Below are 72,089 nucleotides of genomic sequence, written 5' to 3' on the forward strand. Positions count from 1 at the left end.
TCAAAAGTACAACTCGTTCTGCAAAAAATAAGCCCTCACATGGCCAAATTGATGGAAAAATAAAAAAGTTATGGCTCTGGGAAGGAGGGGAGCGAAAAACGAACAAGGAAAAATGGAAAATCCCAAGGTCATGAAGGGGACACAAGGTACCCAAAGAAAAGTACAAGATGAATACTCAGCAAATAGGCTGGACCAAGTGGGTTAAAATGACGGTCCATTGGTAATATACCAAGTCAGAAGTCATGCAGAACCTGGGAGTAATGCAATGTGGAAGCCACCAACACCGCCGCCTGCTGGACGCACTGCTAGTGACAGGCTTGTGCTGTGCTCTCTGCTGGTCACATGATTTCTGGGAAAAGGAGGAAGCGAAACTGGGGGCGGCAGTGATCACAGACACAAGAAAAGAAACTGAGAAAAACAAAACTGATTCTAGCAGAGAAAATACCACAAATGACAGAGGTGTAAGGTAGGTGGATTGTGCATTATGGTTTCGGGTCTTTGATTTCTCCATGCTGTGATCTGACCCTGGAGCAGTAGTCTGCATTGCTTGGGATGTGTTTACTAAGAGTGGGGGAGGGGACATTCTAATGTCAGGCTCTCTAGCCCCTGCACACTATGTATCCATTCCGAAATGTAGCCTTCATAAACACCATGCTAAAGCCTGTAACATCTAGTGCTGCGGATGGGTGTAAGGTCAGTGTCATGGAGAACTTTATAATATATGCAGGAGTTGTAAATATTTTAAAATGATTATGATGCAAGTCCTTTTTTTTTTTTCTCATAATCAGAAAATAGTTTGAAAATTGTCAGTGAAGTTAATAGCATGGCTATACATTGTATTGCGGAAAGTTGAATGCTTGTATGGAATCAATATATTATTATTATTATTATTATTATTTTTTGTGTGGCTCTCCAGCACCCTGGTGGTGAGGCTTATTAGATGTATGATATGTGAGGCAACCACCTGATACTCTTCTCACTGGAGATGTTGCTTGTAGTGTATGTACATTTAGTGTATCCTTGTGGAGTAACCGTGCACTGGCTTCCTGGTAAGTTTGCGGTGGGCTTGTACTTCTACTCAATAGCCAATGTGGTCTGAACATAAGGCTTGGGGGTGGGCGCAGCCGGGTGGGGTGCAATGGTGACTTTCCAGTGATAGAGCAATGTGCAGGTGATGGCTACAGTCTACAGGACTACAATGACTGGTATGCAACTCAAACTATTCTTCGGGACAGGGACAGTAGTTTAAGAGTTAAAGGAGCTAGGTAATAGGAAGTGGGTTATACCGTAATTTACTATGATGCAGTCACTATATAGAAAGAACAGTCAGCAATCAAACGGTCTTCACCAGAGAAAATAAATAACAGGTAAGCTTTACATTAGGTAATTACAAAAATTGTATGTTTATTAACCTGTATGCAGATAGCCTTCAGAGAGGAAGTGGACTGGAACTCTAGTGCCACCTATTGGAAGCAGAAATCCTAAAAGTCAATATTTACCCCTTAAAAAAGGGAAGCTGTCATGTGAAAAAACGCGAATAACCTGCAGACATGGGGATAATCTGTAGGTTAATTGCACTAAGACCCCCGCTGCTAGGAGGAAATTAACTTTATTCCTCCTAGTAGCATTCGGGTTTCATTCACGGGGGTGACACCGACGCAGGTTCAGTTACCGCTCTGTATACAGTGAGCAGTGGTTGTAATTGCACCCCTAGCACTAAGGGTACCGTCACACAGTGCCATTTTAATCGCTACGACGGCACGATCCGTGACGTCGCAGCGATCGTATATTATCGCTCCAGCGTCGTAGACTGCGGTCACACGTTGCAATCACGGCGCTGGAGCGATGCCGAAGTCCCCGGTAACCAGGGTAAACATCGGGTAACTAAGCGCAGGGCCGCGCTTAGTAACCCGATGTTTACCCTGGTTACCAGTGTAAACGTAAAAAAAACAAACAGTGCATACTTACATTCCGGTGTCTGTCCCCGGCGTTCTGCTTCTCTCCACTGTGTAAGGCTACGTTCACATTTGCGTTGTGCGCCGCAGCGTCGGCGCCGCAGCGCACAACGCAAACAAAAACGCAGCAAAACGCATGCACAACGCTGCGTTTTGCGCCGCATGCGTCTTTTTTTCATTGAATTTGGACGCAGCAAAAATGCAACTTGCTGCGTCCTCTGCGCCCCGACGCGGGCGCCGCAGCGACGCATGCGGCGCAAAACGCAAGTGCGCCGCATGTCCATGCGCCCCCATGTTAAATATAGGGGCGCATGACGCATGCGGCGCCGCTGCGGCGCCCGACGCTGCGGCGAGGACCGCAAATGTGAACGTAGCCTAAGCGCCATAGCCGGAAAGCACAGCGGTGACGTCAGACGTCACCGCTGTGCTCGCTTTCCGGCTGGCAGACGCTCACACAGTGCAGAGAAGCTGAGACGCCGGGGGACAGACACCGGAATGTAAGTATGTACTGTTTGTTTTTTTTACGTTTACGCTGGTAACCAGGGTAAACATCGGGTTACTAAGGCTACGTTCACATTTGCGTTGTGCGCCGCAGCGTCGGCGCCGCAGCGCACAACGCAAACAAAAACGCGGCAAAACGCACGCTAAAACGCTGCGTTTTGCGCCGCATGCGTCGTTTCTGCCCGCAAGTTGGACGCAAAAAAAATGCAACTTGAAGCGTTTCTTGCGTCCAACGCTTGCGGCCATGCGGCGCAAAACGCAGCACAACGCATGTCCATGCGCCCCCATGTTAAGTATAGGGGCGCATGACGCATGCGGCGCCCGACGCTGCGGCGCCCGACGCTGCGGCGCTGACCGCAAATGTGAACGTAGCCTAAGCGCGGCCCTGCGCTTAGGCTACGTTCACATTTGCGGTCAGCGCCGTAGCGTCGGGCGCCGCAGCGGCGCCGCATGCGTCATGCGCCCCTATATTTAACATGGGGGCGCATGGACATGCGTTGTGCTGCGTTTTGCGCCGCATGGCCGCAAGCGTTGGACGCAAGAAACGCTTCAAGTTGCATTTTTTTTGCGTCCAACTTTCGGCCAAAAAGGACGCATGCGGCGCAAAACGCAGCGTTTTAGCGTGCGTTTTGCCGCGTTTTCGTTTGCGTTGTGCGCTGCGGCGCCGACGCTGCGGCGCACAACGCAAATGTGAACGTAGCCTTAGGCTGGTTTCACACTTGCGTTTTTATCTGCATGCGTTTTTTAAAAAAAACGCATGTGTGAAAAACGCATGTAAACGCGGTAAAACGCATGCGTTTTTTAGACGCATGCGTTTTTATAGAAAAACACAAGAAAACACAAGAAAAAACAAGAAAACCCTAACCCTACCCCTAACCCTAACCCTAAACGTGACTGAAATACGTGGCACTGAAATACGTGCAACTGAAATACGTGGTACTTAAATACGTGGCACTTAAATACGTGGCACGTGGCACTTAAATACGTGGCACGTGGCACTTAAATACGTGGCACTTAAATACGTGGCACGTGGCACTTAAATACGTGGCACTTAAATACGTGGCACTTAAATACGTGGCACTTAAATACGTGGCACTTAAATACGTGGCACTTAAATATGTGGTACTTAAATACGTGGCACTTAAATACGTGGCACGTGGCACTTTAATACGTGGCATGTGGCACTTAAATACGTGGCACGTGGCATACGTGGCACTGAAATACGTGATACGTGGCACTTAAATACGTGGCAATATGACTGTCAGAAAATGTTCATTAAACGGTTAGGGGTGAGGTTAGGGGTAGAGTTAGGGTTAGGGTTTGGATCCCTTTATCACCTTGATGGTGGTGGGTGGCTTTTCAGTGTGTTTTCTGTTTTTTTTCTATAAAAACGCATGCGTTTTTAGCGCAAACAAACGCATGTGCTTAAAAACGCATGCGTTTACATAGACAGCAATGCATTTTTTTGCCGCGAAAAAACGCATGCGTTTTTTCGCGGCAAAAAAACGCGCAAGAAAATACTGCAGGTAGCATTTTTGAAAATGAACGCATGCAGACAAAAAACGCGACCAAACGCATGTGCAAAAAAACGCATGCGTTTTCAATGTTAAATATAGGAAAAAAAACGCATGCGTTTTTTGTGCAAAAAACGCTGCAGACAAATACGCAAGTGTGAAACCAGCCTTAGTTACCCGATGTTTACCCTGGTTACAAGCGAACACATCGCTGGATCGCTGTCACACACAACGATCCAGCGATGTCAGCGGGTGATCAAGCGACGAAAGAAAGTTCCATACGATCTGCTACGACGTACGATTCTCAGCAGGATCCCTGATCGCTGCTGCGTGTCAGACACTGCGATATCGTAATGATATCGCTAGAACGTCACGAATCGTACCGTCGTAGCGATCAAAATGGTACTGTGTGACAGTACCCTAACTTACAGTAAACGCTGAGGGTTGGATGCGGCGTACTTTTGTTGTAACCAACCCGCAGCATCCAGATGTTACAGCAGAGTGGATGGGATTTCAAGAAATCCGATATCCACTATGCGTCTAGTAACGCCCACGGCTCACACGCAGAGACGGACCTGTGGCGCGTTTCTCCAGACCGCAGCACGTCTGTTTATCTTGCAGAGAAGCGAGTCTCCGCAAGAGAAATTTCACCTGTACAATGTATTAGGCCTCTTTCACACTAGCGTCGTATGACGCACATCGCAATGCGTCGTTTTGGAGAAAAAACGCATCCTGCAAAATTGCTTGCAGGATGCGTTTTTTATCCATAGACTAACATTAGCGACGCATTGCCACACGTCGCAACCGTCGTGCGTCGGCATGTAACGTTTTTTGATGCGTCGTGTCCAGCATTTTTGACCGCGCATGCGCGGCCGGAACTCCGCCCCCTCCTCCCCGAAGCTCACAATGGGGCAGCGGATGCGTTGAAAAACAGCATCCGCTGCCCCCGTTGTGCGGCGCTTTCACAGTATTCGTCGGTACGTCGCCACGTCGCATTGTGACGTGCAGTGCACGACGCTAGTGTGAAAGTAGCCTTAGACGCTGTGAATCCGCACGGTTCAGTGATCACATGTGGTTGACCTGCGTTCAATAGCCAGCAGCGCTTTGGGTGCAGCAGACGTGCTATATCCAGAATGCTGCCAATTCCTGATCGTGTGCACCTACCCCAATGCTGAGCCACTGCCAGTGAGTGACATGCGTGCAGTTACAGCCGCCATTCTCTATACACAGAGCTATAACTGAACCCGCACCGCCACTGTGACTGAAACCCAAATGCTACCGGGAGGAATAAAGGTAATTTCCTCCTGTCAGCAGGGCTCTAAGTGCAGGCGCCAGGGAGGTTAACCCCATCACTCCCGTGCCAGTTTTCACCTTCATGACCGGGCCAAATTTTACAATTCTGACCAGTGTCACTTTATGAGGTTATAACTCTGGAACCCTTCAGCAGATCCTACTAATTCTCACATTGTTTTCTGGTGACATATTGTACTTCATGACAGTAATGAAATTTACTCAATATGAGTTGTGTTTATTTGTGAAAAAAAACCCGGAAATTTGGCCAATTTTGAAAATTTCGCAATTTTCAAACTTTAAATTGTTATGGCTTAAATCAGAGAGATATGTCACACAAAATAGTTAATAAATAACATTTCCCACATGTCAGCTTTACAGCAGCACAATTTTTGACAATTTTTTTTGTTAGGAAGTTAGAAGAGTTTAAAAGTTGACCAGCGATTTGTAAGTTTTACAACACAAAATTATTTTTTAGGGACCACCTCACATTTGAAGTTACTTTGAGGAGCATATATGACAGAAAATACCCAAAAGTGACACCATTCTAAAAACTGCATTCCTTAAATTGCTCAAAACCACATTCAAGAAGTTTATTAACCCTTCAGGTGCTTCATAGAAATTTTTGAAATGTGAAAGGACAAAAATGAAAACTTTTTGTCTCAAAAATGTTACTTTAGAGCCAAATATTTTTATTTTTACAAGGGTTATAGGAAAAAATGGACCCCAAAATTTGTGCAATTTCTCCGGAGCATGCCAATACCTTATGTAGAAGAAAACCACTCTTTTGGGCACATGGCAGGGCTCGGAAGGGAAGGAGCACCATTTTACTTTTTGAATGTAAAATTGGCTGGAATAATTAGCGGACGCCATGTCGCATTTGGAAAGCCCTGATGTTTCAGAAAAGTGGAAACTCCACATAAGTGACACCATTTTGGAAACTAGACCCCTCAGGGAACTTGACTTGATTTGTGGTGAGCACCTTGAACCCTCAGGTGCTTCACACAAGTTTGTAACATTGGACCATGATAATAAAAAAAATCACATTTTCCCCACAAAAAATGTTTTTAGTCCCAAATCTTGCATTGTATGAGGGCTACAGGAGAATTTACACTGTGCAATATGTTGTGCAAATTCTCCTGAGTACACTGATAGCTCATATATGGGAGAAAACTACTGTTTAGGCGCACTGCAGGGCTTGGAAGGGAAGGAGTGTAATTTGTTGTGCAATTTCTCCTGAATACTCAGATATCCCATATGTGGGGGTAAAATATTATTTAGGCTCACGGCAGAGATAAGAAAAGGAGTGACATTTTGGCAAATGGCCCTCTCGAGTCTCGCTGTATGGCTAAACAGTACTGTTAAAAAGGAGGCATCCTGGAGCGCAGAATTTTCTATAATGGTTAGCAGACTCCATATACAGAGCTCCTAAGTGCTAGAAGAGCACAATCCCCCCTCAAGTGACCCCATTTTGGAAAGTATACCCCTTTGGGATTTATCTATAGGTATCATGACGATTTTGACTCCATGGGAGTTTTCCAGAAATAAGTAGCAGTGGATGTTGCTGAGTGAAAATCGCAAACTGCCGTTATAGTGCCCGTACATTGTTCCCAGCTTGTGCACCTGTTAATTAGGCAGGCTCTCATCGCTGCAGAAATCACAGACGTGGACGTTAAATGTGGATTAGGCACACTGGGGCTCAGAACGGAGGGGGCATTTGAATTTGAGAGCTCAGAATTTGCTGAATTTCTTTTGGAGGGGGGCAAGGATCCATTTCTTTTTCCCAGAACCTTTGTGCTACCAGTAACATGGAAACCCCCTGTATTTCCGTTAGCAGATGATGGACCTGAGTGGGGACTTGCTTTTTTTGTGGTTTGAGTTGAAGCTTTTATTTGGAACATTTTACATAACAATTTGGATGACATTTATCCGGTACTCTACGCTGAGCACTTACATCTGGGTTTCCCTTTAAATTTTCAAGTGACGCAATTCAGATGAAATCCTCGAAGGGAGCTACTCACTATAATGAAGCAGCAGAGTTACTCTGGACTCCGTCTGGCCTCTGTTCAGCATTGTCCTTTTTTTTGGAGGTGTAGAAAACTGTGGCCAATGGCACTTTTATGTATTCCTAATAAAAAGACGGACACTGCTGGATCACTGGCCAGACAGAGTCCACAGTGTTTCCAGCTGCCTTATTATAGGGAATCTTTTGCAGGAGGTTTCCTCTGAATCACGTTTTTCAGAGATTTACACGGAAACTCCGGTGTAAGCACTCACCGCAGAGCGCAGTATGAATGTGAGCTGAGACTTACTGTGATCTTTGGTAAGCGGAAAGAAAAAATTAACAGCCGGTGACAAATTGGTTTTATTTCTTTTTATACACTGTTTCTCGTGCTGTATAAGTGATTAGATGACTTTATTCTTCGAGTTGGTGTGATTACAGCGATACCAGATTTATATCGGGTTTTTATGTATGACTGCTGTCACACACTAAAAGACCCTTATTTTGTTTTCAAAAACTAGTTTTTGCTTCACCATATTTTGAGAGCTATAACTTTTCCATATTTCTGTTAACAAAGTCATGTGATGGCTTGTTTTTTGCGGGACAAGTTGATGTTTTTATTTGTACCATTTTCGGGCTCATGAAATGTTTTTGATCGCTTTCTAATCCGATTTTTGCGAGGCAGAATAAACCAAAACCAACAATGTAAGAATGTTTTTTTTTTTTGCCGTTCCGTGTATAATATTGATAAGGCAGTTTTATTCTTCGGATCAGGTACAATTACATCGATACCTCATTTGTATCAGTTTTTTTTCATTTTGGCGCTTTTACACAATAAAACTATTTTATAGAAAAAATAATTATTTTTGCATCGCATTATTGTGAGATCTCTTTTATTTCTCAGCTGATGGAGGTGTATGGCAGCTTGATTTTTGCAGGACAAGATGACAGTTTCAGTGATACCATATTTATTTACAGTTGTCTTTTTGATCATGCTTTATTCCACTTTTTGTTCAGCGGTATTCTAATAAAGCATTGTCTTTTGCCTGGTTTTTATTTATTTATTTTTTTTAATACAGTGTTCACTAAAGGGGTTAACTAGTGAAACAGTTTTATAGGTCAGGTCATTCCGGACGCAGCAATACCAAATATGTGTACATGTGTGGGTAAAGTATTCAGACCCCTTTAAATTTTTTACTCTTTGTTTTATTGCAGCCATTTCGTAAATTGGAAAAAAACAAATGTAGACAATTTTGAAAATTTATTAAAAAAGAAAAACTGAAATATCACATGGTCATAAGTATTCAGACCCTTTCCTCAGTATTGAGCAGAAGCACCATTTTGAGCTTGTACAGCCATGAGTCTTCTTGGGAATGATGCAGCAAGTTTTTCACACCTGGATTTGGGGATCCTCTGCCATTCTTCCTTGAGATCCTCTCCAGTTCCGTCAGTTTGGATGGTGAACGTTGGTGGACAGCCATTTCCAGGTCTCGCCAGGATATCTCTGTACTTGGCCGCGCGGATTCATGTTTCCTTCAATGGCAACCAGTCGTCCTTTTACAACTTTTTTTTTTCTTTTTACTTAGTCCCACTATGGGACTTTCACTTTCTGCAGTCTGATCGCAGTTATAAGGTATAGCGATGGCAGTAGCATTGCTATACCTTATAGCCTATCAGCCAAGGAAACACAAGTTCGTTACCGTAGCTCATACACTGCACATGATCTAACTAACTTCCTTGCGCCTGGTGACCCAGAGGGCAGAAGGGCTTTCTTCCCTCTAGCTGCTCTCTAAATGCTGCCATCTCGCCGATTGCAACATTTAGGGGGTTAAATTGCCGGAAGTGGTGCTGGCACCGCGCCTTACACTGAGAGCCAGGTAATGCTGCCAGTATCAGCTGACACCCGGCGGCGATCGATGGCGCACAGCCCCCTCTGCGCTGGCGATCGCCATCACGCATATGTACTGCATTGGTCGGGAAGTCCTTCCTGATCACGACGTACATGTACTACAAATGTGAGGAATGGGTTAAGAACAATATCCGCAGGTTAGCTTTTTTTACGTGATAGGCTTCCTTTAAATAGGTCTTGCCACATGACTTAAGGTAAGAAGCTAAACCATAAACTCCATTTGCAAACACGTGTTTTGGAGTGTTTACCTCTCAGTAGTACAAAGAATGAAAACGGCTGTCACTGGTTGAGAGGCTCTGATAATGGATCGAAGAGGTGAAGTTTCTTTAACCCCTTCCCGACCCATGACGCCTATGCGGCGTCATGGAATGATCGCATCCCTGCAGATCGGGTGAAAGGGTTAATTCCTATTTTACCCGATCTGCAGGGAGAGGGGGAGTTGTACTTCAGCCTAGGGGGGGTGGCTTTGCCCCCACGTGGCTACGATCGCTCTGATTGGCTGTTGAAAGTGCAACAGCCAATCAGAGCAATTTGCAATATTTCACCTATGAAAATGGTGAAATATTGCAATCCAGCCATGGCCGATGCTGCAATAGCATCTGCCATGGCTGGAAATCATGTACTGGCCCCCCCCACCGCCCCCGATCTCCTCCCCAGTCGTCCGTTCTGTCAGGTACCCCCCTCCGTCCCCCTGTCCGCTCCCCCGTGCTCCTGTCCGCTCCCCCGTGCTCCTGTCCGCTCCCCCCGTCCTCCGATCCCCCCCCTGTGCTCCGATCCACCCCCCCACCACCCCCTCATACTTACCGATCCTCCCGGTGTCCGGCCGTCTCCTCGCTGGGCGCCGCCATCTTGGAAAATGGCGGGCGCATGCTCAGTACGCCCGCCGAATCTGCAGGCTGGCAGATTTGTTACAGGTACATTTTGATCGCTGTGGTAGGTTCTACCACAGCGATCAAAATAAAAAAATAATAAATAAACCCCCCCTTTATCACCCCCATAGGTAGGGACAATAATAAAATAAAGAAAATATTTTTTTTTCTTTTACCACTAGGGTTAGGGTTAGAACTAGGGGTAGGGTTAGGGGTAGGGTTAGGGTTACGGGTAGGGTTAGGGGTAGGGTTATGGCATGTGCACACAGAGCGGATCGGCCGCGGATCCGCAGCGGATCGGCCGCGGATCCGCAGCGGATCGGCCGCGGATCCGCAGCGGATCGGCAGCGGATCTGCAGCAGATCGGCCGCGGATCTGCAGCGGATTGGCCGCGGATCTGCAGCGGATTGGCAGCGGATTGGCCGCGGATCCGCAGCGGATTGGCCGCGGATCTGCAGCGGATTGGCAGCGGATTGGCCGCGGATCCGCAGCGGATTGGCCGCGGATCTGCAGCGGATTGGCCGCGGATCTGCAGCGGATTGGCAGCGGATTGGCCGCGGATCCGCAGCGGATTGGCCGCTGCGAATTCGAAGCAGTTTTCCATCAGGTTTACAGTACCATGTACACCTAAGGAAAACCAAATCTGCTGTGCCCATGGTGCGGAAAATTCCGTGCAGAAACGCTGCATTGTATTTTCCGCAGCATGTCAATTCTTTGTGCGGATTCCGCAGCGGTTTACACCTGTTCCTCAATAGGAATCCGCAGGTGAAATCCGCACAAAAAAACACTGGAAATCTGCTGTAAATCCGCAGGCAAAACGCAGTGCCTTTTACCTGCAGATTTTTCAAAAATCGTGCGGAAAAATCTCACACGAATCCGCAACGTGGGCACATACCCTTAGGGTTAGGGTTGGAATTAGGGCTAGGGTTGGAAATAGGGTTAAGAATAGGCTTGTGGTTAGGGTTACGGATAGGGTTAGGGGTGTGTTGGGGTTACAGTTGTGGTTAGGGTTGGGATTAGGGTTACGGTTGGGATTAGGGTTAGGATTAGGGTTGGAATTAGGGTTACGGTTGTGTTGCGGTTAGGGTTGTGGTTAGGGGTGTGTTGGGGTTAGGGTTGTGATTAGGGTTATGGCTACAGTTGGGATTAGGATTAGGGGTGTGTTGGGGTAAGTGTTGAAGTTAGAATTGAGGGGTTTCCACTGTTTTAGGCACATCAGGGGTCTCCAAACGCAACATGGCGCCACCATTGATTCCAGCCAATCTTGCGTTCAAAAAGTCAAATGGTGCTCCCGCCCTTCCAAGCCCCGACGTGCGCCCAAACAGTGGTTTACCCCCACATTTGGGGTACCAGCGTACTCAGGACAAACTGGGCAACAACTGTTGGGGTCCAATTTCTCCTGTTACCCTTGCAAAAATAAAAAATTACTTGCTAAAACATAATTTTTGAGGAAAGAACAATTATTTTTTATTTTCACGGCTCTGCGTTATAAACTTCTGTGAAGCACTTGGGGGTTGAAAGTGCTCACCACACATCTAGATAAGTTCCTTCGGGGGTCTAGTTTCCAAAATGGGGTCACTTGTGGGGTGTTTCTACTGTTTAGGCACATCAGGGGCTCTGCAAATGCAATGTGACGCCCGCAGACCATTCCATCAAAGTCTGCATTTCAAATGTCACTACTTCCCTTCCGAGCCCTGACGTGTGCCCAAACAGTGGTTTACCCCCACATATGGGGTATCAGCGTACTCACAACAAACTGGGCAACAAATATTGGGGTCCAAATTCTCCTGTTACCCTTGTGAAAATAAAAAATTGCTTGCTAAAACATCTTTTTTGAGGAAAGAAAAATGATTTTTTATTTTCACGGCTCTGCGTTGTAAACTTCTGTGAAGCACTTGGGGGTTGAACGTGCTCACCACACATCTAGATAAGTTCCCTTGGGGGTCTAGTTTCCAAAATGGAGTCACTTGTGGGGAGTTCCTACTGTTTAGGCACATCAGGGGCTCTGCAAACGCAACCTGATGCCCGCAGAGCATTCCATCAAAGTCTGCATTTCAAAACGTCACTACTTCCCTTCCGAACCCAGACGTGTGCCAAAACAGTGGTTTACCCCCACATATGGGGTATCAGCGTACTCAGGAGAAACTGGACAACAACTTTTGGGGTCCAATTTCTCCTGTTACTCTTGCAAAAATAAAAAAATTCTGGGCTAAAAAAATATTTTTGAGGAAAGGAAACACATTTTTTATTTTCACGGCTCTGCGTTATAAACTTCTGTGAAGCACTTGGGGGTTCAAAGTGCTCACTACACATCTAGATAAGTTCCCTTGGGGGTCTAGTTTCCAAAATGGAGTCAATTGTGGGGAGTTCCTACTGTTTAGGCACATCAGGGGCTCTGCAAACGCAACCTGACGCCCGCAGAGCATTCCATCAAAGTCTGCATTTCAAAACGTCACTACTTCCCTTCCGAACCCCGACGTGTGCCAAAACAGTGGTTTACCCCCACATATGGGGTATCATCGTACTCAGGAGAAACTGGAAAACAACTTTTGGGGTCCAATTTCTCCTATTACCCTTGGGAAAATAAAAAATTGTGGGCTAAAAAATCATTTTTGAGAAAAGAAAAATTATTTTTTATTTTCATGGCTCTGCGTTATAAACTTCTGTGAAGCACTTGGGGGTTCAAAGTGCTCACCACACATCTAGATTAGTTCCTTGGGAGGTCTAGTTTCCAAAATGGGGCCACTTGTGCGGGAGCTCCAATGTTTAGGCACACAGGGGCTCTCCAAACGCGACATGGTGTCCGCTAATGATTGGAGCTAATTTTCCATTCAAAAAGCCAAATGGCGTGCCTTCCCTTCCGAGCCCTGCCGTGCGCCCAAACAGTGGTTTACCCCCACATATGGGGTATCATCGTACTCAGGACAAACTGGACAACAACATTTGGGGTCCAATTTCTCCTATTACCCTTGGGAAAATAAAAAATTCTGGGCTAAAAATCATTTTTGAGGAAAGAAAAATTATTTTTTTATTTTCACGGCTCTGCGTTATAAACTTCTGTGAAGCACCTGGGGGTTATAAGTGTTTACTATGCATCTAGATAAGTTCCTTGGGGGGTCTAGTTTCCAAAATGGTGTCACTTGTAGGGGAGCTCCAATGTTTAGGCACACAGGGGCTCTCCAAACGCGACATGGTGTCCGCTAACGATTGGAGCTAATTTTCCATTCAAAAAGTCAAATGGCACGCCTCCCCTTCCGAGCCTTGCCGTGCACCCAAACAGTGGTTTACCCCCACATATGAGGTATCGGCATACTCAGGAGAAATTGCCCAACAAATTTTAGGATCCATTTTATCCTGTTGCCCATGTGAAAATGAAAGAATTGAGGCTAAAAGAAATTTTGTGTGAAAAAAAAGTACTTTTTCATTTTTGCGGATCAATTTGTGAAGCACCTGGGGGTTTAAAGTGCTCACTATGCCTCTAGATGAGTTCCTTGGGGGGTCTACTTTCCAAAATGGGGTCACTTGTGGAGGAGCTCCAATGTTTAGGCACACAGGGGCTTTCCAAACGCGACATGGTGTCCGCTAACGATGGAGATAATTTTTCATTCAAAAAGTCAAATGGCGCTCCTTCCCTTCCGAGCCTTACCATGTGCCCAAACAGTGGTTTACCCCCACATGTGAGGTATTGGTGTACTCAGGAGAAATTGCCCAACAAAATTTAGGATCCATTTTATCCTGTTGCCCATGTGAAAATGAAAAAATTGAGGCTAAAATAATTTTTTCGTGAAAAAAAAGTACTTTTTCATTTTTACGGATCAATTTGTGAAGCACCTGGGGGTTTAAAGTGCTCACTATGCTTCTAGATAACTTCCTTGGGGGGTCTAGTTTCCAAAATGGGGTCACTTGTGGGGGAGCTCCAATGTTTAGGCACACGGGGGCTCTCCAAACGCGACATGGTGTCCGCTAAAGATTGGAGCCAATTTTTCATTGAAAAAGTCAAATGGCGCTCCTTCCCTTCCGAGCCCTGCCGTGCGCCCAAACAGTGGTTTACCCCCACATATGAGGTATCAGCGTACTCAGGACAAATTGGACAACAACGTCCGTGGTCCAGTTTCTCCTTTTACCCTTGGGAAAATAAAAAATTTTTTGCTAAAATATCATTTTTGTGACTAAAAAGTTAAATGTTCATTTTTTACTTCCATGTTGCTTCTGCTGCTGTGAAACACCTGAAGGGTTAATAAACTTCTTGAATGTGGTTTTGAGCACCTTGAGGGGTGCAGTTTTTAGAATGGTGTCACTTTTGGGTATTTTCAGCCATATAGAACCCTCAAACTGACTTCAAATGTGAGGTGATCCCTAAAAAAAATGGTTTTGTAAATTTTGTTGTAAAAATGAGAAATCACTGGTCAAATTTTAACCCTTATAACTTCCTAGCAAAAAAAAAATTTGTTTCCAAAATTGTGCTGATGTAAAGTAGACATGTGGGAAATGTTATTTATTAACTATTTTGTGTCACATAACTCTCTGGTTTAACAGAATAAAAATTCAAAATGTGAAAATTGCGAAATTTTCAAAATTTTTGCCAAATTTCCGTTTTTTTCACAAATAAACTCAGAAATTATCTACCTAAATTTACCACTAACATGAAGCCCAATATGTCACGAAAAAACAATCTCAGAATCGCTAGGATCCGTTGAAGCGTTCCTGAGTTATTACCTCATAAAGGGACACTGGTCAGAATTGCAAAAAACGGCAAGGTCATGAAGGGGTTAATGTTTTATATAATGAAGTTGAATAGTTAAATTCTCTGCTATATGAAGATTAGAGTGTGAAAGTCAGAGCTCATTTTATGTAGATTTTTACAATCTCATGCAGTCTTACTACTATGATTAATATTCTATATTTATTTGTAGATGGCTGCTGGTCATGCCCGGCCCACAAGAAAGTTGAAGCCATGGCTGGTGGAACAGATTGAAAGTGGAAGGTACTCTGGGCTTACATGGGATGATGTACAGAAAACATGCTTCCGAATCCCATGGAAACATGCAGGCAAACAAGACTTTCGTCATGATGAAGATGCTGCCATCTTTAAGGTGCCTTATTTTATCCACCTACAAATTTTTTTTTTTTCACTCAAATTCCATTGAATTTATTGTTTTGGGCTTATTTAATGAATTCTGTTTTTTTGATGTTGTTTCTTTATGTAATTAGGCATGGGCTATGTACAAGAAAAAATACGAAAATGGAGAAAAAGTTGATGCGGCAGCATGGAAAACAAGACTTCGCTGTGCTCTAAACAAGAGCCCAGAATTCCAAGAACGTCGTGAAAGGTCACAGTTGGATATATCTGAGCCATACAAGGTGTATCGAATCGTTCCACCTGAAGAGCAAGGTGAGGGCCTCAATCATAGCTAAGTAGATGATGCAATCTCATGTTTACATTGCTGGACATGTAGGCCCCGATTCATCACAACCGACGCATACAGGGGCAGGGTGGCGTGTGAGGCACTTGATTCCTCAAGAGGTTCACAGCTCGTAAAGAATCAGGCAAGGCCTGTGGTGCCATGCACCTCGCCACAAATCTTACAGTCAGAGAGTGGCGTATGGAACTTTAAAGGGAACCTGTCACCCCCCCCCCCCAGGCGTTTTTAACTAAAAGAGCCACCTTGTGCAGCAGTAATGCTGCATTCTGACAAGGTGGCTCTTTTAGTTCTGGGTGCTGTAACTGCAGAAATAGTCCGTTTTGTAATTTGTCCCAAATACCTTTCTTCAGTCCTGGAGGCAGGCCTTTCCCCCCCCCCCCCTGCTGCAGACGCCACACAGCCATCAGTCATGTCTTCTTGGCGCCGGGCGCCGCCTCCTCGCCGCTGTTTTGCAATGAGCCGGCGCCTGCGCTCTTTTCTCCTGCCTTGGGCAGGTGCAGTGAGCGCTGCCCGTCCTCTGTGCTCATATGCAGTCTAGCTGACTGCGCCTGTGCGGCCGCCCTGCCTGTGAATCCCAGCCCCGCAGTGTCTTATGATTTATTCATACTACGGGGCTGGGATTCACAGGCAGGGCAGCCGCACAGGCGCAGTCAGCTGGACTGCATATGAGGAGAGACGGGCAGCGCTCACTGCGTCTGCCCAAGGCAGGAGAAAAGAGCGCAGGCGCCGGATCATTTCAAAATAGCGGTGAGGAGGAGGCGGCGCCCGGCGCCAAGAAGACTTGAGTGACGGCTGTGTGGCATCTGCAGCAGGGGGGGGAAGGCCTGCCTCCTTGACTGAAGAAAAGGTATTTTAGACAAATAACAAAACTGATTATTTCGGCAGTTACAGCACCCAGAACTAAAAGAGCCACCTTGTCAGAATGCAGCATTACTGCTGCACAAGGTGGCTCTTTTAGTTAAAAACACCTGGGGGAGTGACAGGTTCCCTTTAATGAATCGTGGTGTTATGAATTTGATAAGTGGCGTTCGCCACACCCCGCAATTCCTTGTCACACCCAGCTCCATCCACTTTGGCAGACTCGGGTGTGAAAACATCAGAATTTACACAATTTTGGTGTAGTTTCGTGTTGCGCTAATATTTTTAGATTTTTACAAAGCTTTGACGGATTGTGGCCATAGGGTAGATGTAAATTACAGTAGATTTTGCATAATATCCAAGCATAGTATAAGTAACTTATGCTACACATAAAAAAAGTGTCCAGCATTTTTTAGTCTATTACTGTTCAACAAATTTTCATGAATTCTTTGCAAATGCATTCAAATGAGGTTGCATGAACATAAGGGAACAGAAGATTACCATATCACTAACTTATTAGCTCTAGTATTTAAAATAGATATGGGGCACTGAAATTAATGAAATACACTATTCATGGTTACAAGGTGAATTTTGCAAAAACCTTCCACCCATTTATTGGGAATTATGACAAACCATCATTACATGGGCCAAAGTACATAACTAGTAAATAACTACGGTAGATTTATTGCTATTTCATGTAGGGTGCTTTCTTTTGGCCAGCAGTTTGTAGTGTAGCTCTGGAGCGTCTCTCTTTGTTTGAATCAGATTTTTATTAAACATTTTCAAAACAGACTTTCACCATCAATCCCACTCTATCCCAACCCTTCCCATCCAACTCAGATTCAAGAAAAAAGTAATTCAATTGGTTATTCCAGGTTTCTTCAAAGAAGTGTTTGCATGTCCATTGTTTCCTGTAATGAGGTAGTCCTGGTCCAGTCCTTTTCCCCCTGCCTCACTCTCCCTAAAAAATGTATGTTCACGATGTAAAATAAAATACTTTTATACACAACTTTTTTGTTTTTTTGTTTCCCCCTTTGCGCAAGTAAGGCTACGTTCACATTTGCGTTGTGCGCCGCAGCGTCGGCGCCGCAATGCACAACGCAAACAAAAACGCAGCAAAACGCATGCACAACGCTGCGTTTTGCGCCGCATGCGTCCTTTTTTTCATTGATTTTGGACGCAGCAAAAATGCAACTTGCTGCGTCCTCTGCGCCCGGACGCGTGCGCCGCAGTGACGCATGCGGCGCAAAACGCAAGTGCGACGCATGTCCATGCGCCCCCATGTTAAATATAGGGGCGCATGATGCATGCGGCGACGACCGCAAATGTGAACGTAGACTAATACAATTCTTCCAGAATTCTGTCAAAGTCAAGCACACCCTAGATGTCTCATTGTATCCCTTTGCTATAAGGCTACTTTCACACTAGCGTCGTGCACTGCACGTCGCTATGCGTCGTTTTGTAGAAAAAACGCATCCTGCAAAAGTGCTTGCAGGATGACTGGGTTTTAAGATTCCAACTCCCTTTTATAAGGACTTGATTCATCATGCACTTATATTTAAGCGAGATAATACCTCTTGTTGAGTTCTCCCCGACCCCCGCTCTATAAAAATGCAGTCTCCTTTGAATGAATTGAGATGGTCTATTTTGCAGTGTGTAGGCATGTCATCAATGCAAATATTGGTAAAATATTTAACTTGGAATGCCTATCTCTTTCTGAAATTCCTGAAAAACCTTAAACTGATTATCTTTAGTTGTAAAATCCGGGAGAGCCTTTTTCCCAGTCAGTGCCCAAAACCTTCTAATTTGTCAAATTCTGGGTAATTAGATTTGTTCCATATACAGTAGTGTTCAAAATTATAGCAGTGTGTTCAAAAACATGATTTAATCACAAAATCTTTATACTCGTGTATATTTCCATGCATTGAGAACATTGTAAACTGTTTTTGCCTTTACAAACTCACAATATGTACTTTTTTTTCGTGAATTTAGCATTTCTGTGAATCACAAACCTAATATTTAATTGTATACTCACAGTTTTTTAGAACTGCTTCACATCTATGTTGCATAGAGTCAACAAACGTCTGGCACCTGTCAACTGTTATGCCAGCCTGGGATGCTTGGACTACATTCCAACATTTTTTAGCATTTGTTGGCTTTGCCTCAGAAATGGCATTTTTTATGTCGCCCCCATGTGTGTTCTATTGGATTAAGGTCTGGGGATTGGGCTGGTCACTCCATAACCTCAATTTTTTTGGACTGGAGCAAATATTTTGCCCGTTTACTGTTGTCTTTAGGGTCGTTGTTTTGTTGAAACACCCATTTCAAGGGCATGTACTCTTCAGCATAAGGCAACATGACCTCTTCAAGTATTTTAACATATTCAAACTGGTCCATGATCCCTGGTATGCGGTAAATAGGTCTGGCACCATAGTAAGAGAAACATGCCCATATCATGATGCTTGCACCACCATGCTTCACTGTCTTCAGAGTGTACTGTGGCTTGAGTGCACAGTTTGGGGGTCGACTGACAAACTGTCTGCGGCACTTGGGCCCCAAAAGAACAATTTTACTTTCATCAGTCCACAAAATATTTCTCCATTTCTCTTTAGGCCAGTTGATGTGTTATTTGGCAAATTGTATTCCTTCAGGACAAGTCTTTTTTATAACAGTGGGACTTAGCAAGAAATACCTGCAAAGAGATTAGCTTCACACAGGCGTCTTCTATCTGTCACAGTACTCACAGGTAAGGCTACTTTCACACTAGCGTCGTGCGCTGCACGTCACTATGCGACGTGGCGGCGCACCGACGCTAGCTGTGGAAGCGCCGCACAACGGGAGCAGCGGATGCTGTTTTTCAACGCATCCGCTGCCCCATTGTGACGTGCGGGGGCGGAGTTCCGGCCGCGCATGCGCGGTTGGAAAAGACGGGAACGACGCACCAAAAAACGTTACAAGCAACGTTTTTTGGTGGCGACAGTCCGACGCAACAGTCGCACGACGGTTGCGACGTGTGGCAATGCGTCGCACTGCGTCGTTAATAAAAGTCTATGGAGAAAAAACGCATCCTGCAAGCACTTTTGCAGGATGCGGTTTTTCTCCAAAACGACGCATAGCGACGTGCAGTGCACGACGCTAGTGTGAAAGTAGCCTAACTTGAGACTGTCTTTGATCATCCTGGAGCTGATCATTGGCTGAGCCTTTGCCATTCTGGCTATTCTTCCATCCATTTGAATGGTAGTCTTCCGTTTTCTTCCACGTCTCTCTGGTTTTGGTTTTTCATTTGAAAGCATTAGAGATAATGTTAGCTGAAGAGCCGATCATTGTCTGCACTTTTTTATAAGTTTTACCCTCTACAATCAACTTTTTAATCATATTACGTTGTTCTTCTGAACAATGTCTCGAACGACTCATATTTCTCAGGCTTTCAAGGAGAAATGCATGTACAACATGTCCTGGCTTCACCCTTAAATAAGGGCTACCTGATTCCCACCTGTTTCTTCATAGAATGATTGACCTCACTAATTGAACCCCACACTGCTATTATTTTGAACTTGCCCACTTTCAATTACTGTATATACTCGAGTATAAGCCAAGATTTTCAGCCCATTTTTTTAGGCTGAAAGTGCCCCTCTTGGCTTATACTCGAGTCATTGTCTCAGGGGGTTGGAGGGGGAGCGGCAGGAGTGGCGACTGTCACATCATACTCACCTGCTCTCGGCGCGGTCCCTACTAATCCGATGGTCTCCGGCACCCGCAGCTCTTCCTGTGTTCAGCGGTCACGTGGTACTGCTCATTAAAGTAATGAATATGGACACGAATCCACTCCTATAGGCGGAGCGCATATTCATATATTCATTACTTTAATGAGCGGTACCATGTGACCGCTGAACACAGGAACAAGCTGCCGGCGCGTGCCAGAGACCATCGGAGAATCAGGGACGTGCAGACCACGCCAGGAGGTTGAGTATAATGGGGGAGGGTGTGCCATGCGATATTCACCTGTCCCCGTTCCGCTGCCGGGCTCTGTCTTCCACGTCCTCTGGCTGTGACGTTCAGGTCAGGGGGTGCGATGACGTGGTTAGTGCGCCCCCTCTGCCTGAACAGTCACTGCAGAGACCCGGAAGATACAGCGGCACGCGGCGGTGGAATGGGGACAGGTGAATATCGCAAGTGCTGGGAGCCCGAGCCAGCGGCGACTCCGGCACCTGGTGCCCAGCAACGAGAGGTGAGTATGTCTTTTTTTTTTTTTTTTTTTTAATTGCAGCAGCAGCCTATGGGGCATATTGTTCTATGGAGCATCTTATGGGGCCATCAACCTTTATGGGGCATATTATTCTATAGAGCATCTTATAGGGCCATTATTAACCTTTGTGCGGCATTATATGGGGCATATTTTAATATGGAGCATCTTATGGGGCCATCATTAACCTTTGTGCAGCATTATATGGGGCATATTTTTTGTATGTAGCATCTTATGATCTGGATCTGTGGAAGCGCATTGTGCGCGAAACAGCTATCATCCTTTGGTTGCATGTTCTTCCTGTCTGAAATGCACATATCCTAATAAAGATTAGTTTTATTCATCGGGACTGGTGAGTACAGTTTACTGTACTTTTTATATACTTCAACTGGAATACCATCTTCCCAAATCATAGGCAGTGAGGCCAATCCCTTGTTGACCTCAAGGAACTTTCAATAATTTAGGAATGCAAATGTCAAGCGACAAGATATTCAACCAGAAAGGGTTAAACCTCCATGACTTTATTAAGCTTCCATGGCCAAGAGGGATCAGTTTCACCAAAAGAGGGGAGTTATCAGAGAGTCCCTGAGGCAAATATTCTATTTTACCAAGTGTTCCTGCAGCTGGAATATTACCTATTATGAGATCTTTGCGAGACAAAGAGCCGTACACAGCCGAGTAACAAGAAAATACACTATCATTTGGGTGTCTTTTTCCAGATGAGCCACTTCGTCCACTACTTTCCCAAAGGGGGTTCTCCCATCCTGTGACCCAGCTGTATTCACAGAGAATATGACTACTAGCATATTATGTACTGTATTGTTAAAATCTCTCACAGGCACCCAGGATGTTTGTTATCAAATAATAGTATATTTTGAAGGAGGGTCCCTGTATAAGGTGGGGGAATATAGACCTCGAAAATAAGGATTAAGATATTAATTAGTTTCCCTATTTGGCATATATAGCACCCCTCTTTATCCATTTCCTTATCTATGCATTGAAAAGGAATAGTCGGTGGATCAGAATACTAACCCCTCATGAGTAAATGGAGAAAACTGCATCATACCTTGAACCTACCAAGGAGGGGGTTAACAGATGTGTGTTCTGTACTGTTGCATGGATCTCCTCAAGACTTACTATTGAAGACTGATATTTGTTAATGCTGTCAAAAACCGCTTTCCTTTTTCTAACATCATTCATTACTCTAACATTCTACGATATTATATTAATTTTCCTAGACAACACACTCTGACTATAATAATAGATAAGGGGTATTGTAGTAAAGACAAACTCCAACTGCCCCGATGAGTAAGGCAGGTTTGACCAATTCACTCCTTTTTTTTCCCCTATGGGTTAGACCCAAACAATAATAATCTGAGTCGGTACTACCCTATGTAACCCTGAACAGAACCCCAATTTTAACTCTTAACAATTTAATCACTGCGACCACACACAAAAACTGTTCCCAAAGGGACTAGGGTCCAGTACAGAGGCGTAGATGTAACAAATTCCACAGGGGTAGGGGGGACAGGCTATCTCCAGTCCTCACAATTTTCCCTCTATTTGTAACCATTGTCTATGCCCAACAATTATCCGTGAATTTTAACACAAATAACAGTGTCAATTTGTCCATTGAGAATCTGATGTCTTTCAGAGAGAACGTAGTGTGGCCTGGGAAACCGAAATTACTCAGTCAGCATAGCTACCAGACAGGTTTCAGCGATGTCCACTCCCTTCTGCCCCGAGTTTCTTTTCATTTTGGTCCTGCCACAGGAGAGCATCCTTGGGTGAATCGAAGAAAAATGTAGAATTCATAGGTGAGCCAGGTACAACATGGAGTAGGAGAGTACCACAACTTGCAGCCGTTTTGTGGAACTGCAAAAAAGAACCCTGGTCATCACAGAGTAGTCCGGATATACACATCTCTTTTGGCCATTTCGGCAGAGGTCCGGATTATCTCTATAACTTCACAGTATGTTGTCTCGATCTACGTAGTGGAGTATTTTAGTAAGGACTGTACGAGGCAGGCTCCCATGAGGTAATGGTCTGGTTGGCCCACAATGCGCCCTCTCTACAGCAAAAAAGGGACTTAAGGTTTCTTTCTCGAACACCTTTAACAATCAGGCCTCAAAAAATTGAGTAGCTCCAGCCCCTTCAGTTTTGTCAATGACCCCCACAACTCATATATTGTTCCTACAGAGACGATTTTCCATGTTGTCCTGTTTAACGTGCAGTGCTTCCAGGAGCTTTCCATGTTGATACACAGCATGTCTCATAGGAACTAGAGTGTCATCTGTTTCATTAACGCTTTCTTCAAGGACCCTGATTCTTCGTGAAATATTATGTCCTTTTAACATAAGATACATCCTCCCACCTGCAACACCACCGATGAAAGGGAGCTGTTGCATCCCCTAATAGCATGCACGATGTCCTTGAGTGTGGGTTCTTCTGTTTGGCTGTGTACAGAGGGATCATCACAGCTTCCCTGGTTTTTTTTTATGCTGTAGATAAGCCCCTGATGCTGGTGGGCTTAGCTCACCTTCGATTTTGGGGGTGGCAGGTTCCCTTTAAAACTATTCCATGCTGCCTTCTAGACGGGCTGAAGTACGTCATTGAACTGAATGTCCTTGTAAAGCTCCCTAATCTGTGGGCCAACAAATATACCCTCTTTCAGCTTTCAATTGCCAACCGAATATGAAAAAAATGTCTTTGCATCCATACTTTTACTGCTTTACAATTCTCCACTATTAACAATTGTAAAATAAAAACTAGAGCTAATTATCAATTTTTATCTGGCATTTTCATTTTTAGCATCATCAAATGTATACGAATTGGCTACTTGTTCAATTTACAATTTTGTTTTTTTAATTTAATAATTATCCCTTAACCCCTTCACGACCTTGCCCTTTTCCGTTTTTGCGTTATTACATTTTAATGCAGTGTCGCGGCGACCAAAAAAAAGTAATTCTGGCATTTCGCTACCCTGTTTAGCGATCAGGTTAATCCTTTTTTTTATTGATAGATCGGGCGATTCTGAATGCGGCGATACCAAATATGTGTAGGTTTAATTTTTTTATTTTATTTTGAATGGGGCGAAAGGCGGGTGATTTAAACTTTTATATATTTTTTATTTTTTTCATATTTTTTAAAACATTTTTTTTAACTTTTGCCATGCTTCAATAGCCTCCATGGGAGGCTAGAAGCTGGCACAACTGGATCGGCTTTGCTACATAGCAGCTATCATCAGATCGCTGCTATGTAGCTGAATTGCAGGCTTGCTATGAGCGCCGGCCACAGGGTGGCGCTCACAGCAGGCCGGCGTCAGTAACCATAGAGTACCATCCTGACGCATCGCTGACCCCCGATCATGTGACGGGGGTCGGCGATGCGATCATCTCCGTCCGGAAGTGCCGGTTAAATGCCGCTGTCAGCGTTTGACAACGGCATTTAACTAGTTAATAGGTGTGGGTGGATCGCTATTTCACCCACCGCTATTGCGGGCATATGTCAGCTGTTCAAAACAGCTGACATGTCCCGGCTTTGAGGTGGGCTCAGCGCCGGAGCCCACATCAAAGCAGGGGACCCGACCTCCGCCCTAATAGTGCGGCGGAGGTCGGGAAAGAGTTAAAGGGTATCGGTCAGTAGGATCAACTCTTAAGCGGTCTATATGGTCTTGTAGGTCATAGGAAGCTAGATAAAATGATACCTTGATGTCTTATTCCAGAGTAATCCATGTTTTACTTATAGGTAAATGAGCTGTTAAGATCTATGGGCCGGACACAGATCTCCCAGAGAGACCGCCTCCAGAGCTTATTTTTAATAAAAGGGGGCGTTACCAATGCCAGTGTGAGACATGTAACTAACACAGAACAGTAAAACTGAACTTTGTCTCCTTACAAACACATTTGTTGCCCTCCTTTACAGCTCTGCTGTATTGCAGCAATATTGCAGCCCTGACTGACTGTGAGATGGAAGCTGAGTGGGACCTGCAGATGTTAGGTATAATCACACACAGCTCTGCAGTGAGATCAGGAGAGCAGAGAGCGGCCATTACACATCACACTGGTAATGCCCCTTTTATTTACAATAATCTCTGGAGGCAGATTCTCATTCAGATCAGTATAAGGCCGGGGTCACACTGGCGTGTTTTACGGACATATGAGAGGCGCAGAAAAAACGCATTGCACACGGTACAATGATTCTCTATTGCCCAGCTCCTATATGCCGTATTTTACGCGTCCGTATTTTACGGTCTTGTACGGCCGTAGAAAATCACAGCATGCTGCGTTTGTCAGCGTATTACGCAAAAAATCCGCCAATGAAAGTCAATGGGGGTGAGAAAAATATGGATTACACACGGACCACGCGTGTGACTTGCGAGAAATACGCAGCAGTGTTCTCTAGAAAAGCCGGTAATTCAGTGCGGTGTACAGTAAAATCACACTGACAGAATAGAATAGAATAGCTAAAATAAATGTCTACACATAGTATAGGGGTATATATATATATACCGTATTTTCTGGTGTATAAGACGACTGGGCGTATAAGACGACCCCCAACTTTTCCATATAAAATATGGAATTTGGGATATGCCCGCTGTATAAGACTGGGGTCATCTTATATGCCCAGTCATCTTATACAGCGTGTGGTTCCCAGGGTCTGAAGGAGAGGAGACTCTCCTTCAGGCCCTGGGATCCATATTCATGTTAAAAATAAAGAATAAAAATAAAAAATATGTATATACTCACCCTTCCGAGAAGCCTGGCTCTTACCGGTGTAAGCATCTGCCTCCGTTCCTAAGAAATGCAGCATGAAGGACCCTCGATGATGTCACGGTCAGGTGACTGGCCTGTGATTGGTCCGTGACCGCTCATGTGACCAGTCACCTGACCGTGACGTCATCGAAGGTCCTCCACGCTGCAATTCTTAGGAACGGAGGCAGACGCTTACACCGGTGAGAGCCAGGCTTCTCGGAAGGGTGAGTATGTACATATTTTTTATTTTTATTCTTTATTTTTAACATGAATATGGATCCCAGGGCCTGAAGGAGAGTCTCCTCTCCTTCAGACCCTGGGAACATCCAGGATCGCTCCCTGCACATGCCGTACCTGGCGTATAAGACGACCCCCGACTTTTGGGACAATTTTTAGGGGTTAAAAAGTCGTCTTATACGCCGGAAAATACGGTATATATATATATATATATGTGTCTCACTGATATAGATATATATATATCTATATCTATATCAGTGAGACACATGTGTGTATATATATATATATATAGATATATATATATATATATTTCATACAGCGCTAGATAGCAGAAAAGCCGGTGATTCAATTGCCCGGGGGGGGGGGGGGTCCTATAACCATGGTATCTCCCCAGGCTATTAATATCTGCCCTCAGTCACTGGCTTTCCCACTCTGGCGGAGAAAATTGCGCGGGAGCCCACGCCTATTTTTTCCGTGATTTAACCCTTTATTTTAACAGCTAGAGCCCCAAAAGTTTGCACACAGACACTTGGAACATTACTAATGAGGAATATGTAAACAAATAAGGGATATGAAATGGTTTACTGTATGTAAACCATGTCTCATATCCTGTCGGGTTTTGGAAGGAGATAGCAAAAGCCGGCAATTGAATTACCGGCTTTTAAGCTATCTAGCGCTGTAATATATAAATTAAATATATATATATATATATATATATATATATATATATATATATATATATATATATATATATACATACAGTGGCATGTAAAAGTTTGGGCACCCCTGGTCAAAATTACTGTTATTGTGAACAGCTAAGCAAGTTGACGATGAAATCATCTCCAAAAGGCCTAAAGATAAAGAGGACATTTCCTTTGTATTTTAGGAAAAAAATATATATATTTTCTCATTTTTTACATTTTAAAAATTACCAAAAGGAAATTGGGCTTATGCAAATGTTTGGGCACCCTTGGAGATGTGTATGCTTAGAGATAACTTTGACCAATGTCTCAGACCTCACTTAGCCCGTTAGAGTTATGGCTTGTTCACTATCACCGTTAGGAAAGGCCAGGTAAAACAAATTTCCCAGCTTTATAAAAACTCAGCCTTCTCTAACCTTGTGCCAAAAAAACAGCAGCCATGGGTTCTTCTGAGCATCTGCCTAGCAGTCTGAAAATGGTGGAGGCCAGCAAAGCAGGAGAAGGCTGTAAGCAGATAGCACAGCGTTTTCAAGTTGCCCTTTCCTAAGTTCAAAATGTAATTAAGAAATGTCAGTATACAGGAACAGTGGAGGTCAAGATAAGGTCTGGAAGATGAAGCAAAATTTCAGTGAGACCTGCTCGTAGTATTGCTAGAAAGGAAAATCATAACCACTGCTTGACTGCAAGAGACCTTCCGAAAGTTTTAGCAGGCTCTGGAGTTCTGACACATTGTTCTACTGTTCCGAGACACCTGCACAAATACAACTTTCATGAGAGGCATCAGAAGAAAACCTCTCCTGCATTCTCACAGTAACATTTTAGAGTCAAAAGTATGCAAAAAAATCTAAATATTCATTGTAGAAACAAGTCCTGTGGACCGATGAAGTTAAAATAGAACTCTTTGGCCATAATGATCAAAGGTATGTGTGGAGAAAAAAGGACACAGTATTTCAGAAAAAGAACATCTCGCCAACCATTAAGCATGGGAGTGGATCAATCATGTTTTGGAGTTGTCGTGAAGCCAATGGGATGGGGAATATTTCACAGGTAGAGGGAAGAATGGATTCAATGAAATTTCAACAAATTCTTGATGCAAATATTTTAAAAAGCTGAATTTGAAAAGAGCATGGCTTATACAAATGGATGATGATCCTAAACACATGTCAAAATCCACAATAGACTACTTCAAAAGGCGCAAGCTGAAGATTTTACAATGGCCCTCACAGTCCCCTGATCTGAACATCACTGAAAATCTGTCGCTAGACCTCAAAATAGCACTGCATGCAAGACGACCCAGGAATCACACAGAACTGCAAGAATTTTTCAAGCAAGAAAGGAAAAAAATCCCTCAAACAAGAATTGAAAGACCCTTGTATGGCTACAAAAAGCGTTCGCAAGCTATAATAGTTTTAAAAGGGGGGCTACTAGGTACTAACCATGCAGGATGCCTAAACTTTTGCATGAGCCCCATTTTCCTTTTTGTAATTTTTAAAATGTAAAGATCAAAAATATATATATTTTTTTTACAAAAATACAAAGAAAATGTGTTATCTTAAACTTTAGGCCTTTTAGAGATGATTTAATCTTCAACATGCTTAACTGTTCACAATAACAGTCATTTTGACCAGGGGTGCCCAAACTTTTACATGCCACTGTATACATGTATGTGTGTCTCACTGATATATATCCTGTATATATGTTTTCACGACAATTTGAGCCCATGGATCCATTGTATGTCCGTTGCAAGCCGGCGAGAAAATCTTGCTGTACGGATGCCATACGGATTACATACGGAGGTTTACATGCGCAAAATACTCTGCCACACCCTGCCTCCGGATGACATACGGATCACTATTTTGGGAACATTTCTGCGTATTACGCATGTAAAATACGGACCTTATTTCCCTACGCTAAGTGTGACCCCGGCCTAAGCCTCATAGTCCTGAGAAGCTCATTTACATATAAAAAAAAAACCTGGATTTTTCTGGAATAAGACATCAGATTGCTGATATCACGGTGTCATTCTATTCAGCTTCCTATGACCTACATGCCCATATAGGCTACTTAGGATGGGCGATCATAGTGGCAGATTCCCTTTAAAGTGAAGCTGTCATTTCAGGAAAACTTGTGGCAAAATGTCTGTGTCTGCCTCCTGGTCTTCCCTCCTCCTCCTCCTCCTCTTTCCCCTCTCCATAGAGTCTTATGAGCAGCAACTGTCACCTTCTATCTCTGTAATGGGAAAATCAGTATTGCCTGAAAACAGATTTTACCCATTGAGAATGAAAGATCAGTCCAGGAGGAAGAAGCAGCAGATTTCTCTGATAAGAAACTTTGCCATATACCTTATTTACATGTGTACTATTGAGTTATGATGAAATAATAATTAAGCGATTACTGTTTTAGCTATTACAACCTCTAAGACGCAAAGTAAGAAGCGGAAGAGCACTACCTACTCAAGGAGCAGCTCGTCTGATGAAACCGAACCAGTGGAAAAGAAACCTCAGATCAAACAGGTAAGATTAACAGGATGGACTTTGTTTTCCTCATCTTTCTTTTTTGTGTCTGAACAGTGTTTGTTTGTTTTTTCTATCAGGAATTTGAAGTTCCGGTGGTGACCAGCTCTGTTTTCCCCGAGGATTCGGGGATTGGAAGTGACCTTAGTAACACAGATACACCTACCGTAACACAACATTTTCCTGAGTTTGAGCTGTCCACTAATAAGCGTAAGTTCTGAAAACTGAAATGGAAGGTGATAAATGCTGTGAGAGTTAAGCGATGTGTCATGCTGAGTCATAAAATAGCCGGGCAGATGTGGTGTAACACACAGCTTATTTTATACGTATATTCACACTTTCTATTTCACATGCTTTGTAAAACAGTGACATCTTTACTTTTCCCTTCTGTATACTAGTGAAGATGAAGGTGACATTTGTTATGGAGTTTGGTAATTGTTCCTCCAGCTTCAAGCTAGCTGAGCAAATAGGTTACACAAATTAAATTTTTTTTATTTTTTTTTAATAAATGGTTTACCACACTCCAAAATAGCAATGCTCGTGCAGCAATTGTGACAGAGTTCTTAGATGTAGGATGTATCAGAGTTCAGAAAGCTGTCCCCGCCTACATCACGATCTGTATATCCATTGTCTAGAGACAGTGAGCTGCTTATCAGATGAGGGGGCATGAGGCAGCTATTCTGGGCAAAGATAATCTAGTGATACAATGAAGGTTTTATGTGAACAACAGCACACAGCCTGATGAGTGCCACATCACTGAATTCAGTGTTTTAACCCCTACTTCATGCTGTCCGTAGATTACATTGCAAAAACTTTCTGACAAATTCCCTTTAACGACCTATGAGATATACTTTCGTCGTAGGTCGCTTAGAAAAGTATGAAGCCAACTCAGGAGCTGAGCCGGCTTAGTACCAGGTATCTGCCAGCTGTGTTATATAGCTGGAATTTGCCTAGTATGAACCAGGTTCAGCTCCCTGTAACAGCAGTGACCAAAGTTTGCTCCAGTCAATGCATTTTAAACATTTAAATGCTGCTTGTCAACTTCTGACAACTGCATATAAATGACATCTTTGCGAGAAACCGATGGATTACTATGGCAGCTTGTGACCTGCGTAAGGCCCCTGTATCTGTCACGTTAGTCCTCCTGTGAAGCTCATCCACAGGCTTAATAGGAGAACTGCCTAAGACCAAAACAAGCCCTCCTATGGCTGCCGACAGAAAAATAAGAAATGTTATGGCTATTGAAACATGAGGAGGAAAAAGACACAAAAGCACAAAAATAGAAAATCCCCTTGTCATTATAGGGATAAACAGACCAGAAAATACTTGACCTACAAGAAACTACATTAGTCTGGAGAGGGCTGGAATGGGATCTGAACAAACAAGTGGACTAGGGATTCAACAAACAGAACTTAAATTATCCAGAAATCTGTGTGCTCACAAATACTGTACGAATGCACCAGTAAAGACAGCTTTCCGAAGAATTGTGTAAGAGCATGTACCTTATATGTATGTATGTGTGTGTGTGTGTGTGTGTATATATATATATATATATATATATATATATATATATATATATATATATATATATATATATATATATATATATTTATTACTATTATTTATATAGCACCATTAATTCCATGGTGCTGTACATGAGAAAAGGGGTTACGTACAGAGTTATAGATATCTTTACAGTAAACAAATTTACAATGACAGACTGGTACAGAGGGGAGATATCACTGAATGAAATATTCCAGTTATAAATCTTTATTCATTACATAGTGGAATGTGTTGAGAACAAGAAAACCTAAAAATGATCAACGTAAATCACAACTAATATCCCACGGAGGTCTGGAGTTGGAATGATGCTCAAAATCAAAGTGGAAAATGAAGTTACAGGCTGATCCAACTTCAGTGGAAATGCCTCAAGACAAGGAAATGATGCTCAGTAGTGTGTGTGGCCTCCACCTCCCTGCATGACCTCCCTACAACACCTGGGCATTCTCCTGATGAGGAGGTGGATGGTCTCCTGAGGGATCTCCTCCCAGACCTGGACTAAAGCATCTGCCAACTCCTGGACAGTCTTTGGTGCAACGTGACATTGGTGGATGGTGCGAGACTTGATGTCCCAGATGTGTTCAATCGGATTCAGGTTTGGGGAACAGGCGGGCCAGTCCATAGCTTCAATGCCTTCATCTTGCAGGAACGGCTGACACACTCAAGCCACATGAGGTCTGGCATCGTCCTGCATTAGGAGGAACCCAGGGCCAACCGCACCAGCACATGGTCTAACAAGGGGTCTGAGGATCTCATCTCGGTACCTAATGGCAGTCAGGCTACCTCTGGCGAGCACATGGAGGGCTTTGCGGCCCTCCAAAGAAATGCCACCCCACACCATTACTGACCCATTGCCAACCGGCCATGCTGAAGGATGTTGCAGGCAGATTGCTCTCCACGGCGTCACCAGACTCTGTCACGTCTGTCACATGTGCTCAGTGTGAACCTGCTTTCATCTGTGAAGACCACAGGGCGCCAGTGGCGAATTTGCCAATCCTGTTGTTCTGTGGCAAATGCCAAGCATCCTGTATGGTGTTGGGCTGTGAGCACAACCCCCATCTGTGGACGTCGGGCACTCAGACGATCCTTATGGAGTCGGTTTCTAACCTTTTTGTGCAGACACATGCACATTGGTGGCCTGCTTGATGTCATTTTGCAGGGCTCTGGCAGTGCTCCTGTTCTTCCTTGCACAAAGGCTGAGGTAGCAGTCCAGCTGCTGGGTTGTTGCCCCCCCCTACGGCCCCTTCCACATATCCTGGTGTACTGGCCTGTCTCCTGGTAGCACCTTTAGACACTATGCTTTCGGACACAGCAAACCGTCTTGCCATAGCTCGCATTGATGTGCCATCCTGGATGAGCTGCACTACCTGAGCCACTTGCGTGGGTTGTAGAGTCCGACTCATGCTACCACGAGTGTGAAAGCACAACCAACATTCAAAAGTGACCGAAACATCAGCCAGAAATCATTGATACTGAGATGTGGTCTGTGGTCCCCACCTGCAGAACCACTCCTTTATTGAGTGTGTCTTGATACTTGCCAATAATTTCCATCTGATGGCTATTCCATTTGCACAACAGCATGGGAAATTGATTGTCAAACAGTGTTGCCTCCTAAGTGGACAGTTAGATTTCACAGAAGTTTGATTTACTTGGAGTTATATTCTGTCGTTTAAGTGTTCCCTTTATTTTTTTGAGCAGTGTATGTGTATATGCATGTATGAGTGTGTGTGTGTGTGTATGTAATATATAGATAGATAGATAGATAGATAGATAGATAGATAGATAGATAGATAGATATAGTACAGACCAAAAGTTTGGACTCACCTTCTCATTTAAAGATTTTTTTTGTATTTTCATGACTATGAAAATTGTACATTCACACTGAAGGCATCAAATCAAAACTATGAATTAACCCATGTGGAATTATATACTTAACAAAAAAGTGTGAAACAACTGAAATTATGTCTTATATTCTAGGTTCTTCAAAGTAGCTTTGATGACTGCTTTGCACCCTCTTGGCATTCTCTTGATGAGCTTCAATAGGTAGTCACCGGGAATGGTTTTCAATTCACAGGTGTGCCCTGTCAGGTTTAATAAGTGGGATTTCTTGCCTTATAAATGGGGGTTGGGATCATCAGTTGTGTTGTGCAGAAGTCTGGTGGATACACAGCTGTTTTTTTCTTGCCATAATACAAATTCTAACAGTCTATTCAGCTAAGTAAAGAAAAACGAATGGCCATCATTACTTTAAGAAATGAAGGTCAGTAAGTCCGAAAAATTGAACAAACTTTGAAAGTGTACCCAAGTGCAGTGGCAAAAACCATCAAGCGCTACAAAGAAGCTGGCTCACATGAGGACCGCCCCAGGAAAGGAAGACCAAGAGTCACCTCTGCTTCTGAGGATAAGTTTATCCGAGTCACCAGCCTCAGAAATCGCAAGTTAACATTAGCTCAGATTAAGGACCTGATCAATGCCACACAGAGTTATAGCAGCAGACACATCTCTACAACAAGTGTTAAGAGGAGACTTTGTGCAGCAGGCCTTCATGGTAAAATAGCTGCTAGGAAACCACTGCTAAGGACAGGCAACAAGCAGAAGAGACTTGTTTGGGCTAAAGAACACAAGGAATGGACATTAGACCAGTGGAAATCTGTGCTTTGGTCTGATGAGTCCAAATTTGAGATCTTTGGTTTCAACCACCGTGTCTTTGTGCTACGCAGAAAAGGTGAACGGATGGACTCTACATGCCGGTTCCCAGTGTGAAGCATGGAGGAGATTGTGTGGGGGTGCTTTGCTGGTGACACTGTTGGGGAATTATTCAAAATTGAAGGCATACTGAACCAGCATGGCTACCACAGCATCTTGCAGCGCCATGCTATTCCATCCAGCTTGCGTTTAGTTGGACCATCATTTATTTGTCAACAGGACAATGACCCCAAACACACCTCCAGGCTGTGTAAGTGCTATTTGACCAAGAAGGAGAGTGATGGGGTGCTACGCCAGATGACCTGGCCTCCACAGTCGCCAGACCTGAACCCAATCGAGATGGTTTGGGGTGAGCTGGACCGCAGAGTGAAGGCAAAAGGGCCAACAAGTGCTAAGCATCTCTGGGAACTCTTTCAAGATTATTGGAAGACCATTCCCGGTGACTACCTCTTGAAGCTCATCAAGAGAATGCCAAGAGTGTGCAAAGCAGTCATCAAAGCAAAAGGTGGCTACTTTGAAGAACCTAGAATATAAGACATAATTTCAGTTGTTTCACACTTTTTTGTTAAGTATATAATTCCACATGTGTTAATTCATAGTCTTGATGCCCTCAGTGTGAATGTACAATTTTCATCGTCATGAAAATACAGAAAAATCTTTAAATGAGAGGTTGTGTATATATATATAATATTTTTTAAAAACAGTCAGTGAAATATTTTACCTCACAAAATGAATCCACTGTGATCCCCTGCCGTGATGTCAGTATTGTCTTTTGTTTCCTCCCCTGCCCAGAAGATGTGGTATGCTCCGTACATTGTCAGAAACACTCACCCTTGTGTCTGACCGTGTACAGAACATACCACAGCTCCTAGGCAGGGGAGGAACCAAAAGACAATACTGACATTACAGCAGGAGATTGCAGAGGATACATTTTGTGAGGTAAAATATTTTTTTTCTAAAAACAGTCAGTGAAATATTTTACCTCACAAAATGAATCCACTGTGATTCCCTGCTGTAATGTTGCTTCCTCCACTGCCTAGGAGATGTGGTATGCTCCGTACACTGTTGCACATAGACAATTTTTAAAATGAACTTTCGTTCGTGGGAAAACCCCTTTAATGCGACCGACTTCCTCTGCCTGTAGATACTTCGCGCATCTGCCGCCGGGATCAGCTGAATGATTCACTGCACCTGCGTGTGGTTTGTGCAGGTGCAGTAAATCAGACCGTCGCCATGTTTGTGCAGACAGATGGCGGCGGTCACATTAAAACTGTGCATGCGCTCCTCCTGTACAAAGATGACGGCAGTCAGTGAATCATTCGGCTGATTCCAGTGGCAGGCGTGTTCACGACTGTGTTCTGCTGGTGGTAGAGGCTGCGTGAGTGTGTGTGTGAGTGAGTGTGTGTGTGGTGCGTATGGCATATAGAGTGTGTGTGTGTTTGTGTGTGGTGCGACGGTGTTCCGCTGGTGGTACCGCCGCAATAGGTTGGTACCAGCAGCAGTTTCCATATTGAGACACCCATCACTTGATCTGTACAGAACAGGAAATGAAAACATTACAAGGCAATTATATTAATAGACTTTTTAGTAAAATGTAAATTGTTCTTTTATTCTATAAACTTCTGACAACATGTCTCCGTATTTCCAATCAATAAATTTTGTATTTTTTTTTCTGACAGAGAAAAATGGTCAAAATAAAAAAAAAACAGTGCTTTCAGACCTCAAATAGTGCAAAGAAAACAAGTTCATATTCATTTAGAAACAACAATACTAATGTTTTAACTTAGGAACAGTTCAGAAATCTTGGAAAAGCCTCGAGACATGGAGGCGCGGGGACGCTTAAAGGGCCACTGTCACCCCCTCCAGCCGTTATAAACTAAAAGAGCCACCTTGTGCAGCAGTAATGCTGCAGTCTAACAAGGTGGCTCTTTTAGTTTTTGATTAAGTTATTACCTCAATAAAGCGTTTTAAAAATTGGCCACAAAGACCAGATATTGTACCGGGAGGCGGTCCGCATCATCCTCTATCAATCTTCCAACTGCCGTCACTCTTCTCTTCAGGGGCGATGGTTGCCGCCCCCTCAGCGCTGTTGCTTCTTAAATCCGGCGCTTGCGCTGTGCGTGCCTGCCTGGGGCAGGCGCAAATAACAATGCCGGAAGGCGGGGGAGCGTCAGAGATGGGACAGCGTCCGAGATGGGGGAGCGCCTGAACAGCGCAGTGCGCATGCCCAGGAATGCCAGCCCCGCACTGTGCATAATGAATAACACAGTGCGGGGCTGGCATTCCTGGGCATGCGCACTGCGCTGTTCAGGCGCTCCCCCATCTCGGACGCTGTCCCATCTCTGACGCTCCCCCGCCTTCCGGCATTGTTATTTGCGCCTGCCCCAGGCAGGCACGCACAGCGCAGGCGCCGGATTTAAGAAGCAACAGCGCTGAGGGGGCGGCAACCATCGCCCCTGAAGAGAAGAGTGACGGCAGTTGGAAGATTGATAGAGGACGATTCGGACCGCCTCCCGGTACAATATCTGGTCTTTGTGGCCAATTTTTAAAACGCTTTATTGAGGTAATAACTTAATCAAAAACTAAAAGAGCCACCTTGTTAGACTGCAGCATTACTGCTGCACAAGGTGGCTCTTTTAGTTTATAACGGCTGGAGGGGGGTGACAGTGGCCCCTTAACATATTATTCACGCACATCAAAGACATTCGGTTCACACATGCTCAGAGTGCATTCGCTCATCACTAGTCTTTATCACACCACACCAGCCAGCATACTTTAGCATATTAACATAATGATTGTTCACCACTGTATGAAATTGATCACCAACTGGTCTGATGGGCTAGCAAGGACTGTCCTTCATACCTAACGCAAGCCTCAAATTCCAGCCGCCTTGCTTCTATGAGTGAATTTCTAAAGGTATGCAGGTCTATGGTGGTGTAATGACACTTTTACCATGTACTAGACTAGAAGGAAATAGTTTAGGAGAAGAAATCCTGTTGTCAAGCTCTCTTTGATGGAAAATGTAAATCTGACCAGTAAACTGGTCAAATAGTATTAGTATATTTAGCTCAGAGAAAGTTTATTTTATTATTTTTAATCTGCGGGTTGACTTTTTCCATCTTATTCCATTGCGCTAGGTGGCTATTTCTACATCTTGCCTTGCACACCCTCCATCTCTCCCCTTGATTTTGCATCACATGACCAACGAAAAGGTAATTGTCCTTCTTATCTGCTATTGTGGTATGTAGTAAAATATATATATATATATATACATACACACTCACCGGTCACTTTATTAGGTACACCATGCTAGTAACGGGTTGGACCCCCTTTTGCCTTCAGAACTGCCTCAATTCTTCGTGGCATAGATTCAACAAGGTGCTGGAAGCATTCCTCAGAGATTTTGGTCCATATTGACATGATGGCATCACACAGTTGCCGCAGATTTGTCGGCTGCACATCCCAAAGATGCTCCATACAAGGCAGGATGGATCCATGCTTTCATGTTGTTTACGCCAAATTCTGACCCTACCATCCGAATGTCGCAGCAGAAATCGAGACTCATCAGACCAAGCAACAATTTTCCAATCTTCTACTGTCCAATTTCGATGAGCTTGTACAAATTGTAGCCTCAGTTTCCTGTTCTTAGCTGAAAGGAGTGGTACCCGGTGTGGTCTTCTGCTGCTGTAGCCCATCTGCCTCAAAGTTCGACGCACTGTGCGTTCAGAGATGCTCTTAGGCCTACCTTGGTTGTAACGGGTGGCGATTTGAGTCACTGTTGCCTTTCTATCAGCTCGAACCAGTCTGCCCATTCTCCTCTGACCTCTGGCATCAACAAGGCATTTCCGCCCACAGAACTGCCGCTCACTGGATTTTTTTTCTTTTTCGGACCATTCTCTGTAAACCCTAGAGATGGTTGTGCGTGAAAATCCCAGTAGATCAGCAGTTTCTGAAATACTCAGACCAGCCCTTCTGGCACCAACAACCATGCCACGTTCAAAGGCACTCAAATCACCTTTCTTCCCCATACTGCTGCTCGGTTTGAACTGCAGGAGATTGTCTTGACCATGTCTACATGCCTAAATGCACTGAGTTGCCGCCATGTGATTGGCCTATTAGAAATTAAGTGTTAACAAGAAGTTGGACAGGTGTACCTAATAAAGTGGCCAGTGAGTGTGTATATATATATATATATATATATATATATATATATATATATATATATATATATATATATATATATATATATATATATATATATATATATATATATATATATATATATACATACTATGGATGTATGACCAGCAGTAAATTCACATCTGTCCTGAGACTGCATCTCTCACAAAGGTCACAACATATGTTATCCTGAGAAAGGCAGTTTCTTGGCTCCAGTCACCCCAGGGGGCCTTGCTGAGACACTTCACACCTTCTGACTCCTTTGAACAGACAATTGCAGAGACACTGTAGATTTAGGGTACTGTGGCACTTTGATCACTACGACGGTACGATCTGTGACGTTCCAGCGATATCCATACGATATCGCTGTGTCTGACACGCAGCAGCGATCAGGGACCCTGCTGAGAATCGTACGTCGTAGCAGATCGTTTGGAACTTTATTTTGTCGCTGGATCTCCCGCTGTCATCGCTGTATCGTTGTGTGTGACAGCAATCCAGCGATGCGTTCGCTTGTAACCAGGGTAAACATCGGGTTACTAAGTGCAGGGCCGCGCTTAGTAACCCGATGTTTACCCTGGTTACCAGCGTAAAAGTAAAAAAAAAAAAACAGTACATACTCACATTCCGGTGTCCTTCAGGTCCCTTGCCGTCTGCTTCCCGCACTGACTGACTGCCGGCCGTAAGGCAGTGGCACAGCACAGCAGTGACGTCACCGCTGTGCTCTGCTTTCACTTTACGGCGGCACTCAGTCAGTGCGGGAAGCAGACGGCAAGGGACCTGAAGGACACCAGAATGTGAGTATGTACTGTTTGTTTTTTTTTACTTTTACGCTGGTAACCACGGTAAACATCGGGTTGCTAAGCGCGGCCCTGCACTTAGTAACCCGATGTTTACCCTGGTTACAAGCGAACGCATCGCTGGATTGCTGTCACACACAACGATACAGCGATGACAGCGGGAGATCCAGCGACAAAATAAAGTTCCTGGCCCTGCGCTTAGTAACCCGATGTTTACCCTGGTTACCCGGGGCCTTCGGCATCGTTGGTCGCTGGAGAGCTGTCTGTGTGACAGCTCCCCAGCGACCACACAACGACTTTCCAACGATCACGGCCAGGTCGTATCGCTGGTCGTGATCGTTGAAAAGTTGCAGAGTGTGACAGTACCCTTACTCTGAGAAAGACAGATTATACGAATAGTGTTTAAAGAAAAATAATATATTCATTGGTAAAATAGCCAGGATCCAGTCACAAACCAAAGATTAGAATCTTAACCTGAGAGGCTGGTCTAGAAATCTGACCTCCAGGTTAACTCTCTAAATTAGGCCTGTACACATAGAAAAATGTTCACAGTGAGGGCAGGCCAGGCTGATGTGATCCATTCCATATCTCCCCCTCCCTCAGGGGCAGAATACCAGACTGCAAGGTTCAATATTTCTGTAAGTTTTCTCCTTTTATTTTATTTTACCACTCTTTTTGCATATTTGTATGCCACTTTTATTTCCATATTTTTATACCTTTTATTGTAAGCGCTGTACCTTTTCTATTAAAGCTTAAAACTTTAAAAAGTTTGAACCTTGTATGCTCTAAAGAATCCATAGCCTTAGAGTGTGTGACCATGCTGATTGCCACATGACAGCCCGCTCCCAGCACCAGAGTATTCTCACTATGCTCATTACGCACAATGTCAGGATTCGCAAGTCTGTAATCATATAGAGTGACTGCAGACTTGTAGCCTAAGGCTAGGTTCACATCGCGATAGTGGCATCAGTTTAACGGATGCGCTAACACTGATGCCCAAATTCCCTTTTTTTCTATGATTGCGCTAACGCATGGTTGCATTGCGTTGACATGCGAAGTAATAGAGGTCTATGCACAGCGAACATGTCTGTTCGCTCTGCGCTAGACCTAACGTACCCGAAAACGCGGTAGACCGCGTTCGAGCGTGCGTCACAAAGTAACGCATCATCACTAACGCATGCTGATTTTGACATGCGTTAGGATAATGGATGGCAATGGGTGCGTTAATGGATCCGTTACATTGCGTTAATGCCGCTTAGTAACGGATCCATTAAACGGATGCCACTAACGCGATGTGAACCTAGCCTAAGGCCGAACAACCCTTTTATCCCTTTCCTGACATCTGTCATGTACAGTGCAAATCGGGAGCGGGCTGACAGGCTGAGCCCACCCCATAACTACCAGATAATGGCTGCTTGTCATGGACAGGATTTGCCTCCAACATCTGTAGATGGAGCTGAGCTGCACCAGTGACTGTCAACTTGATATATGCCGCTGACGATCTCTGACAGTGGCATTAACATCATGTCGGGATGGGGGTGCATCTTTCTCTTTCATTTGCTCCCTCCTATCAACCAGATGCGGACAAATATTTATGGTTCCTAAAACCAGGCAGTTCTGTTACGGATAACAAGACCAAAATAAGTAATCATGTGGAGCCCATGCAAAGGTTATAATGAGTCTCTACTCTAGCATTACCACCTCCAAGACCAAGATCAGAATATGAAAGTCTTCATCTCCCTAATGCTCAAGGATAATGCACACAGTTACGTCATAATACAGGAATAATGTACACAATGTCAAAGTACAGTATAAATGCACACTATGATGTCACAGTAGAAATATATTGCTTATTGATGATACAGTATATGGATAATATGGACAGTGATGTCACAGTACAATGATAATGCATGCATGCTTAAGAGACTGGCCATTGCTAACAAACTGCAGTGCTGGCTGGTAACCTAAACATCGAGCAGTAAACAATAAAATTAAAAAGCCCTTGGTTCTTGACCACAGGGGGGTTGGAATAGCATTTATAAAAACAAGTAAATTGCAAAGTTGCTTGCTTGTAACCATTTAGAATGATAAGAAAAACTATTTATGGATGTAAATGTAGACATAAAACTCATCACGCATCATGTCTTTATAAATGTCTGTTCTGTTCCTGATCTAAGGATCTTGGCTTTTAGTTGAGATGAATCTGTGCTGCACTTTATGTACATGCTCAGTAATGACCAGTGTTGTGGAGTCAGAGGTCAGTGAAATGGAGGAGTTGGAGGTTTGGCTTACCCACTCCAAAGCCTTGATTATACTTGTACATTTGTGTACACTTTATAGTAAAATAGATACGATTTCCTTTGCTGCCATAATCGTATAAAGAGACATACAAATATCAGGATTTGTTTCCAGCCGTCCAAACACAAAGATTGAGGCCCAGATTGAAGGGGGAAGAGTGCAAGGTGCCCAATTCATTTAGAGGCACAGACCTCTTAATGGATCAAGCGAGGCACAAAGTGACGGTTGCCTCCATGTGTTCCTCACCACAAAACTTACTCCAGTGTAAGGAACACTACAAAACGACTTGTCATGAATTTAACATGTGGAGTCACCACACCTCCTATCTTGCCCCTGCTCTGCCCATTTTGTTAGAGCTGGGTAAAAATTGCACGAAAATGCCAAAAGTTTTGCAACTTTTCAAAGCTTTTTACACCAGTTTTATGGTGTAAACGGTTTTATGAACCTTAGTTTTTAAACAATTCCCAACATATCTATTTTATTATCTTAATATATACTTGCCTTGTAATGTTCTGTCCAGATGTGTCTGGATCCCAGAATTCCAAGCGGCGGAAGTTCACCGACCGCCATATTGGGACACCCAAGTGATGGGTGTCTCAATATAGAAACTGCTTGCGCGGTACCACCAGCGGAACACCGCTGCACCACACACCGTACGCACCACACACACACTCTCTGTATATGCCGTATGTACAACACACACACTGTATACGCCGCACGCACCACACACACACACACACACTATACACCGTACACAGCCTCTTGCGCGGTACCACCAGCGGAACACTGTTGCCAACACGCTGCTGCCGGGATTAGCCGAATGATTCACTGACCGCCGCCATCTTTGTACAGGAGGAGCGCATGCGCAGTTTTAATGTGACCGCCACTGTCTGTCTGCACAAAGATGGCGCAGTGAATCATTCAGCTGATCCCGGCAGCAGATGCGCGACGTGTCTACAGGCAGTGGAAGCCGGTCACATTTAGGCTATGTGCACACGTCAGGATTCCTTGCAGAAATTTCCTGAACAAAACTGGACATTTTCTGCAAGAACTCCGCATGCGTTTTTTTCACGTTTTTTGCGGATTTTTCGCTTTTTTTTTCCGGAGGTTCCCAATGCAATAGTGGGAAATCCGCAAAATGAATGAACCTGCTGCGTTTTTTACCGCAATGCGTTTTTTTCCGCGGAAAAAAAAAACTACATATGCACAAAAATTTCGGAATGCATTAGAAAAGATGGGATGCATATGTATGTGCTTTTTTAAGCGTTTTTATAGGGAAAAAAAATTGAAAAATCCTGAACGTGTGCACACAGCCTACAGGGGTTTTCCCATGAACGAAAGTTCATTTTAAAAATTGTCTGTGTGTAACTGTGTTAAACGAAGAAAAAACCACGACAGAAAATCCCATAATTAAGATGTATAATGTAAATTTTATTAGAATAATAAATTACAGATAACAACAGGAGGAGAGGGGGAAAGAAAACACCCGCTCGCACATGTCCAGAACCGAAGGCCCACAAAAATAGCAACAAAGGTGCAAGTAAGTAGCCTTGAGAAAGGCTACAATCGCTGAAACGCGCGTCGGGGAGGACGCCCACACTGCTTCCCAGTCACACTGGTAATATTGTCAGCTATTGCTGCTGTTCTGTGTTATATTTTCATTATCTGTTTCTGGGATGTGTATGCATTAGACTATATGGGCAAGTATGCAATAGATCAATGTTAATATTTATATACTACTTACTTGCACCTTTGTTGCTATTTTTGTGGGCCTTCGGTTCTGGACATGTGCGAGCGGGTGTTTTCTTTCCCCCTCTCCTCCTGTTGTTATCTGTAATTTATTATTCTAATAAAATTTACATTATACATCTTAATTATGGGATTTTTCGTCGTGGTTTTTTCTTCGTTTAACATTGGTTTTTGCGACATTCTTTAGTTATGTCCATATATATCGCAGTATCTTAATATTCAATCTTATGTTATTTTTACTGTGATGTTTTCTTTCATGAGGTGTTCTAAAAAAAACTGTGTGTAACTGTGTACGGAGCATACCACATCTCCTGGGCAGGGGAGGAAGCAAAAGACAATACTGACATTACAGCAGGGGATCACAGAGGATACATTTTGTCAGGTAAAATATTTCACTGACTGTTTTTACACAATTTTTTACCTCACAAAATATATCCTCTGCGATCTCCTGCGGTAACGTCAGTATTGTCTTTTGCTTCTTCCCCTGTGCATAGATTTGTGTCTTTCTGACACTGGGTTTCCCTTTAAATTAAGAACACAACAGTTTCCAGTATAACTTGCATTCGCAATGACTATTAACAAATCCCAAGGACAGACCCTCAATCGAGTGGGTATTTCTTTACCTGAACCAGCCTTTGGACATGGACAGCTATATGTTGCTTTCTCCAGAGTGAAGAAACGCTCCCATGTCAAAGTGAAAGTTATTAATACACCACTTCAAGGAAAGTTATGTAATGGTGATAACGTTTTTACAAGGAATGTTGTTTATAAAAATGTTTTAAATGAATCTATTTAATTTGTAATATGATTAATAGATACCGTGTATGATTTATAGGTAGATGATGGATAAATATCATAGTTATACATTGATAGTATAATATAGATATTTTATATATGACAGACATAGGTGGATAGATAGATGCACATACACATAGATATATCATAGCTATGAGATAGATATAGATAGATAGTGTGATATATAGACAGATTTAATATTGTAAGGTGATCACAGGAGAGATATGTGTCATCCAGTTTGTAAATCTTGGTGATATGAACCCTGGATTTAATACTCCAGTGTCACAGGTGCTGAGAGACTTAAATTAACTTTAACAGGGCTGGTTTTTTTGTGAACAGCTAAAGAGATGGGCGGGACGGCTGTTCACCATATCTCCACCTCAGGGTGTGGTCCATAGAGACCGATATAGACATACATAGATAGTTAAGTAGATGGATATGAGATACATAGATGATAGATGCATATGTCATACATTGATAGATGATAGATGCATATGAGGTACATCGATGATAGAGACATAGAAGAGAGATAGATAGAAATGACATGCCGGGTGTCGTCTTATAGGGCGGGTGCGGACCAATGTGCATATGGTGGGTGGGGGGGGGGAGAGTGGTCCCGATGACGAAGTGAGGGGGCGTCTCACAGGGAAGGAGTAAGTGGAGTATCCCCCTCTTACCTCTTTGTGGCAGCGATGCGCTCTGTGCTGGTGGGCGGCGGCAGCTCCTCTTTGAGCAGCATGGTGTCTCCGTGCCGGAGGGGCGGCGGCTCCTCTTTGTGCCGCGTGGGGGCTCTGTGCTGGGGGGGGGGGGCGGCGGCGTATCTTTGCGCAGCGTTGGGGCTCCACCGGCATTTCCTCAAAGCCCGGAGGCCCCGGGAAAATGGCCGCTGGGGGTGGCGCATGTTGATTCAGATCTCGTCCCGAGGTCTCGAGAGACGAGATCTGAATCTGAGCATGCACCAACCCCAGGGGGTACAAAGAAGAGATGACTTGAGAGGAGAAAGCAGCAGATTGGGGAGAGAGAAAGCACACAGGGGTGAGAGATACAGAGCACAGGGGGAGACAGCTCAGACGGGACAGCAGATGAGAGGAGAACACCGCACAGGAAGGAGAAAGACCGCAGACAAGAGGGATAGCACATGGGGTAGACAGGTCAAAGAAGAGAGCACAGACGGGAGAAGTCAGCACATGGGGAAAGGGAGAGTGGATAGGTGGGTGAGCACATAGGGGGGGAAAGATTCTCAAGGCTGCAAAGCCTGCCCCCATCGTGACATTACCACCCTCCCGATGCGATAGCATCGGGCCTCCATTTAGTTAAACTGTAACACTGTAAAACACTTCACTTTTTCCTTAAAACGTGAACCGCAAACCTGAAGAACTGTGATCCTTCTCCCAATGCCCTTTATTCTAAAGACTTGTCTACAATGTTCTTTTTTCTTCATTTTGTTATGCTCTTCTTTGAAACAGATTATATATACTGAATATATTTGATCCCTATACATTAAGGCTATGTGCAAACGTTGCAGATTGTATGCGTTTTATGCCGAGTTTTTTCGCCGTGAAATCGCGGCAAAAACGCTGCGAAACCACATACACAGCACAGCCCATTGAATTCAATGGGATTCCGCTGTGCTAATGCTGCGTATTTTTCCACAGCGGAATCGCATCGCGGAAAAATACGCAGCATGCTCATTCTTTGTGCGGAATCACGACAATTCTGCACACATAGGAATGCATTGATCACTTACTTCTTCTAATGGGACTACTGCTCCCATCTGGCTATGAATGCTGTCACATGACTGTGACAGTAGTCCCATCAGACGATGCATGTGTTCAATAGTAAAAAAAAAAAACATACTCCCCAATCACCTAGTCCCTGACGCCATCGTTCTCCTGTAACAAAAATAAAAATAATAAACCAACAGTATACTCCCTGTTCTGCCGTAATCCATCTAATAATGAGTGTCCCATGACAATCTCCCGTGTAGGACCGTGACATTGGTAGATGTCACTGTTCTATAAGGCCCCCCGACATGCACTGAGCGAAGGTAATCCTCCGTGGTGTATCCCTCCACCGCCAGGAGAGAGATAACTTGAGTTCATGCTGTCACTGGCAACACTGGTGTGAGAAAATTCTCACGCAGCGTTGCCGTAAAGTGAGAGCCTGAACTCCGGTAACCTCTTCAGTGATGCACTGCAGGAGCCATTACCTCCTGTCAGTGTATCGCAGGAGGCCTACAGAGCAGTCACATCTCCTGATGTGACAGCTCTATAGGGCAGATCGTCGTGGGACACTCGTTATTAAATGGACTACATTGGAACAGGGAGTATTTGTGTTGGTTTATTTTTTATTTTTTGCAGGAGATCGAAGTTGCCCCATGGAGTAGCAGTATAATGAATATGGGAAACTGTGTGGTGTTTTATTTCATTAAAATACTTTATTCTGGCTGTGTCTTTATTTAACATGTAACAACTATAGGATTAGTAATGAATAGGTGTCTTATTGATGCTTCTCCATTACCAAGCCGGCTTGATGTCACCCTACAATACAAAAGTGACATCAACCCCACAAATATTACCACATATGCCACTGCTACAGGCAGTGTGAAGAGAGAGGCTAAGTGCTGGAATTGGCAATTAGAGATGCGCCAATTCTGGGGCGGCTGTGTGCTGGTGTTTGTAGCTGGGGGGGCAATAACCATGGTCCCTTCCTAGGCTATGAATATCAGCCCGCAGCTGTCTGCGTAGCCTTTTCTGGCTATTAATTATAGGGGGACCCCACATCGTGTTTTGTTTTTGTTTTTTTGGGGGGGGCTATTTTAATAGCCAGTAGAGGCTAAATATGCAGCTGTGAGCTGATATTCATAGCCAGGGAAGATCCATGGGGATTAACCCCTTCTAGGCTATAAACATCTGTCCCCAGTCGCTGGATTTCCCTCTCTAGCGCAAAAAATTTTGTGGGAGCCCACGCCATTTTTTTTTTTTTAATTATTTTATTTTTTTTAATTAAACAGATACTGCATTTAAGGCTGGGGTCACACTTGCGAGAAACTCGCACAAGTCTCGCACCTCAATACCCGGCACTGACATCAGCACTCGGGACCGAAGTGTGCGGCTACATGTATTGCAAGGTACTGAGGTGCGAGTCTCGTGCAAGTTTCTCGCAAGTGTGACCCCGGCCTAACAGATTTTGTGTGTGTGTGTTTATCTATCTATCTATCTATCTATCTATCTATCTATCTATCTATCTATCTATCTATCTATCTATCTTATCTATCTATCATCTATAGATATATACACTGCTCAAAAAAATAAAGGGAACACTTAAACAACAGAATATAACTCCAAGTAAATCAAACTTCTGTGAAATTAAACTGTCCACTCAGGAAGCAACACTGTTTGACAATCAATTTCACATGCTGTTGTGCAAATGGAATAGACAACAGGTGGAAATTATTGGCAATTATCAAGACACACTCAATAAAGGAGTGGTTCTGCAGGTGGGGACTAGTGATGAGCGAGTATACTCGTTGCTCTGGTTTTCCCGAGCACTCTCGGGTGGTCTCCGAGTATTTGTTAGTGCTCGGAGATTTAGTTTTGTCAACGCAACTGCATGATTTACGGCTGCTAGCCAGCCCGAGTACATGTGTGGGTTGCCTGGTTGCTAGGGATTCCCCACATGTATTCAAGCTGTCTAGCAGCTGTAAATCACGCAGCTGCCTTGACAAAAACTAAATCTCCGAGCACTAACAAGTTCTCGGAGACCACCTGAGCGTGCTCGGGAAAAGCCGAGCAACGAGTATACTCTCTCATCACTAGTGCGGACCACAGACCACAACTCAGTACCAATGCTTTCTGGCTGATGTTTTGGTCACTTTTGAATGTTGGTTGTGCTTTCACACTTGTGGTAGCATGAGACGGACTCTACAACCCACACAAGTAGCTCAGGTAGCACAGGATGGCACATCGAGCTGTGGCAAGAAGGTTTACTGTGTCTGTCAGCGTAGTGTCCAGAGGCTGGAGACGCTACCAGGAGACAGGCCAGTACACCAGGAGATGTGGAGGGTGCAGTAGGAGGGCAACAACCCAGCAGCAGGACCGCTACCTCAGCCTTTGCGCAAGGAGGAACAGGAGAAGCACTGCCAGAGCCCTGCAAAATGGCCTCCAGTGTATAGATATACACTGCTCAAAAAAATAAAGGGAACACTAAAATCCACATCCTTGATATTACTGAATGAAATATTCCAGTTGTAAATCTTTATTCATTACATAGTGGAATGTGTTGAGAACAATAAAACCTAAAAATGCCTGTAACTTAACTTTCCACTTTGATTTTGAGCATCATTCCAACTCCAGACCTCCGTGGGATATTCGTTGTGATTTACGTTGATCATTTTTATGTGCTTCTCCTGTTCCTCCTTGCGCAAAGACTGAGCTAGCGGTCCTGATGCTGGGTTTTGAGCAGTATGTATAGTGTAGATAATATATCTGTAGATAGATCTATCTATCTTTTTTTTTTTGGTTAAATAATCTTTATTTACGTTACAAAAATGCATACAAATCCGCATCAAAAACGCATCAAATCCGCTTGGATTTTTAGCTGCGTTTTCTGCCAAGAAATGCAGAATCTGCGCAGAAAATTCCACAGGCAAGTCTGCAACGTGTGCACATACCGTAGCACATACATTTGTCAAAGTTAAAGGGAATCTGTTATCATGATTTCACACCCCAAACTATAAAGTGCAGCAATACTTTTACATGTCCAGTCTGTTCCTCCATTACTGAGAAATCCACATTTAAATTCATATTCCAATTCGACTGTTAATCTGAAGCCTTTGTCACTCCAGCTCTATTCCCTGCCCAGTGCCTCTTCCTCCTGCTTGACTAATAGCACCTTTGCATGATGTCACACTGCATAGAGGCTGCAGGAGGAGGAGGCAGTGCTGTATGGTGAGAATGGAGCTGGAATGACGGAGGCTTCAGATCTACAGCCTCAGTTGCACATCAATTCAAATACAGATTTCTTAGTAACAAGGGAAAGGACTGGCCACGTAAAGGTATTGCTGAAGCTGCGTTTGAAAAAGGTGTGTGTGTATGTGTAATATATATATTTATATTACACACACACAGTTATACAAAGGTTGTAAGGAAGGAGCAGTATTACAGGGTAAGGTGAGACTTCTTACGTTAATGGCAAATGCCTGTTTTCTAACTATAGTGATGTTCTCCTTGATTTATTTTCCAGATTTGAGGATTACACTGACTTATAGTGGAATAGAAGTGTCAAAGAAGGTGGTTCAAAGTGGAGAATGCAAATTATCAGCAAAGGCTCCTCTTGATAAGTGTCTTAGTGGAATGGAACATGTGCTTCTTCCTGCTCCAGGAGACAAGTTTCAGGCAGACATACGCGAAAGAACAGAGGAATTACTCAGTTTTCTTCAATCTGGTGTCATGCTAGCTAGTAACACTGATGGAATCTTTGCTCAGCGTCAGAAATCATGTTCAGGGCGTATTTACTGGACTGGACCTTCAAATTCTGATGAAGTGATCAACAAACTGGAAAGAGATGCCCTCGTAAAACTGTTCGACACTCGCAAGTTCTTGAGAGGTAAGTTTCTGAGCTGCTAGATCCACTTCTGATTGTCTTAGGACATATTCTGTATGACATTTAGAATGGGTCCTTCTGTTTCTTTCTATAGGGAAGTGTTAGTAATGCTACTGAAAGGGAAAAGTTGAAATGTTGTCCATGCAAGTCATTGCTATTTTCCTAATAATAATGTGAAAACGGACTGAAAACTATGAAAATGATGGCTGCTATGGGCAAATCATCCACTGTTGCACTATTTTATGACATTCCCTGTATGTTATATTTCTTTCAGATTTGGAAACATATAAAGCAAAAGGAGGGACTCCACCTGATTGCCAGGTCACTTTATGTTTTGGGGAGGAATTTTCAGAACATAGCCATACTACAGACAAGCTTATCACAGCAAAGGTGAGGAAACGTAACAGTTTATGAATGTCATGTTATGTTTCTACATCACTATATTCATACAATGTTATTAACTCATTTTTTTTCCTTACACTGCTCCAAAAAATAAAGGGAACACTAAAATACCAAATCCTAGCTATCACTGAATGAAATAATCTAGTTGCAAATCTTTATTCATTACATAGTAGAATGCCTTGAGAACAATAACATATAAAAATCATTAATGTAAATCAAAATTAATATCCCATGGGGGTCTGGATTTGGAATGTTACAACAAACAAAGTTGAAAATCAAATTACAGGCTGATCCAACATCAGTGGAAATGCCTCAAGGCAAGGAAATGATGCTCAGTAGTGTGTGTGGCCTCCACATGCCTGTATGACCTCCCTACAACTGAGGGATCTCCTCCCAGATCTGGATTAAATCATCAGTCAACTCCTGAACAGTCTGTGGTGCAACGTGGATGGAACAAGACATGATGTCCCAGACGTGCTCGATTGGATTCAGGTCTGGGGAACGAGCAGGCCAGTCCACAGCATCATTGCCTCCATGATGCAGAAACTGCTGACATACTTCAGCCACATGAGGCTTAGCATTGTCATGCATCCAAAGGAATTCAGATCCAACTGCACCTGTATATGGTCTTACAATGGGTCTGAGGATCTCATGCCAGTACCTAATGGCAGTCATGGTACCTATGGCTAGTACATGGAGGGCTGTGCGGCCCTCCAAACAAATGCCTCCTGTGGTGCAGTGACCCATGTTACAACCAGGGGGTGCTGTATGTGCTCCTCAGGATACGCATGGAGGCGTATTTGTAATGATAATGAAACAGTGTCTGACATGATTGTAAATGGCCGGTATGTGTCGCAGAGGGAGTCTGCGCTGTCAGCCTGTAGTGTTGTTGTTCTGGGACCTGTAGTCTCACAAATATTTGGATAGTTTAGAAAGGCAGGCTTATAGGGCTAGTTTGAGAGCTGGGTGGGTCGAACTAGCCACACACACCTCCCACCTATGGGAGTGGTTACAACTACATATTTGACCAGGGTTTAGATCACATGTTCAGAGTGTGAGTTTCTGTATAGCCTGTGTGTTGGAATGTCCTGGAGTGGACTGGATTCCTGGAAGCACATGGTGAGACCATGGACTGAGGGCCAGTGCCTGGGACTGGACTTCCTGAATAGTGCACGGAGAGGCCGTATCTGCAGAGCCTGGGATGGCTACTGTGTTGGGGAAGCTACAGTTCCTACTGCGGGTCTGAACTATCGGAGGTGTCCTGGTCACAAGGATGGTGATCCCAGTGAGGCAGCTTTTCCCTGGAACCAGGACTGACAGGAGTCAGTGTGTGGAGCCGGAGCTCCTGCTCCAGATAAAGGGGGTTACGGGCAGAGGCGTATCTGCCATTGGAACAGACTGTCGGTGGTTAATGTGTTCCGTTGATGTAAATAATGAACTGTTTGTGACACAGTTTATGATGTTTAATAAACCTGAGTGCTTTAATCCCATTGCCAAGCGAGTTTCCTCAACCCACTCAGGTAGCGTTATCCCACACTCCCCACTCCATTACTGACCCACTGCCAAACCAGTCATGCTGGAGGATGTTGCAGGCAGCAGAGCATTCTCCACGGCATCTCCAGACTCTGTCAAGTCTGTCACATGTGCTCAGTATGAATCTGTTCTCATCCGTGAAGAGTACAGGGAGCCAATGTCGAATCTGCCAATCTTGGTGTTCCCTGGCAAATGCCAATCACCCTGCACGGTGTTAGACTGTAAGCACAACACCCACTTGTGGATGTCGGGACCTCATACACCTTTCATGTAGTCTGTTTCTGACATTTTGAGCAGACAAATGGATGTTAGTGGCCTACTGGAGGTCATTTTGTAAGGTTCGGACACTGCTCAACCTGTTCCTATTTGCACAAAGGAGGAGGTAGCGGTCCTGCTGCTGGATTGTTGCCCTCCTACGGCTTCCTCCACGTCTCTTCATGTAATGGCCTGTCTCCTAGTATCTGCTCCATGCTCTGGACACTATGCTGACAGACACAGTTACCCTTCTTGCCACAGCTTGCACTGATATAACATCCTGGATGAACTGCACTACCTGAGCAACTTCTGTGGGTTGTAGACACCTCCTCATGGTACTGTACAGTACCTCTTGGGTGAGAGCAATGACAGAATGCAAAATTAACCAAAACAAAAGCCAAAAAGGATGAGAACAGATAAATGGTCTGTGGTCACCACCTGCAGAACCACTTCTTTATAGCAGATGTCTGCTAGTTGCCTATCATTTCTATCTGTTGTCTGTTCCATTTGCACAACAGCAGGAGAAATTGATTCACACTCAGTGTTGCTTCATAACTGGACAGGTTGAGTTCACAGATATTTGACTGACTTGGAGTTACAGTGTGTTGTTTGTGTTCCCTTTTTTTTAGCTATATATTTAGCTTCACGTGAAGTGACTAATCTCTTATTCTCCCTACAGATAGAGCAAGTCTTGGCCTCTGAGATGGTTCGTCAAGCAACCGAGAGTCTCTTTGATATTCAATTTCCAGATGAACAGATGCAGAATCCCTCTTCCCCATATCTCATTACTCTGTTACCAGTAACTACATTGGATAGTATACCTGAATTTTCATAATTTGTTTGTGCCCTTATATTGCATATTATCTTTCCCTTGATCCAGGATTAGTACCATTTGTATATATTTTATTTAGACGTGTTCAGATATAGATAAAGCTTAGATCAGTATGTAAGCAATTTCATTGTGCGTCCAAATATAGGAACTAGAGAGGTCAGGTAGGTCAAGAGGTCAAGTCACTTTGCTTAAAGAGAATCCGTCATCAGGTTTTTGCTATGTAATTTGAGGACAGCGTGAGATAGGGATTAAAATTTGAAAAGTTTAATTTAGCAAGGTGTCATTTTTCATCTGTGTGCTGTTTATGTACAATGAAGGTTTATTTACTAGGACATTATCATTGATATTACTAGCTGGCAAATGCTTGCTAGTTTGACTACGCCTCTTCTTGTGATAAACTCATCACTGTCAATAAACGATGTACATAGAAAGCCTGGTGTAGGCGGGGGCAGCTTTCTTAGTAGTGCTGCATTCTACATCTTAGGGTATGTGTCCACATTCAGGATTACATCCGGATTAGCTGCGGATTGAACGCTGCGTACAGCAACAGCGTTCAACCCGCAGCGTCCAGATGTTACAGCATAGTGGAGGAGATTTAATGAAATCCTGTCTCCACTATGCGTGCGAACACGCATCTGGCGGCCCTGCGTTTCCGGACATGCGGCGTGTCTTTTTAGAACGCAGCATGTCTATTTACCTTGCAGCGACGCTCCGTCGCCGCAAGGTAAATCACAGGGCCCTATGTATGGGGTGCGGAGATTCCGGATGTGTTCATCCAGAATCACCGCGCGCAGAGGAGAGCGCGAGTTTTGCGCTCTGTCCAAAGCGCCGTCATTACAGACTGTGGACACGCACCCTGAGAACCCTGATTTTGTCATAACCTCTGCATCCAATAAACTAAGTGATGCATCGCTGGAATCAGGGTCTCTTTGCCTACATTATGCTGATCTCCGTTGAGGTAGCAAAAACCTGCTGACAAATTCCCTTTAAACTAGAGTAGTTAAAGGGCTCTGGCAGTATATTAAATCTAATCTAGTTAAGCCCTTGAGTTAAGACTACAGTTAGGCCATGTTCACACTTTGCGGCGTCCCTCTGCGGGTTCTCCCGCAGCGGAATTGATAAATCTGCAGGGCAAAACCGCTGCGGTTATCCCTGCAGATTTATCGCGGTTTGTTTTGCGATTTCCGCTGCGGGATTACTCCTATACTATTGATGCTGCATATGCAGCAATATGCAGCATCAATAGTAATGTTAAAAATAATATAAATTGGTTATACTCACCCTCCGATGTCCGGATCTCCTCGGCGCTCCGGTTCCAAAGATGCTGTGCCGAGAAGGACCTTCGTGACGTCACGGTCTTGTGACCCAGGCGTCATCACGGTCATGTGACCGCGACGTCACCGCAGGTCCTGTTCGCACAGCAACTCTGACCGGCCAGCCGCGTGCAGCGCTGAGAGGTGAGTATAACATGATTTTTTATTTTTATTCTTTTTTTTTACCCCAAATATGGTTCCCAGGGCCTAGAGGAGAGTCTCCTCTCCTCCACCCCGGGTACCACCCGCACATTAACCGCTTACTTCCCGCAACGTGGGCACAGCCCCATGCGGGAAGTAAGCGGTTCAATGCATTCCTGTGGGTGCAGAATCGCAGCGATTCTGCACAAAGAAGTGACATTCTGCGGGTTTTAAACCGCTGCGTTTCTGCGCGGTTTTTCCCGCAGCATGTGCACAGCGGTTTGCGGTTTCCATAGGGTTTACATGTAAATGGAAACGCTATGGAAACTGCTGCGGACCTGCAGCATCAAAATCGCCGCGGTTCCGCGGTAAAAACCGCAAAGTGTGAACATGGCCTTATAACTTCTACTCAATAAACTGCAAAATAACTCTTCCTCTTCTAAAAGATTTCCATTGAGGACTAGTGTATTGTTATTTGTATATTGTAATAAGGAAATTGCTTCAGTATCAAACTATCTTAGCCTCTGTGTGCAAAGCACTATGTAAACAACCAGATGAAAATGAAGCTTGGTGACATACAAAGACTCTTTATCTCGGACACAATACACATTGAATGTCATCTATGCAGATCTCTCACACTTATGTTTTACTTTATTTCTTCTGTACCTTCCTGTTTGGAATATGTGATCTTTGTTAGTGAGTGTACTTATACATGTCTATTATGTAGGTTTCAGGTCAACATATTAGAGTTCATATTAGTTTTGTTAAATAATTTTTATACCATTATCATTTATTACCAATAAGTACACAATATATTTGTCTATTCAGTCATAACTATGAAACATTGTATGCCACACACGTGGTCAAAATTGTTGGTAGCGCTCGTTTAATGACAAAACTACAATGGTCACAGAAATAACTTGAATCTGACAAAAGTAATAATAAATAAAAAAAACTATGAAAATAAACAAATGAAAGTCAGACATTGCTTTTCAATCATGCTTCCACATTATTTTTCAAACAATAAACTCATGAAATAGGCCTGGACAGAAATGATGATACCCTTAACTTAATATTATGTTGCACAACCTTTTGAGGCAATCACTGCAATCAAACGATTCCTATAACTGTCAATGAGACTTCTGCACCTCTTGACAGGTATTTTGGCCCACTCCTCAAGAGCAATCTGCTCTAGTCGTCTCGTGTTTGAAGGTTGCCTTTTCCAGACGGCATGTTTCATCTCTTTCCAAAGATGCTCAATAGGATTTAGGTCAGGGCTCATAGAAGGGCACTTCAGAATAGATATGATATAGGAGAAAGAAATTTCTGCTCACCACTTCAGAATAGTCCAGTGTTTTCATCTTAGCCATTCCTGGGTGTTTTTAGCTGTGTATTTTGGGTCATTATCTTGTTGCAAGACCCATGACCCATGACCTGCGACTGAGACCAAGTTTTCTGACACTGAGCAGCACATTTCTCTCTAGAATCCCTTGATAGTCTTGAGATTTCATTGTAGTCTGCACAGATTCTAGACCCCCTGTGCCAGATGCAGTAAAGCAGCCCCAGAACATAAGAGCTTCCTCCATATTTCACAGTAGGGACAATGTTATTTTCTTGATATGCTTCATTTTTCCATCTGTGAACATAGAGCTGATGTGCCTTGCCAAAAAGTTCCATTTTTGTCTCATCTGTCCATAGCACATTCTACCAGAAGCTTTGTGGCTTGTCAACATGTAGTTTGGCAAATTCCAGTCAGGCTTTTTTATGATTTTTTTTCAACAATGGTGTCCTCCTTGGTCGTCTCCCATGAAGTCCACTTTGGATCAGACAACGACGGATGGTGCAAACTAACACTGATGTTCCTTTAGCTTGAAATTCACCTTTAATCTGTTTAGTAGTTTTTCTGGGCTCTTTTGTTACCATTCGTATTATCCGTCTTTTTGATTTGTCATCAATTTTCCTCCTGCGGCCACGTCCAGGGAGGTTGGCTACAGTCCCATGTATCTTAAATTTCTGAATAATATGAGCAACTGTAGTCACAGGAATGTCAAGCTGCTTGGAGATTCTTATAACTTTTACCTTTAATATGTTTGTCTATAATTTTCTTTCTAATCTCCTGAGACAACTCTTTCCTTCGCTTCCTTTGATCCATATTGAGTGTGATACACACCATGTCACCAAACAGCACAGTGAGTATCTGTAGCCCTATATACAGGCTCACTCACTGAGTCCAAGATTGTAGACACCTGTGATGCTAACTAGTGGACACTGTGATTTATCATGTCCCTTTTGTCACATTATTTTCAGTGGTACCATCATTTCTGTCCAGGCCTATTTCAGGAGTTTTATTTTTTTTTAATTCTGTGGAAGCATGGTTGAAAAGCAATGTCTGACTTTCATTTGTTCATTTTCACAGATTTTTTATTTATTACTACTTTTGTAAGATTCAAGTTATTTCTGTGACCATTGTGGGTTTTACTGTCATTAATTAACAATTTTGACCACGTGTGTATATGTCTTTTGACTGTTGCTTGTGACGAACTATATACTTTATATTGATGACCACTACACATAAAGTAGAATTTGCTTTATATTAACTTTTTGGTATTTGTGATGAAAAATATATAGGGAATTGTTAAGCATAAAAATTTTAAAACTGTTAATACTATTTTGTAATATAATAGTTATATTGCTATGTCATTGTGATGTGGCCTGACTCCACACATTGTAAACCTTTAACACACAAGTCTATAAATAAATTCTAAAAGGACATAGTAGATATGTTTTCTCACACTTTCTTAGTTTACAGCCGATATATGACAAGACAAAATTTCCGACATTTCGGCTCAATGGCCTTCATCAAGGATGTCTATAAACAAATCAATATAAAAGAAAATAAATAAATATGCACAAATAAACTGAAGCATAACACTTCTATGCGAAAGACAGGTTTTAATACAAGATCTGTATATCATATATTATAAAATAAAGGATGTAGCTACCTTTACATTAAAATATGTTATTCAAGGGTACCAAATAACAATAATGTAAATATTCTTAAACCAGGGGTTGTTAAAGTGCACAAACATTTTCTTAACCCCTTAATGACAGCCAATATGTCTTTTAACTGACCTGATATATGAGAGAATAGCATCCCCATACAGGTGACAATACAGCAGCTGTTGACTGTACACTATAGCTGACAACTTGCTTCATCAGGCACAATCAGTGTTTGCACTGTCCAAATCTGTTTAACCCCTTAGATGCTGCTGTCAATAGTGACTACATCATTATAAATGGTTAACATAGTGTGGGGGCTTCCCCTTTATCCCAATTGGCACCATGAGATCATAATTTTGTGGTCCTGATGTTTGCCATGGCAATTCATGACCAAATAGCGGCCTTAGAGTCTGCCGGCTGTAGTAATCTGTTCAGAAGTTAGAGATATTTAGGTGGTAAAAATACACTTTTTCATTTCTGTCATGCCACTTTGCATTAATTCCTGCAAAGCACCTGAAGGGTTAATAAACTACCTGACTGCAGTTTTCAATATGTCAGGGGGTTCTGTTTTTAAAAGGGTTTAACTTTTGGGGGTTTCCCAATATATGGGACCCCCTAAGGGCACTTCAAACCTGGATCGGTCCCTAAAAAAATAAATTTTGTAAATTTCTTTGAAAAAATGAAAAATTACTGCTACATTTTTAAACCTCCTAAAATGCTAACAAAATAAAATAACATTTTACAAATGGTGCTGATGTAAAGCAGACATGTGGGAAATGTTATTAATGTTTTTCTATGGTATGACTATCTGGATTAAAGGGATAATCATTCAAAGTTTGAAAATTGCTAATTTAAAAAAAAAAATTCTCAAATTTTTGATATTTTTTTTTATAAATAAACACAAAACATATTGACCTACGTTTATCATTATCATAAAGTATAATGAGTCTCAAAATCAGTGGGATTTGTTGAAGCGTTCCAGAGTTATTACCACATATAGTGACACTGGCCAGATTTAAAAAATTTGGCTCCGTCACTGGTCAACATCAAAACGCACATTGCTAAAGTAAATATCTGCCAAGAGAACACTTGCAGTCCCTGAAAGGTTATAGCATATAGAAACATCCACAAAGACCCAGGAAGGGAAGATCAGAGCAAAGGCACAAGAAAAGAAAGAAAGAGTAAAACTAACAAAGCAGATCATGGTAAATCAATTGAAAAATAGCAGGAAAAGCTGTCAGAAAACACATTGAATCACAGACAGACATCAAAGAGGGATTACCTGTCACAAGATGAATCGGCATGCAGGAAACCAGAGTACCAGGAGCACACCCATACAAACTCGGTGAAAACATACAAACACCTTGTTGATGTTTTCCTTGGTGGGATTGGAACCCTGGATTCCGATGTTGCAAGGCTACAGAGCTAAACGCTGAGCCACCATGTTGCCCACAAGGGTTAATGGTTTTATAAACTTCAAGCTCAGTTCATTATTGCTTTGTTAGACTCCCCAGATGAGGTGGATCCTCCAAGTCCAGGTGGGTACACGGACCACAGGCTTCAACAGAGCAGGAAGGCAGAGCACACAGGACATAGATAGCCAAGGGACAGGAGACCACACACAGATGGGCGGGGAATGTCAGGAAACTACAGGCAGGCAAAGGATGTCTGGAAACTGCAGGTAGATGGAGGACATCAGAAAACTGCAGGCAGAGGATGTCAGAAAACCACAGGCAGGCGGAGGACATCAAGAAACCACAGACAGCCGTAGAACATCAGGAAAAGGAAACCTCAGGCTGGCATAGAATGTCAGGAAACCACAGGCAGGCTAAGAACGTCAGGAAACTGCAGGTAGTCGTAGCTTGTCAGGAAACCACAGGCAGGCGGAGGACATCAAGAAACCACAGGCAGGCGCAAAATGTCAGGAAACGACAGGCAAAGTGGAGGTTTGTGGGAAACCAAGGTCCAACAACACAGAAAGTGTTAATGAAATACCAAGACACAAAGATGTGTGCTCACATGGGATCAAACCAGGCCAGCCGCAAAGCCTGGTGTGGAGCACAGCAGAGTCTAGCAGACTGGGGAGAGCGATGCAAGGCACGGATCCGGGACACTTGCTTAACAGTATTTTTAGCCGAGGTTTTGGTGCTTTGCACCTTTTTTTTTTTTTTTTCTTGTTTGTGGCATATTTATCTTTCCATTTATGTTTTTTTTAGTTCATCACTCTAGACATAGTTTAGGGCTTTTCAAAAAGTTAAAATTTTTTCACAAAGGTCCCTGGAGGGATTGTATAAGCCAGAAATTTTTGTACAATTTATTACTTAAAAAAAAAAGAAAAAAAAGCTGTGAGTACGTGAACCAAGTGTGCCATTTTGATGAATTTTTCTCAATAAATGTCAGTGAATAACACAAGATAAACAATTTTTCCACAAAAATTTTAAATAACCAATACATTTTGTTCAACTTCACAATTGTGTTCCACTTGTTGTTAATTCTTCACCAAAAATCTACATTTGGTATCTTTATGTTTGAAGCATGATATGTGGGAAAAGGTTGAAAAGTTCCAAGGAGCCGAATACTTTCACAATACACTGTACTTACTGTATATAACCACACTATGTACTGTGTATAACTACACCATAAACTTACTGTATATAACCACACTATGTACTGTGTATAACTACACAATGTACTCACTGTATATAACCACAATATGTACTGTGTATAACTACACTATATACTTGCTGTAAACGTATAACCCAGACCCATTACCTCACACTTGGGATGGGTAACACTCTACTACATCTATAAACATACTGACCAGCCATGCAATTATTAAACTGCGCGCTGAATCAAAAAAGTGTTGTTTCTTTTTTTAAAAAAGTTATACCTTTACTAAGGCTACTTTCACACTAGCGTCGTGCACTGCACGTCGCTATGCAACGTTTTGTAGAAAAAAACGCATTCTGCAAAAGTGCTTGCAGGATGCGTTTTTTCTCCATTGACTTGCATTTGCGACGCATTGCCACACATCGCAACCGTCGTGCGTCGGACCGTCGCCACCAAAAACGTTGCTTGTAACGTTTTTTGGTGCGTCGTTCCCGTCTTTTCCGACCGCGCATGCGCGGCCGGAACTCCGCCCCCGCCTCCCCGCACCTCACAATGGGGCAGCGGATGCGTTGAAAAACAGCATCCGCTGCCCCCGTTGTGCGGCGCATTCACTGCTAGCGTCGGTACGTCGCAACGACGCAATTCGTCGTGCGTCGTCCGACGCTAGTGTGAAAGTAGCCTAATACACACATTACACATATAATTAAAATAGTGCCTCTGAACCGTAGAAAATCACCATGACAGGTAAGTGCAAAAAATCACAGTAACAGCAGGTAAGCACCAACTAACACTCCAAATAGAAAAGTTGTAAGGCATTTGGTTATTCATATTTTTAAGTAGAGCATGCTGAGAAAATATCTCAATACTTATATCAGATCAGCTATCCTAGATTATTTGCAGAATATTTAGTAATTCATCATTATGATTATTAGTTGCTATCAAGACATTACTGGTACCCAAGAGTAAGCCCCCAGGAGGAAGCTGTCGTGAAACGCGCGTCGGGGTTTGGCAAGGACTAGCGTGCCATGTGGCAGTAAGCAGGGAGCACCACGCACTCGGGTAATATGCATTGAATAGTTTCCACAGCTGAATTATTGTGTTTGGTCAATCCATGGTATCGGCAACGTTGGAGTGCACTACTCTCGCTGAGCTGATATTTTTGCCATTTGATACTTGTATATTTTCGTGCGGGTTGGAGCTGCACTGACACAGCTGTGGACTCATGATTCATTTTGGGAGGGCATATGTGTCAGGATAATTTTCTGTGGATTGGATTTGCATATTGTGATGCATACAGTGCGCATCATTTAGGGAGCATTTATTGTCCTTTAGATGAAGTATATAGGACGGTCTACATTAAAATATCAGAATTTTTAGACCATGATGCAGCTTTTTACACATTGTATGGATTACTCTTGGGTACCAGTAATGTCTTGATAGCAACTAATAATCATAATGATGAATTACTAAATATTCTGCAAATAATCTAAGATAGCTGATCTGATACAAGAATTGAGATATTTTCTCAGCATGCTCTACTTAAAAATATGAATAACCAAATGCCTTACAACTTTTCTATTTGGAGTGTTAGTTGGTGCTTACCTGCTGTTACTGTGATTTTTTGTGCTTACCTGTCACTATGGTGATTTTCTACGGTTCAGAGGCAGTATTTTAATTATATGTGTAATGTGTGTATTAATAAAGGTATCACTTTTAAAAAAAAAAGAAACAACACTTTTGATTCAGCGCCCAGTTTAATAATTGCATAGCTGGTCAGTATGACTATATACTTACTGTATATAACCACACTGTGTACTGTGTATAACTACACCATAGACTTACTGTATATAACCACAATATGCACTGTGTATAACTACACTATATACTTACTGTATATAACCACACTATGTACTGTGAATAACTACACTATATACTTACTGTATATAACCACACTATGTATTGTGTATAACTACACTATATACTTACTGTATAACTACACAATGCACTTACTGTATATAACCACACTGTGTACTGTGTATAACTACACCATGTACTTACTGTATATAACCACACTGTGTACTGTGTGTAACTACATCATGTACTTACTGTATATAACCACACTATGTGCACTGTGTATAACTACACCATATACTTACTGTATATAACCACACTGCGTACTGTGTATAACTACACCATATACTTACTGTATATAACCACACTGCGTACTGTGTATAACTACATCATATACTTACTGTATATGACCACACTATGTACTGTGTATAACTACACCATATACTTACTGTAGATAACCACAATGTGTATAACTACACTATATACTTACTGTATATAACCACACTATGTACTGTGTATACACTATATACTTACTGTATATAACCACACCATGTATTGTGTATAACTACAGTATATATTTACTGTATTATATATTTATATAGCACCATTAATTCCATGGTGCTGAACATGAGAAAAGGGGTTACGAACAGGGTTATAGATAACGTTTACAGTGAACAAATTTACAATGACAGACTGGTACAGAGGGGAGAGGACCCTGTCCTTGCGGACTTACATTCTACGGGATAATGGGGAGGATACAGAAGGTGGGGGGAGCGGCAGCTCTGGTGGTGGTGATGCGGCAGCTCTGGTGTTGGTGACGCGGCAGCTCTGGCAGTTGGTGATGCGGCAGCTCGGGTGGTTGGTGATGCGGCAGCTCGGTTGGTGATTGGTGAGGCGGCAGAATGGTTATTGCAGACTGTATGCTTTCCTGAAGAGATGTGTTTTCAGGTTCCGTCTGAAGGATCCGAGGGTGGTGGATAATCGGACGTGTTGAGGCGTGGAGTTCCAGAGGATGGGGGATATTCAGGAGAAATCTTGGAGGCGGTTGTGTGAGAAACGAATAAGTGTGGAGGAGAGTAGGAGGTCTTGGGAGGATCGAAGGTTACGTGAGGGAAGATATTGGGAGATTAGTTCAGAGATATAGGGAAGGGACAGGTTGTGGATGGCTTTGTAGATCAGTGTTAGTAGTTTGAACTAGATTCGTTGGGGAATTGGGAGCCAGTGGAGGGATTTGCAGAGGGGAGAAACGGTGGAGTAGCGAGGAGAGAGGGGGATTAGCCGGGCAGCAGAGTTGAGGACAGACTGGAGTGGTGCAAGAGAGTAAGTGGGGAGGCCACAGAGGAAGGCGTTGCAGTAATCGAGGTGGAAGATGATGAGAGCATGCACAAGAGTTTTGGTAGATTGTGGGCTTAGGAAGGGACGGATTCGGGCAATATTTTTGAGTTGGAGGCGACAGGAGATGGCAAGAGTTTGGACGTGCGGTTTGAAGGACAGGGCAGAGTGAGTCGAGAGTTACCCCGAGGCAGCGGATTTCAGGTGCAGGAGAGAGCATGATGCCGTTTACCAGAATAGATAGATCAGGTAGGAGGGATACCCGAGATGGGGGAAAGATGATGAGTTCGGTTTTGTCTACATTAAGTTTTAGGAAGCGAGAGTTGAAGAAGGAGTATATGGCTGATTGACACTCCGGGATTCTGGACAGCAGAGAGGTGACATCTGGGCCAGAGAGGTAGATCTGAGTGTCGTCCGTATACAGGTGGTACTGAAAGCCATGGAACTTTATGAGTTGTCCTAGGCCAAGGGTGTAGATGGAAAAAGTAGGGGCCCTAGGACAGAGCCTTGAGGGACTCCAACAGAGAGAGGGCAGGATGGGGAGGTAGTGTGGGAGTGGAAAACGCTAAATGTGCGGTTGGAAAGGTATGAAGCAATCCAGGAGAGGACAAGGCCTTTGATGCCAAGGGAAGAAAGAATCTGTAGCAGTAGGCAGTGGTCGACTGTCGAAAGCAGAGGATAGGTCGAGAAGGAGGATGAGAACTGTCTGTTAGCTTTGGCTGTAAGTCATTAGTAATTTTGGTCAGAGCAGTTTCGGTGGAGTGGTGGGGGCGGAAGCCAGATTGGAGGTTGTCAAGAAGAGAGTTAGATGAAAGGTGGGAGGAAAGTTGAGCATGGACATGCTGCTCAAGGAGTTTGGAAGCAAACGGGAGCAGTGATATGCGGCAATAGCTGGGCATAGCAGTTGGGTCAAGGTTAACTTTTTTCAGGATGGGTGTGATGGTGGCATGTTTGAAGGCAGGGGGAAGGTACCAGAAGATAGCGATAGTTTGAAGAGATGGGTTAGGGCTGGATTGAGCATGTTAGTGAGGTTGGGGAGCAGGTGGGAAGAGATGGGGTCAAGTGCACAGGTGGTGAGGTGTGATTTGGAAAGGAGGTAAGTTTTCCTTCAGTGATGTTGGAGAGGGAAGTTATTAGGGAACGGCAGAGGTCTGGTATATGGAGTGGTTGGGGTGGTGGAACAGTAAAGGTTTGCCTTGTTTGATCATGTTTTTGAAGTAGGTGGCAAACTCAGAAGAGATGAGGGGATTTGGAGGTGGCAGTGGTGGGCAGAGGAGAGAGTTAAATGTGCTGAACAGTTGTTTTGGGTTGTAGGATAATGAAGACAAGGTTAGCGAAATAGGTCTGTTTAGCAGAAGTGAGGGATAGTTTGAAGGCAAGTGTAGCTTGTTTGACAGCAGTGAAGTCGCCTGGCAGGCATGTTTTTTTCCAATGCCGCTCCATGACCCTGGATGCTTGACGGATTTTTTTGGCGAGTTTATGCCAGGGTTGCCTATTGATTTTTCGCACTTCGCCATGCATGAGAGGGGCGACTGAGTCTATGGCTGATGTGAGGGTGGAGTTATAGAAAGCGGTGGCACTGACCGTGTCATGGAGTGAAGATATGGAGGACAGGGGTAGAAGAGAGTCTGAGAGTCTGTTAATGTCTAGGTGTGCAAGGTTTCTGCAAGAATGTGGTAGTGGCTGGACATAGGGGGCAGGTGAGGAGTGCAAGGATGAGAAGGTGAGTAGATGGTGGTCAGATAGGGGGAAGGGAGAGGTTGTGAGATTAGATAAGGAACAGAGACGGGTGAAGATGAGGTCTAGTGTATGTCCGTCTGCTGTGGCTGTGAAGGACCACTGTGTAAGTCCAAAGGATGAAGTAAGGGCCAGGAGCTTGGAGGCTGCTGGCTGGCGGGTTTCAGTAGGGATATTAAAGTCACCCATTATGACGGTGGGGATGTCAGCAGAAAGTGAAGAAGCTAGGTGGAGAATTGGTCAATGAAGGCAGTGGCTGAGCCCGGTGGTTCGTATATGACAGCCATTTGGAGATTAGAGGGAGAGTAGATATGGACAGAGTGAAACTTGAAAGAAGGGAGGGTGGGGGTTGGATAGGGTTGAAATAGCAGTTTTTTGAAAGAAGGAAACCTACTCCTCCGCCATGTCTGTTGCCAGAGCGAGGAGTGTGGGTAAAGTGGAGGCCACTGTAAAGGTACCTTCACACTAAGCGACTTTACAACGATAACGATAGCGATCCGTGACGTTGCAGCGTCCTGGATAGCGATATCGTTGTGTTTGACACGCAGCAGCGATCTGGATCCTGCTGTGATATCGCTGGTTGTTGCTGAAAGTTCAGAACTTTATTTGGTCGTCAGATCGGCGTGTATCGTCGTGTTTGACAGCAAAAGCAACGATGCCAGCGATGTTTTACAATGGTAACCAGGGTAAATATCGGGTTACTAAGCGCAGGGCCGCGCTTAGTAACCCGATATTTACCCTGGTTACCATTGTAAAAGTAAAAAAAAAAAAAACAGTACATACTCACCCTCTGATGTCTGTCACGTCCCCCGGCGTACGCGCTGCTGCTCAGAGCTTCCTGCACTGAGTGTGTCAGTGCCGGCCGGAAAGCAAAGCACAGCGGTGACGTCACCGCTCTGCTGTTAGGGCCGGCACTCACACAGTGCAGGGAAGCGGACGCCGGGGGACGCGAATGTATGTATGTAGTGTTTGTTTTTTTACATTTAACACTGGTAACCAGGGTAAACATCGGGTTACTAAGCGCGGCCCTGCGCTTAGTAACCCGATGTTTACCCTGGTTACCCGGGGACTTCGGCATCGTTGGTCGCTGGAGAGCTGTCTGTGTGACAGCTCTCCAGCGACGAAACAGCGACGCTGCAGCGATCGGCATCGTTGTCGATAACGCTGCAGCGTCGCTTAGTGTGAAGGTACCTTTACTCAACGCATCAGGGGGGGGGTCAGCCAGGTCTCAGTGAGGGCCAGGAAGGAAAGATTGCGGGAAGTAGAGAGATTGTGGATCACGTGGAGCTTGCTGCAGACAGAGGGAGCAGAGGTTTGGGGTTAGCAAAGGAGAGTGAGTATTAGTGGAGCAAAAACAGTGAAAGCGGGGGGGCGTGGCTATGTAGTCCAGGAGAGAGGACGCACCTCGGGAGAGCTCCGGTCATCCTGAACTCAATCCTGCCATAAATCCCCTGACTTACCGATTGCACCGGCTGGAACGGAGCCCTAGGACCTCAGGAGACCGGCGATCCCCGGAAGTGGCAACTTCGGAGCTCTGAGACGCCGGGAGGTGAAGTGGCCTGGACGGGCGGTAAAATCCCTGAGCTGCGGCGGCTATCGTGGGGCGCGTGTTCCAGCACACAGGACACAGCGCCGGCAGTTACCGGAGCCAGGTACATCCCCCCTGGAGGCGGAAGACACCTGCGCTGAAGCGGGAGCGCTGTGGAACGCTGATATACAGGTGCTGGGTCTGAGGCAGCGGGCGGCGCCTGGGGAGACGGCAGCCATCACTGCAGCGCGCTCTCCAGCAGTAAGGAGAGCGGCGCTATACAGCATGACCGCGGTACAACTCAGGAGGTGAGCACATCGCTGAAGTAATAGAGGGGTAGTGCTGTGTCTGCCCTGGAAGATTGGGCCTTGCACCCCCCTTATCTGACAAGCTCCTGCCTGTGCCATAAACTTTGGAGGGATTAACCCCTCCCTCCCTGCTGTACTGCCTGTGGAAGCTGTGGGCTGCTCTGGGGCGTAGTGCCTGGGTGAATCCTGAATTGCTGCTTCTATGAATATCTGACAATCCCTTTATCTGGTTGGTGATCTTCCTAGGATCTATTCCAGTATTTAACTTTGCCGGATCAGCTATTGGGGAATAGACCAGCTATAACTATATGTGTGATCCTTCTGAACGGTCCTTCTGCTGACCGCCAAGCAGCATTCCAAAGGAGCGGGGGCTGCTGACAAATTAAAGAAATATGCCAGAGAAGACGCCTCTGATAATGTACGCACTCTCAGAAATAATCCACGCAGAACCAACGCAAAAATTGTCTTTCTGACAGTAATGAGGAGGGAGAACAGGGCGAACTGACTCTTAAACAAGCGTCTGAGCAACTGATGCAGGCCATATCCCTCACCAGATCTTCTCTTACTGAGAAAATAGAAGACGTACATACTGAAGTGGGTCATCTACGACATGATATGCAAGCTATGAGAGGGCGTATTTCGGAGGTTGAAACAAGAGTGTCTCAGATAGAAGACACCATCACCCCTATGGAAACTAAACTGTCAAAGGCTGCTGGGTCCGTGAATGCCTGGAAACAAAAAGCAGACGACCTGGAAAACAGACTGCGCCGTAATAACATTCGAATTATTGGCTTGCCGGAGCGCTCGGAGGGTCAGCAACCTGAGCAATTCCTAGAGGATTGGCTTAAAACCTCCCTGGGAGATGGATTCTCCTCAACATTTTCTGTAGAGAGGGCCCATAAGGTTCCAACGAGGCCTCTCCCCCCTGGAACTCCACCCCGGCCTTTTTTGGCGCGTCTTCTTAACTGCAGAGACAGAGATGCGATACTCCACCTGGCGAGGCAGAAGGGCCCTATTAAATTCAACAACACTACTATATCAATTTTCCCGGATTTCTCCATGGAGCTCCAAAAACAGCGAGTTCGATTTGTGGAAGTTAAGAAGCGGCTCAGGGATAAAAACATCATTTATTCCATGCTTTACCCAGCTCGACTCCGTGTTGTCCATGAAGGCTCTTCCTTGTTTTTTACAGATCCGGCAGAGGTAAAAGAATGGTTACGAACATACAAGGTGTCTAATGTGCCGGACTCCTGAGCAATCTTCCTTATCTAATGGCAACACAAAATGGAGCTCTCCGTACAGGTGTTGAGCTTATCAACAATACCGAACGCTGATTCCAGTGAGGGTATCCCCTTTTCTATTTGACTGTAGGAGTGTAGGATTATACTCCTCCACTGTTCGAGCTTTGTTTTGTTTGGGTTTTTACACCAATTTTGACTGTTTGATATGTTTGATAGTCGCCATTGATAATTCTGTGCTATGCGTGGTGTCCCTGATCTCTACACGAGCTATGGTGTATATTATTCCTTTTCTTAAGTGTAGGTATGGGGTCTGAGATTATATGCATGACTTGGAATATACGGGGTATTAAGACTCCCCGTAAAAAAATCAAGGTATTTTCACAGATTAAACGGTATCATCCCCATGTTGTAGCACTTGTAGAGACACATCTGACCAGGGACACAGCTAAATGTACACAAAAGCCATGGGTGCAGTGGTCCCTTCACGCATTTCATACCAGCTATTCAAGAGGGGTCTCTCTGCTAATCCATAGAAGTGTTAGATGGGAGGCCAGGGAGGCAAGGCGAGATCCCGAAGGTCGCTTTGTTTTTGTACATGCCTTTATTAACACGTGGGAATACGTGATACTGTGCGTCTATAACCCACGCCCAGCTAATATATCGGTTCTCCGCATGGCAATGGGATTCTCCCTAAATTATCCTGATGCTAGTATTATTTGTATGGGAGATTTTAACTTAGTCATGGATAATTCCTTAGATAGATTGAGACTGGACGACGGGATGTCTGGGGGCCCTTCTACTCAATCCCCCTCTCAATTGGCACTGTTTATCAATGGTAGCGGATGGCTGGACCTATGGAGAATACGTCACCCTGAGATGAGGGATTACACTTGCCACTCGTCAACTAGACGATCTCTATCTCGTATAGACTATATATTTGGATCTAGTGACCTGGCATTATGGGTGGATAGTGTTGAGCATGGCAATAGGGGGATATCGGACCACAGTTCAGTTATTCTTAAACTTAAATACGGTCAGTCAAATAATGTTATACCCTGGAAATTGAATCCCTTCTGGCTGAAATTAATAAATTCTAGCGATAGAACGGTGGATCAGCTGAACTGCTTTATCTTTACCCACCCAGACCCCTCAAATCTTAGTCTGTTTTGGGATACTCTAAAAGCATATCTAAGGGGATGAATGTCTTCCACAATTTCTTATATTAAAAGGATGACGGCGGGAGAGGATGACGAGATGGAGCGACGGCTGAAGGAATCCGAGGCCGCTTATGTAACCAATCAAACTAGTGGCAACAGGGTGGCATGGCTTACTTCCCAAAGGTTATATATCCAACATATAGACATTAAATCAAAACGCAAATAATTTTTTACCCGTCAATCATATTTCGAATTGGGGAACCAGGCCAGTAAACTATTGGCTTTTTTAGTACGCCAGCATAACACATCTAATACAGTATTACAGATCCGGGCACTTGATGGTTCATTGGTATCCTCTACTGAGGAGATTCTCCAGTGTTTTCACGATTACTATAAATTTTTATACAAGTCTGGTAGTGGTTTTGGTGTTCCTGAATGTGTGGACTATTTATCGGACATAACATTCCCCTCACTGAGTCCAGCTCAGCAAGCCTTTATGGAGGCTGAGTTCACTTTGGAGGAAGTGGAGCAAGCTATAATGGATATGGCCACTGGGAAGGCCCCTGGACCTGATGGGTTTCCTATTGAGCTGTATAAGAAATATCGAGGTCACCTGGCACCACTTTTATTGAAGGTACTTCGGAGTATATGGGAGGGAGAATCCATGCCTGAAACATTTTATGATGCAAACATTATTGTACTTAAAAAAGAAGGGAAGGATCCTCTGGAATGCGGATAGTATCGCCCCATATCACTAGTAAACGTAGATTACAAAATTTTCAATAAAATATTGGCTACTAGACTAAATACGCTCATATTAGACCTTATACACCCAGATCAAACCGGCTTTATGCCTGGGAAAAGTACTTCTATCAATATCAGGCAGGTCCAATCGGTGATTCAATATAGCTCTCTAGAGCCGGATAATAGTTGGGCGCTGGCATCGCTGGATACGGCCAAGGCGTTCGACTCTCTCGAGTGGCCTTTCCTCTCTGCGTGTGTACAGAAATACGGTTTTGGAGAGAAATTTATTAGGGGGATAGACACGCTGTATAAGAATCCCAGGGCACGTGTAATTGTAAATAACTCCACCTCTGATTCTTTTACCTTACACAGGGGAACCCGTCAGGGATGTCCCCTGTCCCCGCCTCTCTTTGCCCTTGCGATAGAGGCTTTGGCAATACGCATAAGACCCTCCATGGATATCAAGGGAATAAATATTGCGGACTGTGTGGATACCATTGGCCTTTATGCTGATGACATGATAATATTTATGGATAAAATAGAAGAAACACTACCACAAGTGATAGCGACCATAGATAAATTTAGTAAATTCTCCGGTCTATATATAAACTGGGATAAATCTGCCCTGATGCCTTTATCTCATACTTCGGCTCCCTGTCTCGGGACTCTCACATCGCTACCTGTGGTTTCCAATTTCAAATATCTGGGTATTCATATGTCTCAATATAGTCGGTTAGACCTACAACTTAACATTTATCCACTGTTGGATTTGGTCAAATCTAAATTTATAACCTGGAGTAGACTCCCCCTGTCTGTTGCAGGCCGCATTAATCTAATTAAAATGATATTGCGTCTCAAACTTAATTACTGCTTTCAACATAGTGCTGTACCAATACCCAAGTCATTTTTTGCAAATTTAAACTCCTTAATCACATCCTTTATATGGGGGAAGACCAGGCCCAAACTCAAACTATCTATTCTACAGAGACCAAAAAAGGGGGGTGGGGCGGCCCTACCAGACCTCTATTCTACCTTGCCGGGCAGGCTAAGGCGATAAGCAAGTGGATGCCCAATAGCTCCCTTCCTAATTCCGAGAGTCATTTAATTCATTCTGCCCGGATTGATTGCCCACTGGGATTCTTGGAGATAAAGTTAGTGCTTGTCGTCTATTGCCTTTGCTCCGGCTGGCAAGATAAATATGGAGACAAATTAAAAGAGTTATTAAATTTGTAGATGTCATAGCCGAAATGCCACTGTGGAATAATAGTTATCTACCAGAATTACTAAATCACCCATCCACTGATTTCTGGATCTCCTGTGGTGTTCTCTCGGTGAGCGATATACATGACCAGGGTTTTTTTGTAACCTTTGAACAACTACAGAATAATTACAACATCCCGAGGTCTCAATTCTTCCGTTATTTACAACTAAGGCCAGCTTTCCAATCGCACATACGAAATGTAGGTACGGGTCGGGCGATCTCTTCTTTACCTTTGATAGGCAACTCACAGGGTCCTCAAGGACTAATTTCCTCTCTATATACATATTTACTATCCGTGGGAGATGGGTCTGTCATCAATTCTGTCAAGGGGAAGTGGGAGGAACTCCTTCCCGATGTACTGGGTGAGGAATGGGAAGATATTCTAGAATCTCCAACTAAAGTTTCCCCTTCAGTCAATAATAGGATGACCCAGTTATATATCATATATCAGACCTATTTGACCCCGACACGACTCTTTAAAATGGGTCGCCTACACTCGTCAGATTGCTTACGGTGTCATACGCATGATGCAGATTTTATTCATATGATTTGGAGGTGCCCTGTAGTTCTTCATTACTGGAAATAGGTAACAACATTACTAACGTTTTTACTATCGATCCCTGTCCCGCTTGAACCATTGACCTGTTTGTTCGGAGTGTGGGATACGGAGACCTGGGATCATTATACTGGGATCTTTCTCCGAGAGACGTTCTTTTTGGCACAGAAGGTATTGGCGTTAAGATGGATGGGTGGCTCCCCCCCGACCCATATGAAAGAACAATGTAACAAAATAGAGGTTGTCCAGGTAAATTTGAAAAGATATGGGGCAGATGGAATTCCTCTATAGTCTGCACTGACTAGACATTTACATAGAAAGGTGGGCTTGTGGTTTTTGGGGGCATCACTTATAGAGCAGGATTTAAATCTGTTTTCCTTTCGGCGACTCACTATTAATGGTTAAAGTTGTATAATAGGTATTTTCTTATAAGGAACTAATGATTTAACATGCACACTCCATTACATTTGTAACCTCTGGATATGACGATACTCTGCAACTATTTGTATTCCATGGTATAATTAATGATGATAATTGCAAATGTGTGCATTGTTTGTTTTATTCTGAACTAATAAATGAATTAAAAAAAAAAAAAAACAGTGAAGGCAAATGTGAGCATGGTTTAAGAGCAGGGGAAGACAAGAAGGCAAGTGAAATTAGAAGACAGGGATTAGTTTTAACGTCTGGCCAATTTCTGATATATTTCTGATGAAACACTTAAAAAGATGTCACTTTAAATGATGTCACATCTGACTAAAGTCATATCTGACCAGCTCCATTCAACTTATACCATTCAAATATATATATATATATATATATATATATATATATATATATATATATATATATATATATATATATATATAATATACTGTATATATATATCTTCTATATATATAATTGTCTAAGGGTTTAATTGTCTGTCTTGCCTGGCGGCCTCGACCAATCAGCGACGGGCACAGTCTCTGATTGGTCGAGGCCAGCCGGCCTCGACCAATCAGGGACGGGCATTATCCTCCACTGCTGTCAAGTGCTGCCATTGTGTTGTCTGTTATGATGACCTGGTGGTTAGGAGCACTAGGAATGACCTGATGAGCAAACTAGTAATACAGGACGAGCTCTGGGAAGTGGGAGCTCTGCTGACCGCAACCCCTAATCCTACCACAACAACTAGAAATAGCCGTGGAGCGTACCTGACTCTGCCTAGACGCCTCTTCACAGCCTAAGAGCTAGCTACCCCTAAAGATAGAAAATAAGGCCTAACTTGCCTCAGAGAAATTCCCCAAAGAAATAGGCAGCCCCCCACACGTATTGACTGTGAGTTAAGATGGAAGTCACAAACACAGGAATGAAATAGGTTTCAGCAAAGGAGGCCAGACTTAACTAAACAGACTTGAGGATAGAAAAGGTATCTTTGCGGTCAGCATAAAAAACTACCAAAAAAACACGCAGAGTGTGCAAAAGAGACCCCACACTGACTCACGGCGTGGAGGTGCCACTCTGCATCCCAGAGCTTCCAGCTAGCCAGGCAGAATCATGATAGCAAGCTGGACAAATAACAGTGGTAAACAAATAAGCTAGCAGGGACTTAGCTTTTGCTGGAGTAGACAGGTCATCTGAAAGATCCAAGAGCAAACTGAACCAGTACTAGGACATTGACAGCTGGCATCAAGTAACGATCAAAGTGGAGTTAAATGGAGCAGCCAGCCTAGGACTAAACGAGGTCAGCTGAGGACAGAACCTCAGAACCAGCAGCTCCACTCACAGCCACCAGAGGGAGTCCATGGACAGAACTCGCCGAAGTACCATTCATAACCACCAGAGGGAGTTC

The 72,089-nt window shown here is 43.8% G+C and overlaps 1 protein-coding gene across 4 annotated transcripts; it reads left to right on the forward strand.

Annotated features, from left to right (window-relative positions):
• Positions 1-331: 331 nt before the first annotated feature.
• IRF9 (interferon regulatory factor 9) lies at positions 332-55,710 on the forward strand. Of its 4 annotated transcripts, none has more exons than XM_077299519.1 (9): positions 332-466; positions 14,954-15,133; positions 15,252-15,432; positions 28,660-28,769; positions 28,850-28,979; positions 36,173-36,247; positions 48,098-48,460; positions 48,732-48,847; positions 51,327-51,619. In XM_077299519.1, the coding sequence occupies exons 2-9, from the start codon at positions 14,954-14,956 to the stop codon at positions 51,480-51,482; spliced, it is 1,311 nt and encodes a 436-aa protein (XP_077155634.1). In that variant the 5' UTR covers positions 332-466; the 3' UTR covers positions 51,483-51,619. The 4 variants fall into 4 exon arrangements, with proteins under 4 accessions (XP_077155634.1, XP_077155637.1, XP_077155621.1 ...); XM_077299506.1 differs by lacking the exon at positions 332-466 and adding an exon at positions 577-693; XM_077299522.1 differs by lacking the exon at positions 36,173-36,247 and having other exon boundaries at positions 51,327-55,710.
• Positions 55,711-72,089: the final 16,379 nt, after the last annotated feature.

The sequence above is a fragment of the Ranitomeya variabilis genome, chromosome 1, assembly GCF_051348905.1.
Source record: "Ranitomeya variabilis isolate aRanVar5 chromosome 1, aRanVar5.hap1, whole genome shotgun sequence".
NCBI lineage: Eukaryota > Metazoa > Chordata > Amphibia > Anura > Dendrobatidae > Ranitomeya > Ranitomeya variabilis.

Coding starts and splice junctions, on each gene's coding strand:
- IRF9 (XM_077299506.1), top strand. CDS start 616: ATGTATCCATTCCGAAATGTAGCCTTCATAAACACCATGCTAAAGCCT. Junction 28,770..28,849: donor AGAAACCTCAGATCAAACAG/GTAAGATTAACA, acceptor TTTTTCTATCAG/GAATTTGAAGTTCCGGTGGT. Junction 48,848..51,326: donor ACAAGCTTATCACAGCAAAG/GTGAGGAAACGT, acceptor TTCTCCCTACAG/ATAGAGCAAGTCTTGGCCTC.